The sequence below is a fragment of the Manis pentadactyla genome, chromosome 6 (genome assembly GCF_030020395.1).
Source record: "Manis pentadactyla isolate mManPen7 chromosome 6, mManPen7.hap1, whole genome shotgun sequence".
NCBI lineage: Eukaryota > Metazoa > Chordata > Mammalia > Pholidota > Manidae > Manis > Manis pentadactyla.
Window position 1 is genome coordinate 142,419,682 of NC_080024.1, and position 71,479 is coordinate 142,491,160.

The window sequence follows — 71,479 nt, forward strand, 5'->3', positions numbered from 1 at the left end:
AATAGAACAAAGCCCCATTCTTTAAGTCTTTGCAACCAGAAAGTTCTCCTATCCAGCCCTCTGGCTGCAACTGATTGGGAGAGTCACACACTCAACTGTTCAGGGACTCCATTAATACAACAGGTCCTGGGATTTTATTGGAGACAACTGGAATCTTACTAATAAAATTAAAGGATCTAGTCACTATGGGATAGCTTCCACTCTAAATAGTGAGATAAAGAGAGAGCTGCTTCATTCTCTGTAATGAACCTGAAGAACAATACAAGGGTGCACAAATCCATATATATCATTTCCATCATCCCAGAAAAGTTCTATTTCAGGCAGTAGCATTTGGTAAATGGTCAACCAGCTCTCTGAAAAAACAATCTATACTTACATGCATGAGTGTATATTTATTATAAATTTTATCAGTACAAAAGTACAGAACATACAATTTATAAAGAATAAAATACACAATACTCTTTACTGTAAATTCCATATAGTCAATCGATTCTCAAAAAAAGCTTTTTGTTGATTTTCACCAAGCTCCTTGATATGCAGCCAACCTCTGATTGCAATTGATCAACAAATATACTTCTGACATGAATGTTGTTTGTTTACATTCGTGAGTAATACGAATGTGAAACTTCTTTGTGTACCAGACTTCACTGAGATAAATCAGATAATTGTTTCCAAACAATGGAAGACTATTTCCTCAAGTTTTGTGCTATTCTCAATGTAATAGCTTACAGACACAACCACTTTTAATCTACATTACTGACATTTTCCCACCCCTTTCTTAAGTATAGAAAATCAACAAAACAGTCAATCAAGTCCTAATTTGTAGTAGTTGCTGATTTCCAGTGTAAATAGCCCTACCATGGCCAATTTCCAGCTACCAATGCGATATCCCTGAACATCACTGGAAAGAGACACAGTAGGTTCATCACCATATAGGCACAATTGACATAAACAACATCTAGAACAAAGATAATAAAATAATTGGAAAGTGATGAATTTTGAGTATTTTGTTACCTTGGCTTTTAACATAATATACCTGTAAGATATAGAATTTGTAATGACTGCTGGGCTTAACAACCTGACATTGTTCACAGTTGGCCAATTCCATCCTGTACATATATATACGTTTTGTTTTAAATAAGGAAAAGGTAAACATATGAAATGCTTCACGACTTCTCAGAGTAAAATCTATTACTTCTTAGCACGTCAGGGAAGTAAAGCTTTGACTCACAGGGGAAACTGGGAGGAGAATAGCTGGCCCGTGTGTCCCCGCTACAGAAGCAGGCTGCAAAGGGCGTGCGCCGGACCGTCGGAACGACAGCTACCGAGTAACCAGAAACAGGACCCGATTCCTGCCCAGGGGCCTAGAAAGGCTCAAACCAGGCTTTTTTCCAAAAATGTTTTTAATTTCAACATCCATCTTCCTGGCTTACTGTAGACGAATGCAGCCAATAGTTTGTCATTCTAAAAATGGAAGCTAATGATTTCCGCTGAAAACAGCTAAGCTGGTACTACCAAAGTATATTGTAAGAAACTGATGATCACAGGGTGCCTTTGTTTGCCACTTCCTTTTCCCTGGAGAAAAGCTTAATAAAATTCTCACAGCCAAAGCCAAAGCCAAAGTGTTTCTTCTTCTCCTGGGACCCCAGATAATGAATGTTTTCTCTAGAGGACACCCACTTCCCGGAGCTCTTCTAAGTCTCGCCTCACGCAGGGAGACCTGCAATCCTCACCCACTATTGTGCCTGTTTTATTAGTGCTGTTCAGCAAATATTGGCAGCATCAACTTATTTCTCTTGAGCACCCACTGGTATCCACAAGTCAGCTCAGTGTCACATTACTCTGCACACGTTATACTTAATAAGTGTAAGTGCTTTTGAGAAAGAAGCATAACTTTTAAGGCAAAGATCAGATCATAGCCATACCAGCTGGAAGAAATCAAGCCAAAAAAAAATCAGTTTCCAGGTGCTACTGTTTGAATTAACCAGGAATGCTAGAAGGTAAGCACATGAAATGTCAACAGAATTATGATTAAATGTTTTCACTGGCTCTAATTCAAGTGAATTGCAGGTTTCCTGATTCTGATTTAATCCATTTGATGTATGTACTCTGAAACCTTATGATGCTAGTTTCTATAAAATGAAATTTCAGTGTCACAAAATCCCCTGGACTGGGAGAAGTTACTGAAGGGACTTGTTAAAAAGAATCTCCATTATTCAGCAATTAGAACAAAACTCCTGGGAAGGATATTAACAAAGCCCTTCTGGGGCATGACCTTGATTAAATGCTTTTAATGTTATAATTTTTAAAAATAATGAAAGAAGTGATGGCTTTTGCCTTCCTCTGAGGATGCCCCGTACTGCTATGGAGACTGAGTGAATGATTTTGACGTACAGCACTAGTTACAGCGTCAACTCGGAATTTTCTTTTCCAGCTGTGACGATGCAATGAATTTCCCAGTCCCATTTAATGTGGGGAAGCATGCCCCTGTGCCATTTTCCGGATTCTGACAGAAGTTTTCAGGTGAGTTAAAGAGCTTACAGACATGATACTGAAGATGCTGACAGAGCTTCCTGCTTACACTTGAACCCTCACCCTCGCACGCGGACGTCAGTTCTTTCCTAAGACCACCAGCTTTAATTTCTGCCCTACAGTTATAGTTACACAAGTTGGCCCCTAGCTCATACCGCCCACCCCCAGCGTGGAGGGGTGAGCACAGCAGAGTCCCCAGAACTGTAGCACCTTGGAGTACGTGCCCTTGCTCAAGTATACCATGAGCAGAATGTAGCATTTCTCTAGGAATCTGTTAAATTTTCCTACACAGCAGGTCTTCCTTCTGCCTCACCTTGGTGGGGTGGGCTCACCCTTGTGGTGTAATAGCGTTATTTTGGATAAACACAGTGGCATCAGATTGAGCAAACCATCTCAGAGTTTCTTGGATTAAATACCCAATTTATGAGAACAGATTAGGTGAGGGAGGGAAAAAAACCCGACTTTATTCTAAGAGGCTCAGGTGCACCAACTCTGTGTATTTGCCTCAACGAGAAATTGATAAGAAAATAAACAAAAATCTGTTTTTTTAGATCAGCTGAACACGTAAATTACCTAACATAACTTCAGGAGTGTTAATATAAGGTCCCTTCTGAAAGGCTTAGTCTGGGCAACTTGGAGTAAAAAAAAAAACAAAACTTTTTCTGTATACCTACATAATGATCATCTAAATAATTTTGGCCATTAAGGAAAATTTAACAGATTCCTAGAGAAATGTTACATTCTGCTCATGGTATACTTGAGCAAGGACATGTACTCCAAGGTGCTACCAGGAAGTCACAGGTATTTACTACTGAGTCAGCACCAACATGCAACTGATACACACTTACAGGGCTTTTAACAATGGTTTCATTTCTCCTATGAAGCAAATTTTCTTCAGGTGCAAAAATTTCTTGACTTTAAAAAGGTTAGTTCCAGAATGCATATTCTTTAGAATATGAGTTCTTTCCTTCCGTGCTGTACATACGGGGACCTGGACCTGATAATGACCCTGGCAAGCGAAAGTGCCTCATGATCACAGCTCCTGCAAATTTTCTGTATAAGTTGATTACCATCAATTAAAGCCAAGTCTGTACACAGGTGCAGCTCGAGGAAGCTGCCAGCAGTGCAATGCTAATTACCTGGGCAAACATTTGTTATTTCAAAGTTGACAAATAAGGATGCCAATTCGCAAAGACTATTAGCTCTGAAAAGAGCAACTGTTGATTTTGTCCTACCAAACACTTAGCCTCACATAGGACCCTTACCCACCTTTGGTTAGAAACAGTCAAAGGTAACATTTCTTAGAACAACAGGTGCCATGGGCAGTGATCCCCATAAGCACCCTTTTGCCTCTCACTGCCGAGGCGGGTCTGGCTCCAACTCAGAATCAGACAGCCCAGTCACTGTCGTCAGCCTCCTTAGCAAAGCAGGTGGGGGACTTCAGATACCCGAGCAAGAGCTCCTGAATTGGAGTTTTCTGCAGCATCTCTGTACTTTAACTGTAAAGCCATCAAAGTAATGCAAGCCCTCAGCAAATCTGAAAGAGGACGAGCAGGTACAAGCACACCTTGCCTTCCAGCCCCACACCACTAACCCAGAGAATTCTCATCACGGGGGGCCGGTCACTCAATGTCTGCCTTGAACTTGGTCCCCCAAACACTGATGGAAACAGGTGAGAAAAATTCTAAACAACTAGCTATGCTTTGTACCTTTTTTCTGGAAACACACCCTACTAATGGGAAAACCAGTTTGAAAGAAATAAATGTAGATTTCTTCAAATCTCACAACTGTTATTAGTGTGGGAAAACTATTCACTAAAGTGGATGCATGTTTCTTGTATTACAAAGTAAACTCCTCCCATGTAATAATTTTGATTATTAACTAAGTTGTATTTGTTTTGAATTACAGAGAGCATCAATCAAACTGGCTAAGAACCTTACTGATATCATATTTATGTATATAGTAAATCCTGAATATAGAAGATCTATGACTCCTCTAATATTTCCACTTTATAAACTGGCTTCTAAAAGTTCAAAGAAATGCTCTTTTGAAGAACAAAGTTTTAGGATTTGGAGGAAAGACAAAGTAATCATTACAAATTCATTATGAACCCATCAGAGATTTTTTTAAATCCACTTAAATCCAAGTATAGAAGATCAGATTCCAATCCTACATTATTTCACTCACAAATTCAAGGTTACAATGGCATTAAAAAATATCCACAGGAAAAGACTGACATGAAATACAGTAATATGATTAACGGTTGCTGCATGAGAGTGGCTATTTTGCTTCTCTCTCCTTTTCACATTTCCTATAGCATGGTTATATAATTTTTGTAATAAAAATTATTAAAGATTTCAAAGTTATAAAACATAACTGACTTTATTTTACAAAATAATCTTCAAACAAATATGCAGGAAGGAGACACTCAACCATGATAAAGAAGCTCAGGGGAAAAGTTCACTAGGGCCGTGGCATGAGCTATAAAGGTGAAGCCTGTCATTAGCATTTCTCAGCACCGCTGTCCTCGGAGACAGGCGGCAGCAGGAGCCCTCCCTGTGGCACCACAGATTCCCACGTCGGCGCGCATGGCCAAAGCTGGGTTTCCACACACTGAATAGCCTTGTGGGCCTGGGGAATCTCAAAGCACTTTTGAAATCTGCGCTTGGTTTGGTTTTATGGTGCAGAAGGTGAGGTTCATGTGTGACTTCAAAAATTATTAATGGTGACTCAAGGGCGAAAGCAGCAGCTGCAGGTGACCACAGGGCCTCAGTGGCGCTCTGCAACCCGTGGGCTTAGGCAAAGACGAGGTACCCTTTCTTTTTCAAATTACATTTCATTTCATCAATTCTGTTCACTTAAAAAACAGCAACTATATGCACAAGATATAGCGGGGACTCTCCACACCCTTGCAGGGGGTCTTTAAGGCAACAAACCCCAAATCTGTATTTATGTGTCTCATAGTATAAAATTTTAGAACTCACTTTTTAAAAAGCCTAGCGGACATTCCAAACCAGTAACTTTAATCAGAGTAGGCGAATACAAATGCTTACTGTATGGGTATATAAAAAAAGAAAACCCTCAATAAGGATTTCAGAGTCCATTTCTCAAAAAACCACACAATTTGTGCCCAAGGCTGCACATATACTAATGTAGCTTCCATCTCTTGATCACTAAATACGTCCTCCTCAAATCAGAAGTGTCTGGAGGTCGGGCATTTGCCTAATCTCACGGGGTCCTCCGGCAGAGTCACAGCTGCTGGTTGGCGAAGAAGGATTTAGTCTCTCTGCAGACAGGATTTACACAGAGCGGACAGCTCAGTGTCAACTGCTTGGAGCACAGCTCGTCCGACTGGATGTGTGAGTGCACCAGGTCCGCCAGGGCCTGGAAGACGGACAGCGAGAGGCAAAGACTCATCAGACGCACGCCGTCTCCTCATCTCCCCACGCACTTCCCCTCCCATCTGCCCAGATGATCGCTATGGCGTGGGGTTTCTTTTAATCTGAATTATGAATCCTTTGAGCCAAATTCTATAATATCTTCCTTTCCTAAGAATCCTCAGCTTAGAGAAAAGTTAAAACAGAGATTTTAGAAAATGAAATCTTCTTACTCCACCTGCTAAAACCTTGTCTCTGAAAGGCAGATGTTAAATTAGACCTAGTTATAAGTGGGTAGAAATAAGAAATTGGAGCTATCTAAGGGAAAAAAGAGCAAGAGTATGAGGAATTCGATTTTATTTTTGTAATTAATTGGGACTCAAAATGTTCTAATATGTGAGAAAACCAATATGCTGTTAAGAGTTTCTCAGAGGATTACTCTCTGATATGTTCTACTAAAATGGTTGTAACGCTGCAGATACCTTAGAGAACAATGGATTTCCATTAAGAGACTCTGCTCTTCTGATGTTTTCCACTCCACACTGAATCAAATGAGAAAAGGGAAGAAAAACATAATTTTATTTTCTTTTTTTTTTAAGAAACTGCTACGAAAAACAAATAAACAAACACACACACATATATACCTACACAACTTGAAGTCTTACTTCAAAAGTATTTCCAGGCTGCTCAGAAATGAAAAATAGTCATGGGACCAGGCACATGCGGTTTGCACTCCTCCTGTCACTGGACAGCTCTTCAGTTCCTGTTGCCCCCACCAGCCCCATTCCTTCCCTTCCGGGCTTTGCTTCCAAACCACTGGAGCTTTTGTTTGATAGAACTGTCAAGTCATTTAAATCTGCTTACCATTTGTTTTTATTCTTCATAACACATACGATGACAGACTCTACCTAAGCAGAATGTTGCTTGAAGTAAACCTTTATACCTGTTTTGATTCCAAGTATCAAAGAGGTAAATTGATCTAATGTATTCTGAATGCAGATTAGATCCAATGCAGTTGGGTTTTCAAATACACTCTTACACAGAAAACTCTAAACTAAAAGCCTGAGGATTATTTCACTACCATCTGTGTAATCCTCTCCAAAAATTTCCAGTTAATTATCCCCCAAATAACAGAAACATCTAGTTATTTTTGACTCAGGTAGTTAGGATCATCTCACTCCCTTTCTGAAATGCTGATGGCTTTCAATTGCTTTATTTTTTAAGTTAGCATTAACATCAGGAGACTGGCATGGGAAAGATGGTCAAATTCAGCAAACACCTAGATTCTCAACTTAAGAAGAAACTGTATTCTAAAACTTCATGGAGAAATGGGTAACAGCAAGCTACCTGGTGTCAGCAGTGTTCTTGAACACCGTCGGCAAGAGGGTTAAAGGACACACTTCCATAGGGCAATCCAGTAAAGTATCTATCAATATTTAAATTCCATTTATAGGAATTCTTCCAAGGAAAATGATTACAGAGCAGTTAATGAAAGTAAAAAATAGAAACATTTTAAATGTATACTAATCAAGGTTTATAAAAAGTAATTATATAGATCTAATTCTATTTTACTGATTTGGGTCCATAATATATATAATTTTAAAAAGTCATAAAACAGCATGAGTAAAATACTATTTTTGTTAAATGTGTAAAAGAGCATTTTCATAAAAAACACACTTAGAGAGAAAAAGGAAATTATTGCTATTAAAATATTAACATACTACCTCTCAGGCATAAGTCTAAGTGGGTTCTACTCTCTATGGCATACATCTCTGAACTGTCTGAGCTCTATTATTTTTATTATCAAAAAGGAAAATTTCTATTTCAGGAAAACTCAAACTACTCTTTAAATAAAGTTAGTTGTTTTAAATGCAGTATATTATCCCATCAAAATAATGAAATAAATTGTAGCTAGATGGTTTTCTTTATTCTCTGTATGGGCTATTTATTAGTGACTAATAATCCATTTGATTACTAAGGACTGACTATGGTTTAGTAATAGAAAGAATGAGAATTATCATCCAAAACAATTTCATATCACTCCCAAACACCCGGGTGTGAACTATATTTGCACTGAGGTCTTTTTAGCAAGCTCATGATTAGCCAAGGTCATTATAGGATTCCGAAGGCATCATTAAATGAAATTCACAGACAACCCTGCATCTCATTTTAGCCAATTACAACTTTCCCATAAATTCTTTATCAGAACTACTGACAAGTAATTTAAGGGCCCTTTAACTTCATCAATGTTTGACTGATGACCAGAATGCATATACAAAAACCTGTGGGGTTGGGTGCTGGCTGAAGCTTTTCCCCAGCTGACTCTCCAACCTGCCCTGCGCCTGTCCCCCAGCCCTAGAGAGGGGGGAGTACCCTTTGAGGCCAGGCCTCCATCACCCACGGGGGATGACTGGGGCCAGGAGTCCCGGCAGAAGTTGAGGCAGGAAGGGCTTTTTGGGTCCCAAAGCTTTCACGATTCCCACACAAACAATGCTGTAAACTGGATGCAGGTTTCAGACCAGCCCTCAGAAGCCATGAGATAGGTGAACAATAGTTTTTCTCTACTCTGAATGACAATTCACATCCATCTTATGATACAAGACACCACAGATGGTATTTGTTATTTCAATAATCAGATTGATCACAACACGGCAGCAAACAGCTAATTAAGTGAGTGCATAAAAAGAGGTCAAGGAAATTACAATACACACTGCTTCAGTGTTCATTCCATGGTCTTCTCCTAAATGACACTGACTCGTGTATGCCTCAAAACCCAGAGAGAAGCAGTGTAATGGCCCAGAGTAAAGAGCACTGTTAGGCAAAGAAAAGGAATTATAAAATTCTTTTCCTGTCAACTGGTGAGAAATACAATTTTTTTGCTTAAGGAAATACAGTTTTTATTACTTTCAATAACAGAGCAACTCAAAGTAAACTGAATCACGCTGCCTGCAGAGATCCCTGGCTACCTGGTTTCATAAAGGCACAAAAGTGGGTTCCCACTGCTGCCATGGAATTAACTTGATGTGTTCAGATTATTATTCAGATTAAATTATTACTTAGAACACTGGGGCTACAATACATGCAAACATATATACCAAACCGTATTTCTGAATGATACAATTAGATCACCGTAGAGAAAGTTTCCTTTTAAGACAAATCACATTTACCTCATTGGCTAGAACTTGAGAGTACTCGATGTCCAGTTCATACAGCGTCTCAATGTGGTCACTGGTAAAAGCTATCGGAACCAAAAGGATGTTCTTCCTCCCCCTCTCACAAAGCCCTTCGATAGTCTTGTTTGTCTGAGGACCCAGCCAGGGCATCGGGCCGACCTAGGAGAAAGGAGGACGCACACACAGAGGACCCACCTCTCCCACTGTGCTACGGCACACCACAGCCCCCTGCCCTGGACACCCACGCCTCCCCGTAGGAGAGTCGGTCACACTGCACACTGGCTTTAATGGGTTTTGGTATTTCCATATGAAGCTTAAATCCTCCTAGAAGTTGGCAAAATATAAACAATTTCTGTCATTACAACTAAAAATAACACATCAAACAATGGAATTCAATAGTCACTGAAGTTCCCCTCCGTCTTACCTGCTTGCAGAGTTCTTTCTGCTCATGGTGAGCAATCAAGTTACATACCATTCTGTCCATATGAAAGCCAGTTCTGACTGCTTTATGATTAAGTCCTAAAATAGACATCCTCAGAAGACCTGACTGGCTGCACACATGTGGAAGCCACCTACCTTGGACTGCCAAACCAGCCGGTAGGGATTGGAGAAACCCAGCTTATCCATGACTCTCTGGACAGTGGCGCCCACCTCCTGAGGATAGGGGTCCCCTCTGTTGACCACCTGCAGCAGACACACACGGGTGTTCCGTCACCAACACAGCGGGGGTTTCCAAGAGCCTTGGGTGGCACAGTGAGACGGTGTGAGCCCTGCACTGGAGCTCTCTCCTGTCTTCTGCATGAACGGTCATACGATCAGAGCGCAATCACCACACTTCCCTTTGTCTGTTCCCTCATGAGCCAAAGGAGAACACTGCATTCAACTGTCTCTAAGGTCCCTAAGAATAGTCCACATTATTCATGAGAGATTGACAACGTGTAACGATGGACGACGGGTCTCTTTGTCCCCCCGTATGAAACGGAAAATGACACAGAAAAGCTGGGAGGGAAGAGGCAACATGGGCGAGATGTCTTACTTTGGCAATCACTTGAATGGCTGGTTTTAGATCAGGAGTTGAAAGAGTGCTGTACGCACAGCGAACAGAACTACTGAGTCTATGGGGCCCAGGCAGACAGTGCAGTGAGAGACAGGAAAGAAGCAGCCCATGCACCCAGCCCCCAGGCTCCTCGAGAATATGACCTGTGCTTCTAATTCTTTTCTGCCTCCCACTCTTCCCAAAGGACTATGGATGGATGCTCTGTGCACAGAGGACGTCTGGTAAATGCTCCAGATGGAAAAGCTTGTTAACATCTTTGAAAATAATCAGTAGAAATTTTAGTTTTACTGCTTCAACGTTTAGTAGTTGCCTACTGACCCCCTAACCCTCTGGTCCTACTTTATTTCTTCCCATAATACTTATTACCTTGTAATATACCAGACTATTTTCTTACGTATTATGCTGATTATCTGTTTTTCCCCACTCTCTGGGGAAAGGAGTTTTGTTTATTTTGTTCAGTCCTATATCTTGTCATGGTGGATAAAACAGTGGCTGGAATATAATAGGTGCTCAGTAAGTATTGTTGAAAGGATATATGATGAACTATTTTATAATATTACTAAAAGTTAGTGAAAAAGCCATTTGAAACACAAATAGAAGGAATGAAGGAAATATAAAGTTGCCATTAGAACAAATAATTGCCACAGGCCAGACCCACCTATGGTGCCGACATCAGGGGACTAGGTCTCAGGGACAATAAGACACTTGCATAGTCTCACGGAAGTCATTTGCAATTACAAAATAAAAATAGTCACTTTACACTGTACCGATCCAGCAGACACCACCTGAGAAGCAGGAAGACCTACTGGGATCGTGTGCCCCCTAATGGTGCACTGAGGGCAGATCACTGGGGGTCTTCTTCCAAGTGATATGCAACCTCCATCTAACCACCAGAAAACAAACACACCCACATGGAGGAGCAAGCTACAAAATAACTGACATTCTACAAAACCATAAAGTCATGAAAGACAAGGTGAGTATGAGGAACTGTCGTAGATGGCAGGAAACTTGACAGCGATGTGGGATCCTGGACTGGACCCCGAAACAGAAAAAGGACGGTTGTGGAAGAAGTGGCGAGATCCCAGGGGCGCCTGGCCTTCTGTTACTAGGACTGCCCACTGTGCAGGTCTGAGGTCCACCACGGTACTGTGGCTACGGGAGACGCCTACACTGGGGGCTAAGGGAAGGGAGCGACTTTTCTGTAAGTCGAAAATTACTTTGGAATAATAAAAGTTTTCTGAAAGTCATTAGGAAAAAAATCACGAGAAGCAAATGTAGGGGAAAAGAAGAGCTTGCTAGGACAGTTTTCCTCGACATCCCACTGTCTTCCTGCCCCTTCATGGCATTCCTCAGTCCCACACAGGCCCTTGGGTAGCAAAACACCTGGACGCAGCACGCAGTCCCTAAGGGAAAACAAGGGGAGCCAGGCGGAGGGCGAGGGAGAACGTGGCACCTGGAATCGCTCTGGTGCAGATTTTTGTTTCCTCCTTCAAGAGCTGCCCTTCCGGCACTTCGGACATGGTCTCATCACACTTAGGACACTTGTAAACAGGATGGAGGCGAAGCAGGAGGATGGACAAGTGAAGAGGGCTTGCATGATACCAGAAAAGAGGACATGAAGTCGTTAAAATCAAACAGGCGGGCCTCCAGAAGAAAGTTTATCTCCAGAGCCACCTACTGCCTCAAGTGGCAGCTGCTTAGTTGAGATGTGGGAGCGGAAAAGCTGCAAAGGGCTCAACGCTGGCGACCACCAGGTGGCGGTAGAGACCAGTTCGAAGAGTGGCTCCAGACTCAGGTTAACGCCATTAACCCTGCACTTAAAACCTTAATGTCACCTAAGAAAATGTGTATCTCCACCTCTCTGGCTTTGAAAGCAACGTTTTTTAAGACACAATGGTAGTTCTGAGCTGACAAAACTGGCTGCTTATTCCAAGCATGTCGGCAAATCATACAGCACACTAACTTGATCCTTCTTGTTTCCAAAAGCGCTCAACAGCCGTGGCACAGACGCAGCATTTTAGTGAACACCCAGTGTGATGCGATAAAGAGCCACCTGATCACAACTTGATACCCTCTGTGTTCACTTGCTAAAATGTGGTTCTCTGTCTCAGCAAATAAAAAACTGTAATGGCTTCCTGGAATTCAAACAGTCCCTATCAAGTACACAAAAGAATGGGATTGAGAGCACCCAGTCTGAGCAGAGGCCCTACAGCACAACACACTGCAACTCCAGGCTGAACTCCTTCAACAGGACAGGCAAAAAACAGTCTTCTTTGAACAATCCCACTTATTAAAAATTCTTATATATGAATATATCTTCAAGTTATCATTTTGAAGGGATTTATTAAGACAATATCTATTCACATCAGTATAATTTGAATTAACTACCAGTTTCCAAAAGATGAGTCTAGTTAAACTAGCACTAGGGTAAGTCTGAGATTTTAGCATTCATCCTTGCATTGGGCTCAGGACGTTATGGAACCTGGGTCCTATCACCACAGTTAGAAACCCTCTGCCACTAGGCCAGCCAACAAAATGTTCTTACTTACAGACATCGGGAGGGAGTGGGCAGAAAAAAGAATGACCACCTCGTTTCTCTTCTCAGGTGGGAAATGGTCCAGTTCTTTCAGGATGTGGTCGGCAAAGCACTGCGGGAATACGGAGAAAGGACAGTGAGAGGAAGTGCAAAGAAAGACATGGAAGGAAGAGAAGGTATTTTTTAAATGAGAGCTACAACCAAAAATCTCACAGCAGCCCTCAAGAACTAGAACTCCGTTTTAAAAAAACTGCCAACAGTACAGTGTCCTCTCGCTTTTGGTTCATCATCAGAATGGCTCATAACAGTTTCAGGGGCCTAGGGAATTTGATGGGAAACTTCGAGCGCTCGCTAATGGCCCACTGAAAATGAACGCTCTGGATCTGCTTCCCCCTGGGCACACTTCCAGATGGAAAGGAAACACAGAGGGGAAGGAGAAGTTGTTTTAAGGCCTCTCATTTGCTCAGTTAGCAGGAAAACAGCTTACAGGGTCTTTCTAAATCTTTCTTAGTTTGGCTTTCGGGCACATCATGTTAAAATACATTAGACAGGAATAGTAATGAGAAAACACTGTTCTATTTTTATGACCTTTTCCTTCTGAGCCCAGTATCCTAAGTCAGCCTTCATGACAACAGATGAGAGGTGGTACGCACACTAAATGCACAGAGGCGGGGAGACGCGCCCGACTTGGGGACTCATTGAGTCACATCTGCGGAACTTTGAACGTAACGCAGGTCTTGCCTCCTCTCCAAATCCCTGTCCACCAAACCAGTTAATTCCCCCGTCTGGTTGGCACTTTCCGATTCCCATCAATAGGTGCTGAAATACCAGATCTGAAGAGGCTTTCTTTCATCTTACACTTTAATCAGTCTTTGTCATTTGACTTATAAAGCAAATGCTACAAAGGACACTAATGGGTCAACTGACAAGACTGGAATATGAATGTAGATTAGATACATTTAAGTACTGATGTTAAATTTACTGAGGGTGAATATTATATCATGGCTATGGAAGAGAATATGCCTGCTCTTTAGGTGTAAAAGATCAGAAAAAAGTACACACACACACACACACACACACACACACACATACACACACACAGCACACAAATGATAAAGCAAATGGGATAAATGTTACTGATCTGTGAATCTAGGCAAAGAGTAGAGTACCTTATACTATTCTTAATATAGTAACTGTTCAGCATGTTTGAGATAATTTCCAAATAGGGTTTTTTTTTAATTATAAAGGCCATTGACCAGGACCGTGCACATTTGTACTTGCTGGTATTGGGAATATCAATAGTTAATAGTCTAGAAAGAGCAAACTGTTTCCTAATCAATTTTGAGATACTATTCATCTTTCCAGACCCTCAAAATTTGGTAAATAAATGCACTGAGGTAGAAAATGGTGCCTTTTCAAAACTTAGTACATTCCTTTCTTTAAATGTATAATTTACCTACCGCATAAAATGTGACAAGATAAGATAGAAACAAAAGCAACATTTTCTGGTGGTCTTCGCAGGGCTTGGAAAGTAAGGACACTTGAAAGGATCATTTTTGGACAACAGCCTAGATAAGGAAGCCCATTTATCATGAAAAAGGCTGGAACATACATTTACTCCAATTACTCCAACAGCTGGATAAATAGAAATATTAGAGATAAAAGTAGTACAATAACTATTTCAAGTAATTACTACTAAACAAGTAGAAAGGCAGATCAAAACAATATTTTCAGTTTTAGTTTTTAACTATTTTTAGCTTTAGGCTTTGGTTGTTTTTTAAAATTTCTGCTGGATGTAAGTCTTTTTATGTAAGCTACATAATATTAAGAATAAAGTCTATCTATAAACTTTGTTTCCAAGAATTTTTTAGTATTTTTCCTCTTCTCATCTGGCAAAACTGCAAGTGGAAACAGTTATGGCTTACAACTGACTCTAAGCCATCATCAAAACTGAGGAGCCGTGGGTAAGCAGACGTGCTGCTTAAATCATCTAAAATCCATCTGCGGTATTTTCTGTGTGCAATCCCTCTACAGAATGAAAGAGGCAGGCAGCTCTCAGAGCCTTCAACCACACCATCCAGGAGGGCAGATAAATGCCTCTAAAATTCCCTTTCATTTTATGAATGGAGACTTCCTCAGTTAAGAGACCTTTCCATCTTTCTGCTTCCCCTCTTTTCAAAGGGCTGAATTTTAATGCAAATCTAATTACTCACTTGATCAGGGAAGGCAGATGCTGTGCAGATCCCTCCATTCTCTGCTGCCACATGTCAGGGCTGACCTGAAACACCCCTGTTTCCAATCACAGGCCTCCCAGAGCAAAAGAGTGAGGGCACACTGGGGCATAGGGCAGTGCTGACTGGACCCAGCGGCAGAGCAAATGGGTGTGGGACACCGAGATCAAAACCACACCCATCCCTAAGGGAAGGCGCCCTCTTTTTATTTTTACCTAAAATTGGATTTCGACCTAAGCGTTAGCCCTTGACATCACTCCAGCCTACGCAACACTGGGTGCACGGCTGCGAGTGACCTGCTTTTAACGACATATAGCACCACCTAGTGGTTACAGACTTTAAGTGAGTCCAGGCTTTTTAAAAAGATGTGAAGCTGGTATTTTGCCAGAGAATAACAAACGGATTTGCCATAACGGTGTGTGAACATGAACTGCATAAAGTCTAAATCACTTAATATTTCTCCTACCTAAACTAACTCAAATGCAGAAACTCCCACCGATAGAGCTAAATTATATTTGCATAATTTAGGGCAACTAACAACAGCATTCTCATATTCGAAGGGCAGAGAGTGTCAGCTTTAGAATTGTAGTTTTTAACTGATTCTCCAAAAATCAAGCATCTGTTAACTTAATATTATAATTGTGTAGGAGAAATTTCAAATTTGCTAACATGAAATTTGCTCAACTGAAACATTAACTTTCATGTTTCAGAACATGTAGACTTATTACCTTTAAATTTTTTAAATTGTTTGACATTTTAAAGGATTTTAAAAATAGAGGATTTATTGGTCAGTCATTCAATCTATGAATGTAAATTAGTTGAAACAGCTTGCATAATCTTTAACGTTCTTCTGGTCATTGGGAAACACAAAACTCAAAATGTAATTCTGCTATGGTTTGTGACTAACAGTATTAATCCAAAGGAAAGAAAAGAATGTAACTTTTAATGCTCTCTTGTTATAATAAATCAAGACTCCAGTACTTTTTTTTTGAACCCCAGCACACAACTTCAGAGAGCAACAAGGCTCAGAAGGCTTGTCCCTGTAAAGCAGGCAGGACAAGAGCCTGATTCATGCTAGAAGCTGGGGGGAAAGGGCTGCTGGCTGTCACTGGCTTACCTGGATAAGCAGGGGATGTGTGGGCCACCTGTCAATTGTGCTCCACTTCATCACAGGCTTCCTTCCCACTTCATTATAGTATCTGTAGATGGCATTTAAGCTGCTGCCTGAAATATACAGGAAGCCACTTAGATACACGTTGATTATGGTGACAATTTTTAGAAGACTAGTAAAGGCATTCATTTTAAGTTCAAAATAGGTAACTGCTTTTATACTAAATAAGTCTAATTACAATCATTTCAATACTCTAAAATGTATATAGATTTAACTACCCTGAAAATGAAGATCACTAAAAAGCAATCAATTTCAGCAGAGCTTTCAAAGATTATCGAGGCCATTTCTTGTGAGAAACACAATGGTGGTGAATTTATGAAATATAAGCAGTCAAGTTATTTGCAAGGACCAAGTCTTACAATTGAAAGCATGTTAAAGTTTGTTTTCCATTATTGTGTAACTTCCCATTACAGAAAACATAGACAGGGGAGAATTAAGGAAAAAAGCCAGCCATTCTCCTGGAAGGCTCATACAGTGATGGTCTCATTCTGGCAGAGTTCTTTCCAGTTATTTTTCTTTATAGCTCTTTTATTTTATTTTACAAAGTTGTAATTTTAGTATCTATGAATTTTGTATCCTGAGTATTTGGGACATTTTTACTTAATATTATAAGGTATTTTCCACATTATTAATGGAAGTTGTATAACCATCCTTTTTAATGGCTTATTGATAAGAAGCACAGCTTATTGAGAGCAGCTTATTAAGATTTCTCTGAGCATTCTCTATTTTTATCTGCTTCTACAAAATTATCACCATTCCCTAGAATAAGTTAAATGGAGAGCAAATCCTTACAGTCCTAACAAAACTTGTATTTCTAAGCAAGAGGTGGTGGAAATCATGAAAATTCAAAGACTAATAGAAGGCAGATGGGGTCAACCCAACACAACTTTTTCCTGGCCTAAGGGAGCTGCCTCTGGGGCCAAGCTTTAATCCTATGAAACTAATCCTAGGAGAGGGCCTCTTGCTCAATCTTAACATAGGGCAAATGTTCTAAAACAGTTCATGCTTCCTAACACCAATCCCCTGGTTTCTCTGACCGTGAGAGCTGTTGATCAGTTAGGTCCTCCAGATTGTAATGCTATTCAGGACAAAGCCATATTTTAAATCAAAAGTACAGACTTGATTTTCAAAAAAAAAGTAAAAATGAGTTCCATTTGTGTAAGTAGAATACAGTGAGTCAGAGGAATACAAATAGAGTCCATTTCAGGTTCAAAAACAATCTTTTCAGATATCACAAAGGGGTCACTACCATATTAGCATTGCCAGTCACATTTTACAGGGGAATATCATTTTCAGATGTACAAAAGGACTTCTGGAAGCCACGTTAGTTCTTCAGGGTCACTCAGAAACATTCAATGAACTACCAAAAATAGTAATTCAGGGGAAAACATAACTAAAAAAATTGTTTGTGATTGATACATAGAATATACTGGCACTACCACGACAATGTGTGTCTAAATAATACAACACATAAACGACACTCTACTGTCCTCAAAGAATGAATGATGGGAAAGGCCTTCCCATCTCTGAAATGAAGATGTTCCTGCCCGTACATGAGATACAGGAAAAAGCTACACAGACATTGGTGTTTCAAGCACACTGGAAAAGCCAGATGTGAAATGAAACCCATAGTCAATCCTCTCATATAAATAACCATTGCTTAACTTGTCTAATTTTGAGAGCAGACACCTACATTTGAGGTATATTTTTTAAAGCAAGGCAAGAGTATAGCTTAGAAATTTATAAAATCAGATTCACTCTCCAATTACACACTAACAGACATTTTGAAGTGGTGGAGGTACATTTCCAAAAGAAATCACAATTCAAAATACTCCTGCGAGTGTCTGAGAACTCAGGCCTTTTCATAAGTGCTCTGAGCAAATATCTAAGGCACACATCAGGCTGTAAACATTTCTTCCAGGAGCCTTTTGTTTCTCCTCATAGTTACAGAAACAACATGCACCGATTTCCAAAAGCAATTTGGAAGTAACAATGTGCTGACCCCAATCCTTGAAAATGAATGGGAACAACATTCGTAGATGACAGCAGCTTTATCTATAATTAATGATATAGAGACTGGCAAACATGGGTTATTCTCCAGCTCCAGCTAAATACGGAGGAAACAACATGCAGTAGTGTTTTCTAAAATCTAGAACAGTGAGAGAAGTTTGCAAAGAGACTATCAAACTGGGCTTTGCTTTAACCAGTAACCAACCCATAACCGAAGAGTAACAAAAAACATATTCGTATTTCCAATGTTATATGGGCACCTCTGCTTTCAAAATGGAAACAGCTATCACCTTTGCCACATTAATAAGAATATCCAGGTAACCATAAAAATAAGGCTTATTACACACAGAGAAAGTGGCTTAAGGTTCGTTACTAATCCACTGTACAACTGCATAAAGTGCTGAGCACAGGCAGGCACCGCCTTCCACCCACCATTTGTAATTCTCAGCCGATGGGCCAATAACTCAAGGAGCAGATGAACCATGAGATTTCAAATGGACTGCCCTGAACTCTCGTGTCTAAAGCAGACAGGCTGGATTTGCCATTCAAATTGAAAATGATTCATCCTTTCCTTCAGTACTCAGGTTCCCCGGTGCTTTCTGCCAGGGCCATATCCACCCCCCCACTGCCAGGAAGCAGCCTTACCTGTGGTAGAGCAGCTGTACTGTGGATACTGCGTGAAAGCAATAGCTCTTTCAAGCCCGTCTCTCTCCATCTCTTCAATTGCTTCTTCTGTTAAAGGATGGACATACCGGAATCCAATATAGTATTTGTGAGGGGCTGTTAGGAAGCATGTGTGGAAGGAAGAACGTATTAATCTTTACATAGATTTCTCGGCGTCACAAACAGAATGCAATACCCAGAACAAAGAACAGGTGACCTGACGTCCTGAGGCTGATAATGTGGCAAGTTCAGAACATTCCTGGCATCTTATCCAGTCTTCAGCTAGTACGTGGACTTCTAAGCCCTGTTTTCTGGGATCAAACTTCCCCCTCACAGACACACACGTGGTTTTTAAAACTCAAGTTTCGGGTCCTAATTTTCTGCTGTTGGCTGAGATCAAAGAGACTCAAGGAAGGGAGCGAAGTGGTAGCACTTACTCGTAAAGGGGAACCTCCTCTTACATGCCAGACACTGTGGGGGATACCTGGCTCTTCTTTTTTTTTTTTGTCATTTAAATTCCATTTTTCAGATAAGGAGACAGAAATCCTCAAAGTTTACCGAGCCGTGCAGGTGGTCGAGCTGAACTTACAACGCAGGTCGCCTCCCCAGAGCCCATGCTCCTTCCCTGCCAGGCCTGCCTCCAGCACCCCTGTCCCGTCCTGCTCCCTCAGACCGGGTCACCGAGGCTCCGTAAGAGCTCTGGGATACCCAATACAAGTTCCCCGATAACAGAAGGACGAAATGATTCTCCTTGTTTAGCATAGCAAACAACAACACCGTCAAATTGGAGACGAGCGGGATTTAAAAGAATTGTTCTTGGCACCTAAATGACCCTACTCAGGCCCGTCTTTGTGTTCCTTCCCCGTCCCTTTACTAACTCCCTCCTCTAGCCCTCTTTGGTCCTTCTCCATCTTTTTCCCCTGTATTTTAAAAACATCTACAACCATGCAATTTCTTAAGCATTTATCAAATCATAAAACTGGAAGCTTCCCTGTCTTTTCATAGGATGTCACCTAACTTATACTCAGTTATGATATTGAGAACACACTAAACATAACTTTATAATAAAACCAAGATGTCCAAGAATTAGCAGGGGCTGCCCTTGAGAATGTGACACTTAATTGCCACAAGAAGCATTGAGGTTAAAGTGAAGGAAAAGAAACGGTGTATATTGTTTATATATATGTACAAAACATTCCTCAATAACTAGACCCAAGGAATGTGGGCCAGGGAAGCACATTACCAACGCCAGGAGCAGATTCTCGAAAGGAGATAGGAGCATGTGTGTGCGTGGGAAGGAGGTGCTGATTGGATATTCTCTGGCTGGGGACTGCAAAGAGAAAGGAAGGAGCTCAGACGGCATCATTGTCAGCTGTCTGTCCTTCTAAGGCACGGTTTTATGTTCTCTTACATAAGATACGGCAAACTACAGTTAAAACACACCAGAGGGCATGACTGTAAGCTAACTCCAAATGACTGATCGCTCAAAGATTACATGGCTCATCCTGATACTGTCCTTATCACAACATCTTCAAGGCCATTGCTTAGGAGCTCTTGGGGATCTAAGCTGAGGCTGAGCCGGGATTTGCTTTCTAATCTATTTTGAGACAATACTATTATCAGATTGACCTGGTGAGATCCCCCAGTGCTGCAGGTCAACCAGTTTCTCACATTTTCTTTTCAGCTTCAGAAAGTTGCAGCCTAAATGCCTAGTGTCTGGGAGTTCCTCAAAAATTGCAGACTAAGAGAGGTAGACAGGCTGTCCTTACAGATACTGGCAGATGGTGACCACACTCTGAAGGAAGGGAGAGTAAAACAGTCTAGAAAGAACAGACAAGGCTTGCTTGACCTGTTCAGTTAAAGATGGCCTGTAGAAACAGAGATTAGAAGTGACAAATGTGCTCGTGCTCCACCTGGGCCGATCCTGAGAAAACAGCAAGTGTGCACAAGACCCCTTGTGGGTGGGGATGGGGTTCGCCCTGCAGCCGGCTGTCCCCAGCAGGACTGCAGGGAGGGAGGAGCACCTGGGATGTCACCAGCCCCACAGCTGGAGGGCACATCTGCCACCGTAAGCCCATAGTACATGACTCACTGGCCCAGCCTTGCCTGCCCAGCCAACACTCTTTGGTGAGAACTGAGAAAAAGGGAACAAGGAACAGAAGAATTGGATTTTTCAACAGTAAAACTTCATTAACTTCCAGCCTATTAATTTAGCTTATGCAATAGTTCAAATGTCTGATCTATACATGACTCTTGGACAGAAATGTGTGAAATAGATATACTGTAATGCTTTTTTATTTGTATCAGATCATGAACCCTATGCCAATGATGGATAATAATAAAAGCTGACATTTATTGGATTTTTGTCATGTACCACGCACCATACTAATGCCTTTTAGGATTAGCTTAAATATTCACAGTGATCCTAGGAGTTGGGTTGTCCTATCATCCCCATTTTTAAGATGAGGCTTAACAAGGTAAAAAATCTGCTTGAAGTCACACAGCCAGGCCTGGGGCAGACAGTTCCCTATTATGCAGCCTGTAAAGAACTGAATTACTTTACTAAGTAACACTAAGTTGAGCTTCATTAAAGGCATCACAGTCCACATAACTAAATTAAAAAATTTTTAATGTATTTTGTGCATTATTTAATGTACTTCTCATGAAATGGTGACACATCCCACCTACTCCCTTCTATATTCCCTAAATTACTCAGTGAAGTGTGAGAAGCAGGGCAAGAAACTTCTCACGTGGTGATCGGGGCGAGCCTCTCAGGGAGGTTGCCTTAGAGCCCCAGCTGGTCATCTTCTTGGTCTTCAATGCAAAGTTCCCCCAAAGAAGTTCCCAAACCTTAAGACTATTTCATTTTTCCTGCATCCACACCCTGTGTGATCATCATACACATTTTAAATAGCATCTCTCGAGTCAGTCTTCAAAAGATTCTCTCCCTGACTCTGAGATAACCGGCCTGCAATAGCAAGGTCCCAATGGAAGCTTCTTGTAAGTAGAAACCATGTTTTTTGACTTTGAGTAACAGTGTCAAGCAGTGCAGGGTACTCAATGGACCACTAATGAATGATGAGTAGGTGGTCTTGGGCCTTATTAAACGCCACTGCCATTCCCCCAGCGCAAGCCTGCTGAAACCATTAGGGGTCACGATTCTAACATGCAGGGGAGAGCAGCAATTCAACTTGCCTGCCTCACATGGTCCCCAGCATGGGCCACAGAGGACGACAATATGCCAAAAGGTCATTAGTGGCAAAGCCCTCCCAGGAACAGGTCCTGGACAAGCTCCCAACATCCAGAGAAACCAAAAGTAGCCTCCAGGAGAATTTATACTCCCTGCCTCCGTGAAGTGCCAGGAAACAGCTCCATGAAGGCAAGTGTGTGGCTTATTCACTGCTTCATCCATCATCACTAAACTGACATATGGCGACTGTTTAGAAATATCTGCTGGCCGCGTGGGTGGAAGATGAACGAATGGCTGTGGGACTTGATGTAGGAAAGAGTGGGGAAGTGAGAGATTAGCAGGGGGGTGAATGGAATGAGCAAAGAGGAAGGACAAGTTCCTGTCACATTAGTAGTGACTGGACAGGCAAGCCATTGAGCTGGTACGTGTTTCATGAATACCCTCAACACATCCCAAAAGGTATAATGAAGAATAATTACTTCTTTTTTCATATAAGTCTCTGTAACATAGAATGCTTAATAACTGATGGTTTAGCATAACTCTTGCTGCAATTTTGACTACGAAAATATGAAGTGGATATTATTATTATTTGGTCCCTACCAAAGCAGGGATTATTCCTAGAATCTAGATACTTGTAAATGTCCTCTCTTTGTACGAAATGGCCACATATTTAAAAAGTCTATGCTTGATAGTAAATGAGACACTGGGTTATATCCAGGTCATTTCACAGGACTTTATCCAGGCCAGCCTGGGAGGCGGAGGCCATCACTGGCTTGTCTGGTCTGGGCAACCTGACAGCCTCACTGTGAAGGGAGGAGGGGGGCGGGAAGCACTTTTTCAAGTCTGACAATTCTACTAGAGTCCTGTATGATAATGGGTACTATATGACACATCAACAGGAAACATGGCATATTTCCACTACCTTTTCACCCTGGAGATAGCAGAGCAATCACAGATATGCTGCAGGTTTATCATAATGAACTGTCCATGACTAGAGGATTTTGCTTTCTATCAAGGAGTTGTGAGTCAAGGTCAGCCAAGATTCCCTCACAAAAGATACCCTGGGGCCTGCGTGGCTGGCTGTATAAGCAATGCCCTAGCCGTAAGTGAAGGCAAAAAAGAGACCTCACGTTCAGAAGCACAATTGAACAACTTTCCAAGTAGGATGAGCTGAAGGCTAGCGCCGTTGTCCCTGTGTGTGATGGGAAGCTGCATTCTGAGGTCAGCCTGAGCTCGATGACAGCTTCTCAGAGAAGAGGGAAATGCTTTCAGTTCTGCCTCATGAGGCTGCTGACCTTGAGGGTCCCCACTGTGTCACACTCCTGTCCAGTTTCTGGAACTCTAAAATGTGTCTGAAATTAAAGGATTTCATGTGTCCTAAGATGCACATTTTTTCTTCTAACATTTCTCTTACTGGTTGGCATCTACAACAGATGCTGTCTTAAAATTAACTGGCAGAGTTGTTAGTGTCTTGATACTATATATATATATATTAAAAAAAGCAATGGTGTGTCCTGCAATCAGTGGCATCTTGAATGCAATTAAATATGGCACTTACAGTTCATTCGTGTAGTTAGTGTTTCATGCTGCACGTGCTTTGTGTGTTGGAGGTTCTCAGAGGGCAGTTACCAGATGTGTGCAGTCGTCTTTCTAGTGCCACGTCTGAGGAGGCACTTACCGGCCTCACAATGGTGATAAGGCCGGGAGCTGAAAGCTGGTCGGTCTCATGGCTGTAGCAGCGAGAGCTAGCTGATTCTGCTCTAGATATTGATCTAATTAGCTATCCACACAGAAAGAAAAGGCAATAGCAGCAGCCTCAATCCATTTTCCAAAGATTTCTTTCCAGCGCAAAGCTATACAAGCCTTTTATTCATGGTACATAGCCTCTTCCTTATAACCTAGCTCAACTTAAGACATACCTCAAACTTACTTGTGAAACTAATATTCCAAATCTTTAGCTTTTTTACTTGTAATGTAAGGAAGTAACAGGAAGAGCTACACAGTCAAGGACAAAGGACAACGCCTGGAAAACTGAGTTAAGGGACTATGCACCGTGCAGGAACGCCTCCAATCGAGAGCTGCCAGCACACAGAGCCGCCCTTGGCACCCAACAGCCCTGCTTTCCCAACTCCTCTGGCATAAAAAACTAGTGAGCTGTTCATTAAGAAGCACTGTACCTGTGTGTGGGGACAGCTCGTCCAGCAGCTCCACCATGGCTTTTCCTTGCTTGGAGGTCCACATCTTGATGGGGGACCCACCTCCAATCCTGCGGTACTGCTCCTGAATTTTGGGGGTTCGGCGTTTGGCGATGATTGGTGCCAGCTTACTAAATCATGTAAGATGTAGGTAAGTGGGTTTCATTCTGCCTTAGCAACCTCAGAAACGTTTTCTACTCAGTTAAGAAGACAAGAAAAATTTTAAGAAGCACCTAAGAAGAGGAAGCCTTTAAAAACAGAAGCTTGAGGTCGCTGACCACAGCCAGCGCTTTGGGCCCAGATGAGAGAAATTAAGTTAGACACTCTATGACAAAGAGCCACGACTGCCCACATGCTGTTCTGGCAGCACGCTCTAAGGACGGAGGGCCCCAGACCCCCATGCAGAGTCCCTGGATGGGTGACAGCCACTATGTGAATACCTCTTGATCCTTCTAGCAGGAACCAGGACACATAAGGCATTACGAGGCACACCTTCCTCTTAATTTAAGAAAATGCCTATGAGCCCCATAGACATACTTGCACATGTGAGCAAAGGTGTACGCACAAGAATGTCCACATGAAACACTGTAAACAACTAAATGTCCATCAGTGAGGTGCTGCTTAAATAAAGATATAACCATTCAGTGCAATTTCACAGTAATGAGAAAAGTGAGCCAGGTCTGTAAAACCTGTGGAACAATCTCCACAACACATTGTACAGTTTCAAAATACATGACTAAGTGCTAAATAATTCACTTAAGTACATTCATTTTGTGTAAAAAAAGGATGTGGCGTGTGTGTGTGTGTGTGTATACATACATAATCTCTCTCTCTCTCTCTATATATATATAGAGAGAGAAAGATACTATTTATGGATGTTTACCTCTGGGGAGGGTAACTAGGAAGCTGGAGTCCAAGGTTAAAAGGATACTTGCTTTTACTGTAAACACTTTTATACTATTTGCATTTTTTAAAAATCACATGTATGTATATTTTCATTATAAAAACCTATTTTAAAAAAAAAGAGAAGGAAAGAGGGAGGGAAGAATGAGAGGAAGGGCAGGACAGCAAGAGTCCACAGTCGCAGAATAAATGAATAATAACTATGGCTTCCCTGAGTGTTAGTCAGCCGTCAAGTGCCAGGTACAAATGAATCTTTCAAAGGTCTTACAGGTACTTCAGCTGTGTCCAGACAGTTTCAGAGCTCTGGGGAGGAAAGGCCTCAAGGAGAATCCCCCCCCAACTCGCTTTCTCTCTCCCCTGCAGTTCTCCCAACATCACACCCTTCTTACATCTGACAGAAAACAGTAACACTGCTCCAGCCACTACCAGACACGCATCACAACCGTCTGTTGTTTTTGAGACTACAGAGCTGAGATACACGTGAGGCAAAATGCGTCGCACAAGTTATGAATAAGTACAGGTATTTATACGTATCTTACTCTTGAATAGGAAACGTCATGAGGTCTCGGTCCAGGAAGAGCCTCAGGAGGAAGTCGTGAACTTCTCCGAGGGTTTCAGGGCCTCCCATGTTTAGCAATAATATTCCGGTTTTGGGCTTCCTATGTAAAATAAAATGCAGTGGTTGATTCGTAAACACTTTTTATTGTCCTCGCGTGTAGAATCTTGGTTCAGCTAGCAAACTCTCACCCAATCTGTTCGGAGCAAAGGGAAAAGCCTATACATCTTTTCACATGACCACCTATTTGGGACCGCATGAGACCTCCCGTTCTGCATGGTCCCAGATCTGCTCCGACCTTCCTCTCCTACCACCACCCAAGGCATAGGTCTTCACTGGGCTCAAAATGTTTCTCTTTTACACTGTCAGCCCTGAACAAAGATTCCATTCTTTAGACACTGAGAGTTAAGGTATAAACCTGAAGCTGTCCTGGGGCTGCAGCCCCTGCTCAGGGGAATGCCTTACGGACACACAGGTTACCCGATCTCTCCAGACTTCAGTTTCCTCACCTGTAAGACAGAGTCCACCAACTACCTCAAAAGTTGTTCTGAGAATTCAACGGGTAGTGCACTGAGTCATTCAGCATGACCTGGCCCACACAGTAGAGAAGCCTTTGGTTTCCCTGTAATTTTAGACCTCCACATACAATACCAACCCATCTCTCATTCTTTTATCTGCTCTCTTCTCTTTAATTATTAAATTATTACTGACTTAAGTTATTTTTTGCTACTCTGTTTCCTTCTCCAGAGCCTGCCTTTACTCCTTCTTCAGTGTCTCCTGCTACAATAAACTACATTTCTCACTTTACATTCAGCTGTCTAGCCTTCGTCTAAATTCAATGTGTAGGTAATTCCTGCAAGAAATTACTCTTACTTATTCAAATTAGTTCCAGGCTAAAGAATGAAGCATTGAATGAGCAAGAAGAGACAAAACGAAAGTCAGGCAGCTTCTGGGAAATTGAAAAAACAAAAGGACAATGCAAAAATGTGAACGTCTAAAATCCAGAGCAGCTCTGGAGTCTGCACAGCTCAAGTGAGATGGACAAGTTCTCCATCCTTAAACCTCACCAGGGGAGAGATGGAGTGGGACCAAGTGCTTCCTGCATTGCTTCTGGAAGCCACCAGAGACCATGACTATGGATTAGAACTATGAGGTCAGAGGCTGGGATGGGACTGTGGAAAACTGGGGGCCTGTGTGCAGTGTGTCCCTGGGAACACGCAGCCATGCAATGGCAGAGAAAGAGTCTGAAGGTGGAAACTAAATGACAAGGAGGGTTCCTTCCACTCATTCTTTTTTTCCTTCTGCATTTGTAAAAACTTAAATAGAATTCACATACCCTAAAATGTGCCATTTTAAACTGTACTGCTCAGTGGTTTTAATACAAGCAGGCGCCATTATCTGCAGGGGAGAATGTTCCAAGAAACCCCCCACCAATGTTCCCTATGCATATTCATACCAATAATAAACTTTAATTTATAAATTAGGCACAGTAAAACAGATTAACAATAGTAATAAAACAGAACAATTATAACAATGTACAATAACAACAGTTATGTGAAACTCTCGACTGCAGGACATTCTGAGACTTCATACTAGTTTTTCCTTGATTTTTGTAAGAGAAATTCATTATACCTCTGGGGTTGCAAGTGGTTAACTGTCCGTGCTGGGGCCTCGCTGGCCTGCGCTCCTGGCCCCAGCCCCTCTCACGGCCTCTCCTGAGAAGGAGCCTTCCTCTCTCGGGCGGCAGGGGCAGTGCTGGTCACACCTGTGTCTGTTACACCCGTTGCAAAGAGATGTCATTGTTCTGTAACTTTTTGACACCCTTGGACTAGAATCCTATCAATGTATTAACAAACTGGTGTTCAGTTTTCTTTTCTCAATGCCTTAAAATTCCAGATGCATCATGTTGTGAATTTGTAATATACCCTAATCTTTCTACTTAAACCACCAGTGTTCTTCTGGGATCCTGTCTTTTACCCTCAAAACCTGTGACTCACAATAAATTAAGAAAATTTTCCCATGGCTTGCTGCCAGCTAACAGATTACTGGTTAAGCAACCCCAGTCAAAGAGACTTACCTAAACCACAGAGGGTATCAATGTGCAAACGAGATTTAGAACTGTTTTTCATCTATAACATCTGAGCTCAGAACAAGAGTGGCGTTAAACAGGATGTTTTGCAACCATGTTGATCTTAGACATGAAAGAGATGCACACGATTTGAAAATACCTAAATACGCGTGCACTTGATTCAAAACTGTGTTGTGCATGATGAATGGAGCATTAGTCAGCCTTGTTCCAACACCCCTCTATTCCAGAATATGAAGTGCAAAGCTTTAGTCAAGTGCCTCTGTCTCTTCTCCCCTCCAGACAGAGCACATCTGAGACTGAGGTCTGAATGGCCAAGTTTCCTTTGTTTGAACATAAGCATATACAGCATAACATATTTAAAACTTCTTTCACTATTTCACCATTTTTATCTTCTGGGACTCTCAATATGAGGCTTTTCCTTTGAACTATTAATTGCACATATCAGAAACTCATGCTCATCAATTAATTAAAAAAACAGAATAATTCTATTATATCGTATTCAGTTGGCATTAAAATAAAAAAGCAAATTCCAGCTCTTCCTTAAACTCCCCAGGTGTAATTGTCCTGAGGCTCTATAGGACCTCTGGAACAGGATTTGGTGAACTACAGCCCATGAGCCAAATACGCACACATACATCCTGCCAGTTTTTATAAATAAAGTTTTATTGGAACACAGTTCCTACTCATTTCCTTATATATTTTCTATGGCTGCTCCGACAATACAATGGCAGAGTTGAACAGAAGCAAAAGAGACCAAATGGTACTGTGTAGGCTTTTACAGACATGTTTGCTGACCCCGGGTCTAGGAGTGCTTGCATGCTGTTACCTAGTCCAGTCTGAGCACTAAGCAGCACAAGGCCTTCATGGTTTCTGGCATCACAAAACGATTCACAGAGATGCTCTTCACTTCATCATCTGCAACATTTAAAAGCTAGAATAACGTACGTGCCCCATAACGTGGGACTGGATAAATAATTGTGATTTCATAAAATACTCCTCGGCTACTAAAATAGTGGAGAATATTTATATTTATATGGTAGACATATTATCAAACATAAAGAGGAATTCATAAAAGTAATATGTGCACAACTGTCACATTCTGGTATATATATATGCTAAGTAAATATTGCTACACATATAATGACAAAATACTGGGTAGTACATTTTTTTCTTTCTTTTTTTTTGCCTGTCTATATTTTCTAAAATGAACCTATTTCTTCTGTATGAATATGATACAGAGTTACTTAACAGAATTTGTATTTTTTAGATTTTTAATTTGAAATCTTTAATATTAAGGCTGAAGAAGGCTTTATCATTGACTTTTGCCACTAGGATAATACAGTAATGAAATAATTTTTCTCCCAGGGTTCCACATTGAATCAGTTCTTCGGGTTACCCTAAACCCTAAATTCCTAAAGCACTTTGTACCGTGACTGAGGTGAGAGAAGAAGGACCACGAGGAGTGAGGAGAGACAGTGTCTCACTCTGTGCACTGTCAGAATGGAGAGAATGGACAGAATGGGTCTGTACCGCCACAATCAGTCTTTCCAGGGAGTTGAAAAGAGATGATTTGGGGTCCAAGCCCAACGCCCTGTCTCCAACAAACCTCAGTTCACTTAGTGCTCAGTCAATGTACCCACGATCACACAGCAAAAAATAACAAACACCGAATAAGGCCATTTTATTTTCACAGCTGTTTAACATTCATTGGCCATCTGGTCTAGCAGCAAGGTCAAGGAGTTCAAAGTTCACAGCTACTCTTTCTTTCACATTAGTGTTAATGTGCATTATTTCTATCTATGTACTTGTCTAAATAATTGCCCTTTCCAGGCTCCTGTCGCCCCTGTACCAGAGGAAAACTTGAGAGCAGCTGTGGCTCCTGTTACGGAAGAGGAAGAGGACACCCGGCCACTAGGCCACGCCTGCTGACATCCGCCCAGCAGCAGAGGGGAGGTATGGGACATGCTCTTCATTTCTTCAACAAAAATACATCCTATTATGTCATAAATAGTTATGATCACTGTGTTAACAGATGGAAAACAATGGTAGAGTTTATTACACAAATTCTTGGTAGATTATTCTTTGTCCTGCACAGGACATACATGTCATGGGTATTATTATATTAGGTTCATAAATACATTTCCAGCAAACATACAATTAGTGTCATGTGACATATTCCAGAACTAAATTCCTACAGGATTTTCAGACTGTTTGTACTCAACTGTGTCCTTTCACAAAAGCCCTGTGAGATTTTTATTGGTCAATCATACCACAATAAAGCTAGAAACAAATTTTTTTAATTTAAAATTTAAAGATCTGTAAAAATTCAAAAAAATTATTTAGAACCTTCATAGGGATGAAATCATAGCTTAACAGCTATTGAAAGGAAGCCGAGAAAATAACATACCAGTGCTTCCATTGGACTTTCCCAGTACCTTTCCTCCAAAGGGAGCTCGGATCCACTGGTATGTGCATCAACAAAGAGAAATCCTGACTGGTACATACAGTTAGACTCATACCTCTTCCCTGGTTGAACTTGAGGTTTGGGGCTCCTGGCACGCTGGGTTGTTTCTGTGGCGGCTGCTCCTGTGGCTCCACCCGACCAGCACCTCCATGGCTGATAGGCCCTCGAGCTGCCGTGCACCACTGTGACAAAATTAAAGTGGCAGCATGAAATCTAGCTGGAAAGTAATTTCTTTTGAAGAGGTCCTCAGGGCATAATTCCTGGATTTAAAATTTTAAGAGGTGCTATAACAGAGGTGATTTTCCCAGCATTTCTCTGCAGGCAGGTGAAGGCAGCTGAGACCTCTATGAGACGTCATGGCGCCCCCTAGCATGGCTTATCAGGACCTGCATGGGAGCTTCTCGAAACCACACACCTCTCCCCGTGTTGGCAGATTTTGATATGATCCCTCGTGAGAATCACTGTGTTCTGAAAGTTACTGACGGCAGCATGCCGCTTATATGAAAGGTGAGGAGCCTGCCCTCACCGCAAAGATTAAGTGCCAGTGATTTAAGGAGTGGAAATTGGGCCAGTTTTCAACCAGTGCACAGATCTCTCATCTGCCTAGAAACCTTCTCCAGTGCTGGGAACCTCAGTATTGATCTTGGACCCTGACAAGGGGCAACTCTGCTTCCAAGGGCTCTTTCTGGCCCTCCTACTGCAGTCTTCACGGCTAAGGATTCATGGAACCCCTAGAGTCCCCAATTCCTGATCAGGCTCCCAGTTTTCAGGACCCCAGAATTCCCACACCCACTTCCAAGGTCTGCACAGGATTCTTTCCTGGATCCACCTTTCTGAGGGCAAATTGCACCATCCGTGTACGCAATTCTTGACCTGCAGGGCAGCCAACAGGCAGCTGTTTGCAGAGGCAAGAGGGGAGCATGAACACAGACTTGGGTATGCAGAAGGCTCTTTGCAATGCAGGACAGAGCCAGCAATGGGAGGAGAAGCAGGAAAGCCTTCAGGCCAGAGGCAACTCTCCCAAGGCCACATTTCTGTAGGAACTTTGAAGAGTTGGAGAGTTCATTCTTCCAGGTCATTATAAAGGTCTACTGGTCAGTGTGGGGGACTAGAACAGACCACAGATTGTTAGCTTGCTATCCCACATATGACATATGGGTCTCCATTTGTACTCTTGTCCTGGGACCCACAAGAGTTAGTTGTGGGCCTGGGAAACCCATCTGACTTGAGAAGTTCACGGGCCATATTCAGTTGTAGCAGAAAGAGCATTCATCCTTAGACAACACACAGTGAAATTAAACCAAAGTCATACAGTAGGTACTGCAGATGGCAACATGGGACAGGGGTCACTGCCGTGCCCCACACTGTACACTGACCTCCTTTTCCCATTCTCACACCAGCAGGTTCAATACCAGCTTGGTATCTGTCTCCCTCTATCGTCCCCCTACTTATGAGTCAAAGGTGTCCTGGTGGGGAACTTGGGAAGCAGACCAGTAGATCTGACTCTAAATCCAGTTCTGCCGTTTACCTGTAGTATGACTGGGGCCGGATTATAATCTTTTGGAGCCTTAGTTTTCCCAGCTGTGAAATGATGACCCTTGGGAGGATTTCAGCATGGCATCTGCCACACGTGATTAGTGCTGGCATTCGGTTCATTTCCAAGTGTCTAGAGCACAGGGAGTACACCTGCTTTGATTTTTTTTATCACCTAGCATGTCTATAAGATATAGGAGAATGGTATCTCCAGGCCACTTAGATTTCCAGCTATCCAGATGGTGCACATTCCCAACAGAGCCAATTACGTGAGCTTGTGCTGACCAGTCCTTATTAACTCAAAGTGGAAGTGCAAAGATTGACATAAAGAAGTTCAATTCTACTCAAATGAAGTCTCAAACCAACTCACATCTCCTTATTTTAGGTAAGTTCAATTCTGAATTGCATGAGGTTTAACCAGGTTCTCAATCATACTGTGATGTCTACAATTCGTTCTATGAATGAGATTATACCAGATTCTATGGGCTATCAGAACAACTTTGGCATTACATATTTTGACTGCTAGTAATTAGATTTCCTCCTTTGAAGCTTAAAAACAGGGTAGCAGGGGGCAGGAAGTGAGGGTGAAACTAGATTATCCAACTAGTACATTAATTTCCTAGTACAATTTGGGAACTGGTAGCATTTGAGCTACCAAACCACTGCCATGTCCTCTACTTTCAAAATTGTCTTCTCTGTGGCTGAATAAGTTTCTCAGAGAAGGGTTATGATGCTAATAATGACCCTTTCCACTCAGTGTAGGGTTAATACACCCACTCACAAGGACTTCTCTAAGAAAACACTCCTCTCCACTTAGGATCAGAAGATTCTAGAGAAACAAAGAATGTCTCCTACCAAATGATCATCAGTCACCTGGCTAAGGGAGTTTAAAGGAATCATTCAAAGAGAGGACCAACTGAGATTTCTGAACACACTCAGCTCACAGCTGAGGAGACATCTGAAGGCACAGGCAGCATTCTGCGGTATAGCAAATAGATATTCTAGAGCCGGAGTCTGAGTGGAAATCCTAGATAGGATCAAACAAGTACGATGTGGCAGTATTTGGGCAACCTACTGAGCTATTCCAAGCCTCAATTTTCTCATCTGTAAAGTGGTGATAAGGCCAACCCTGCCTTGGCTGTTTGTGAAGGGCTGTTGTGTAGATTAGGAAAAAAGTTTTAAGTCTGTGTTCCCCCAAGAACAGTCCCTGGCACACGGCATGTAGTTAAGCAAGAGGTAAGAACTCTCAAAAGTAGGGACTTACCCACTTATGAACTAAGACCAATAATTCTAACCCTACGCTTTACATGGACACTGGTCTACCTTTGGAAGGCCTACCAACAATAAAAGCTATAGCACAGGGATATGCAGAAGAAGAGAAGGTGATATAAGAAAGCCAAAGTTCATAACTCCTGGATAAGCCTAACAGATGAATCATTCAAAAGTATACCTGTGACTTAAGTTCATGAGTGTCAACATGTCCTTCAAAACCCAATTACTTAATGGTTTGGATGCTTGAGGGTGAGACAAGGAAGAGTAGAAAAGCAAGACATAAAGATACAAGTACTTAAATATACAGTAGAGTCCTTTTCTATCACCTAGATGAGGATTATTTCAAAAGGTATATGTATATTATAAAAATATGTACCATTTGAAAAATTAACAGCAAAAATGGTTCTATATTGTGACTATAAACACTTGGGAGACTTTAAAAAAATTACTTATTTTCTGGTATGTAGCCAAAATGCTCTAATGTCTTTAAACACTGATATTCTTTTTTATCATTCTAAAATTTTTTTTTCTAATGACAAAAGACATATGCTTAGTGTAGAAAATTTGGAAGGAAAAAGGCACTAAGGAAACAATAATTCATTATTCTATTGATTTTCTGACAAAAAAATATATAGTATATATAGTAATGGCCCACCCGAGAGATTCTTATTCTCTAATACATTAATTCTATAATGTTAACACTTTCAGAATTGGTTTTCAGAAATACTATTCAATTTTTTCTAACCCTGATCATGTTAATCCCTTCATATCAAATGAGATGATAAACGAATTATAAGTACATCTTAAAATCAGAGTCTGTAATTCAATCAGAGTTCAATTCTGCTTCTGTTCTGGTCCCCAAATCCTTCCACCTGGTTATTTATAACCTGGACAGCTCATTTAGTTTCTCAGATTGTTGTTCATGTACTCAAATCTGTCAGATTTTGAGAGCCTGTCAGACTTTCTCTGCCACAGAAGGGGGTCAATGAAAGAAAAGACTAATTTGATACTTCTTTCATCCCCATTACTGGCACCGAAATTCCTCTTCTTAAAAAGACAATGATTTCTGGGAGCCAACATGGCGGCGTGAGTAGGACAGTGGGAATCTCCTCCCAAAAACATATATATTTTTGAAAATACAACAGATACAACTAATCCTAAAAGAGAGACCAGAAGACACAGGACAACAGCCTGACTACATCCACACGTGCGAGAGCCCAGCGCCTGGTGAAAGGGGTAAGATACAAGCCCCGGCCCCGCGGGACCTGAGTGCCCCTCCCCCCAGCTCCCGGCAGGAGAGAGAGGGAGCCCAGGACTGCTGAACACCCAGCCCCAGCCACCCGCACCAGAGCGCAGACACAGTGCATGCATGGAGGGCTGGAAACTAGGGAAACAGGGCAGCAAGACCTCTGAGCGGGTGCCGAAGCTGATGCCCCTGGGACAAACAAAAGTGAGGGCTTTTTGAAAGTCCTAAAGGGACAGGGATTTAACAGCTGGATGGAAACAACACAGGTCACAGCCCAGTGGCTGGAAATTACAGGGAAAACCGGGCGCACTAACCCCCTCGGCAACATCTCTGAGACCCCTCATGGAGGTAAACAGCCAAACAGCGCCCCCCGCCGTCCATTACCCCTCCCGGCGCTGCGAAAACAGAGAAACAGCCTAAGGCAAAACGCCCACAGAAACGAAAATTCCTACACTTTGGCCGGGCAAGACACAAAGACCCAGCCTACACGCAATTACCCAACACAAGCCACTAGGGGTCGCAGTTGTCCCAGTAAAGAAAGGCCAGTAGCAGGTGAAAAGTTTGGCCCTCCCAGCTGACAGTCAATAGCACCTGTCAACATGAAAAGGCAAAAAAATATGATCCAGACAAGACTAACCCAGACAGCTTCAGCATCTGCTACATCTTCCCCTGAGAAGGAACCTGGGGAGATAGATTTAGCCAGTCTTCCTGAAAAAGAATTCAAAACAAAAGTCATAACCATGCTGATGGACTTGCAGAGAAATATGCAAGAACTAAGGAGGGAGAATACAGAAATAAAACAAGCTCCGGAAGGACTTCAAAACAGAATGGACGAGATGCAAGAGACCATTAATGGACTAGAAAACAGAGAACAGGAACGCAGAGAAGCTGATGCAGAGAGAGATAAAAGGATCTCCAGGAATGAAAGAATTTTAAGAGAGCTGAGTGACCAACGAAAAGGAACAATATACGAATTATAGGGATACCAGAAGAAGTAGAGAGAGAAAAAGGGATAGAAAGTGTCTTTGAAGAAATAATTGCTGAAAACTTCCCCAAACTAGGGGAAGAAATGGCCTCTCAGACCACAGAGGTACACAGAACTCCCATGACAAGGGATCCAAGGAGGGCAACACCAAGACACATAATACTTAAAATGGCAAAGATCAAAGACAAGGATAAAGTATTAAAGGCAGCCAGAGAGAAAAAAAAGGTTACCTACAAAGGAAAACCCATCAGGCTATCATCAGACTTCTCAACAGAAACCCTACAGGCCAGAAGAGAATGGCATGATATACTTAATGCAACGAAACAGAAGGGCCTCGAACCAAGACTACTGTATCCAGCACGAATATCATTTAAATATGAAGGAGGGATTAAACAATTCCCAGACAAGCAAAAGTTGAGGGAATTTGCCTCCCACAAACCACCTCTTCAGGGCATCCTACAAGGACTGCTCTAGATGGGAGCACTCCTAGAAAGAGCACATAACAAAACACCCAACATATGAAGAAGGGAGGAGGAGGAATAAGAAGGGAGAGAAATAAAGAATCATCAGACCGCATTTATAATAGCTCAACAAGTGAGTTAAGTTAGACAGTAAGATAGTAAAGAAGCTAACCCTGAACCTTTGGTAACCACAAACTTAAAGCCTGCAATGGCAATAAGTTCATACCTTTCAATAATCACCCTAAATGTAAATGGACTGAATGCACCAATCAAAAGACACAGAGTAATAGAATGGATAAAAAAGCAAGATCCATCCATATGCTGCTTACAAGAGACTCACCTCAAACACAAAGACATGCACAGACTTAAAGTCAAGGGATGGAAAAAGATATTTCATGCAAACAACAAAGAGAAGAAAGCAGGTGTTGCAATTCTGGTATCAGACAAAACAGACTTCAAAATACAGAAAGTAACAAAAGACAAAGAAGGACATTACATAATGATAAAGGGCTCAGTCCAACAAGAGGATATAACCATTATAAATATATATGCACCCAATACGGGAGCACCAACATACCTGAAACAAATATTAACAGAACTAAAGGAGGAAATAGAATGCAATGCATTCATTCTAGGAGACTTCAACACACCACTCACTCCAAAGGACAGGTCCACCAGACAGAAAATAAGTAAGGACACAGAGGCACTGAACAACACACTAGAACAGATGGACCTAATAGACATCTACAGAACTCTATATCCAAAAGCAACAGGATACACATTCTTCTCAAGTGCACATGGAACATTCTCCAGAATAGACCACATACTAGGCCACAAAAAGAGCCTCAGTAAATTCCAAAAGATTGAAATCCTACCAACCAACTTTTCAGACCACAAAGGCATAAAACTAGAAATAAACTGTACAAAGAAAGCAAAAAGGCTCACAAACACATGGAGGCTTAACAACACGCTCCTAAATAATCAATGAATCAATGACCAAATCAAAATGGAGATCCAGCAATATATGGAAACAAACGACAACAACAACACTAAGCCCCAACTTCTGTGGGACACAGCAAAAGCAGTCTTAAGAGGAAAGTTTATAGCAATCCAAGCATATTTAAAAAAAGAAGAACAATCCCAAATGAATGGTCTAATGTCACAATTATCGAAATTGGAAAAAGAAGAACAGATGAGGCCTAAGGTCAGCAGAAGGAGGGACATAATAAAGATCAGAGAAGAAATAAATAAAATTGAGAAGAATAAAACAATAGCAAAAATCAATGAAACCAAGAGCTGGTTCTTCGAGAAAATAAACAAAATAGATACGCCTCTAGCCAGACTTATTAAGAGGAAAAGAGAGTCAACACACATCAACAGTATCAGAAACGAGAAAGGAAAAATCACGACGGACCCCACAGAAATACAAAGAATTATTAGAGAATACTATGAAAACCTATATGCTAACAAGCTGGGAAACCTAGGAGAAATGGACAACTTCCTAGAAAAATAGAACCTTCCAAGACTGACCCAGAAAGAAACAGAAAATCTAAACAGACCAATTACCAGCAACAAAATTGAAGCGGTAATCAAAAAACTACCAAAGAACAAAACCCCCGGGCCAGATGGATTTACCTCAGAATTTTATCAGACATACAGGGAAGGCATAGTACCCATTCTCCTTAAAGTTTTCCAAAAAAATAGAAGAGGAGGGTATACTCCCAAACTCATTCTATGAAGCTAACATCACCCTAATATCAAAACCAGGCAAAGACCCCACCAAAAAAGAAAACTACAGACCAATATCCCTGATGAACACAGATGCAAAAATACTCAAGAAAATATTAGCAAACCTAATTCAAAAATACATCAAAAGGATCATACACCATGACCAAGTGGAATCCATCCCAGGGATGCAAGGATGGTACAACATTCGAAAGTCCATCAACATCATCCACCACATCAACAAAAAGAAAGACAGAAACCACATGATCATCTCCATAGATGCTGAAAAAGCATTTGACAAAGTTCAACATCCATTCATGATAAAAACTCTCAGCAAAATGGGAATAGAGGGCAAGTACCTCAACATAATAAAGGCCATCTATGAAAAACCCACAGCCAACATTATATTGAACAGCGAGAGGCTGAAAGCTTTTCCTCTGAGATCGGGAACTAGACAGGGATGCCCACTCTCCCCACTGTTATTTAACATAGTACTGGAGGTCCTAGCCACAGTAATCAGACAAAACAAAAAAATACAAGGAATCCAGATTGGTAAAGAAGAAGTTAAACTGTCACTATTTGCAGATGACATGATACTGTACATAAAAAACCCTAAAGACTCCACCCCAAAACTACTAGAACTGATATCGGAATACAGCAAAGTTGCAGGATACAAAATCAACACACAGAAATCTGTGGCTTTCCTATACACTAACAATGAACCAACAGAAAGAGAAATCAGGAAAACAACTCCATTCAGAATTGCATAAAAAAAAAAAATACCTAGGAATAAACCTAACCAAAGAAGTGAAAGACTTATACTCTGAAAACTACAAGTCACTCTTAAGAGAAATTAAAGGGGACACTAACAGATGGAAATGCATCCCATGCTCGTGGCTAGGAAGAATTAATATCGTCAAAATGGCCATCCTGCCCAAAGCAATATACAGATTTGATGCAATCCCTATGAAACTACCAGCAACATTCTTCAATGAACTGGAACAGATAATTCAAAAATTCATATGGAAACACCAAAGACCCCGAATAGCCAAAGCAATCCTGAGAAAGAAGAATAAAGTAGGGGGATCTCACTCCCCAACTTCAAGCTCTACTGTAAAGCCATAGTAATCAAGACAATTTGGTACTGGCACAAGAGCAGAGCCACAGACCAATGGAACAGACTAGAGAATCCAGACATTAACCCAGACATATATGGTGAATTAATATTTGATAAAGGAGCCATGGACATACAATGGGGAAATGACAGTCTCTTCAACAGATGGTGCTGGCAAAACTGGACAGCTACATGTAGGAGAATGAAACTGGACCATTGTCTAACCCCATATACAAAAGTAAACTCAAAATGGATCAAAGACCTGAATGTAAGCCATGAAACCATTAAACTCTTGGAAGAAAACATAGGCAAAAACCTCTTAGACATAAACATGAGTGACCTCTTCTTGAAAATATCTCCCCGGGCAAGGAAAACAACAGCAAAAATGAACAAGTGGGACTATATTAAGCCGAAAAGCTTCTGTACAGCAGAAGACACCATCAATAGAACAAAAAGGAACCCTACAGTATGGGAGAATATATTTGAAAATGACACATCCGATAAAGGCTTGACATCCAGAATATATAAAGAGCTCACACGCCTCAACAAACAAAAAACAAATAACCCAATTAAAAAATGGGCAGAGGAACTGAACAGACGGTTTTCCAAAAAAGAAATACAGATGGCCAACAGACACATGAAAAGATGCTCCACATTGCTAATTATCAGAGAAATGCAAATTAAAACTACAATGAGGTATCACCTCACACCAGTAAGGATGGCTGCCATCCAAAAGACAAACAACAACAAATGTTGGCGAGGCTGTGGAGAAAGGGGAACCCTCCTACACTGCTGGTGGGAATGTAAATTAGTTCAACCATTGTGGAAAGCAGTATGGATGTACATCAAAATGCTCAAAACAGACTTACCATTTGACCCAGGAATTGCACTCCTAGGAATTTACCCTAAGAATGCAGCAATCAAGTATGAGAAAGACCAATGCACCCCTATGTTTATTGCAGCACTATTTACAATAGCGAAGAACTGGAAGCAACCTAAATGTCCATCGATAGATGAATGGATAAAGATGTGGTACATATACACAATGGAATACTACTCAGCCATAAGAAAAGGGCAAATCCAATCATTTGCAGCAACATGGATGGAGCTGGAGGGTATTATGCTCAGTGAAACAAGCCAAGCGGAGAAAGAGAAATACCAAATTATTTCACTCATCTGTGGGGTATAAGAACAAAGGAAAAACTGAAGGAACAAAACAGCAACAGAATCACAGAACTCAAGAATGGACTAACAGGTACCAAAGGGAAAGGGACTGGGGAGGATGGGTGGGTAGGGAGGGATAAGGGGGGGGAGAAAAAGGAGGGTATTAAGATTAGCATGCATGGGGGGGTGGGAGAAAGGGGAGGGCTGTACAACACAGAGAAGACAAGTAGTGATTCTACAACATTTTGCTACGCTGATGGACAGTGACTGTAAAGGGGTATAAATGGGGGACCTGGTATAGGGGAGAGCCTAGTAAACATAATATTCGTCAAGTAAGTGTAGATTAATGATACCAAAAAAAAAAAAAGGCAGTTCCTGTGTGGGGACCTCCAGTGAGTTCTACACAAGGGTATAAAGGGCATATAAAAGTGTAGGCAAAAGGCCTGTTTGTGTTTATACAGAGGATCAAAGCCTAATTTGGCTACCCCGAAAATGAACTAAGATACGATATGAAAAAGAGCTTCCAACATCAGCACTCTCTGGAAGACTCATGCCAGAAGATGATCATCAAAAAACCCCAACAAAGATCCACGCACTGCTACAGGTGTAGATGCACTCATCCCACCAGTTCCTGGAATTGCCATGGGAATGAAGAAGGAGATATCTAAGCTGGCCTGTGCATACAGTAAAACAACAAATTTGACTGGATCTATACTGTTGGAACTCAATCAAGAATTAGGAGAAGTGCAAATTGTAGCGCTCCAAAATCTTACGACTACAGACTATTTACTGTTAAAAGAACATATGGGATGTGAACAGTCCCCAGGAATGGGTGATTTTAATTTGTCTGATTTCTCTCAGACTGTTCAAGTTCAGTTGGACAATACCCACCATATTATAGATAAGTTTTCACAAATGCCTAAGGTGCCTAACTGGTCTTCTTGGTTTCACTGGAGATGGCTGGTAATTACAGGTATGCTTTGGTTATGTAACTATACTCCTATTATGTTAATGTGTGTGTGCAATTTAATTAGTAGTTTAAAACCTATACATGTTGAAGTTACTCTACAAGAAGATATGTCAAAGAAATAATCAATCTTCCCATGTTTTCTTCCGCCTGCTACTTCTATAGCTTTTCTTCTTCCTTCCTAACTACAACCCTTAAATAGAATTCATGCCTCATATCGAATTTGCCGAGTATCATAATTCTTCCAAGTGGTAAAGATACCTCAAGACAAATGCTGGGCATAGAAGCCACAGGGCATAAATATGCCAAGAAGTAAAAAGCTAACCTTTTCAAACAGTAAGGCTTCTCTCTCACTTACCAACTTAACATTTCCCTGTATGGCCCCGGAAGATGACTGATTAGCCAGAGACGGGTAAGATTCCTCAAGGGAGGAACAACCTAAGACAGGCACAGTCGCAGGGGGGCCATCAGATGAGAAAAAGGGGGATCAACAGAGGTGAGGCTTAGAACCGCCCCCCCCACCCCTGTTCTGAGAGAAATCTTCTGCATCTGTGGATGTTTTATGGCCCTTGTCTAGCTTGGATTAACACATAGTCTACAGGCACACACCTGATCATCTACATTTGCTCTCTTACAACACTAAACTATGTTTTCTACCTTTATCTTGTATCTACCCACCACTTCAGAATTTTATTAAAAATAATAATAATAAAGAGAGAAATGTGGTATCCACATATAAATGAAGTATAAAAATCAAATGAGTATTCATATTTGAACTGACTGTTTATAGTTCATAATGCATGAGCAAAACCGAAAGCTTCTGTGATGACTGCCCTTGTAATGTTCACCAGGTAACTTACTCACTATGTAAGAATTTGTTCTCCATGTAAGAACTTGTTTGTTATGCTTCAGAAGATTGGAGACTGATGAAAATTAGGCTTGGGGTGGATTAATGATTGTGCATTGAGCATTGATCCCCCTATACAGAATTTTATTGTTGTTAACAACCATTTGATCAATAAATATGAGAGATGCCCTCACACACACAAAAAAAAATACATACACACTTCCAATTGTAAAATAAATAAGTAACCAGGATGTAATGTATAGCATAAGGAATATAGTCAAAATATTGTAACAACTTGGTATGGTGATAGCTGGTACCTAGAATTATCATGTATATAAATGTTGAATCACTGTGTTGTACACCTGAAACTAACGTAATACTGTGTGTCAACTACCCTTCAATAAAAAATAATTATCTAAAAAAAAAGACAATGCCTTTTGTCTCCCAGTGCCCATGGTGACCTGATCTTCATCGTACAGTGAATGATCGTAATTATTTTCCCAACACAGGCACCTGTAATAAGATACGGACATTCAGAGTGGATTCTCTCCACCCCCTCTTAGGAGATGCCAGGTGAATTAGGGGACTTCTCAGAAAAATAAAAGGTCTGTGTCCAGTCACCCTCAAATGGGTTAATTATGCATCTTAGTATGTGGCAGGCTTTTACATAATAATAACTGAACATTTTGAGGGTCTCCATGTATCTACTGTGTGTCAGGCACTGGACAACAGGCTCTACGGGCTAATCTTCCTGACAAGCCTATTAAGTATCACCTCTCTCCTTTTACCTTTACCAAAGCTCAAGCCAGGCTGAGTGCCTTGCTCAAGGGGGTCACTGTTCTACAGCGCCAGTGTCCCAGCCAGGTGTGTCTTTGACCCAGAGTACCGTCAGCTCATCCTGTGGACATAACCTACATTCATGGTTTGCATCTGAAACGTGTAGGGTTGTCAGTGGGTCTTATCTGTTCTCCAAGTATCTCTAGAAAACAGTAGCCCAAGCTGCTGTGCCGCGGGCGGTCCTGCTGCCAAGCACAGGGAGCACCGTGTGATGTCAGGGGCTAGCGCGGAGCAGCCGTGGGCACACTGTGGCCTCCATTACCTGGGAAAGACCCCAGGCCAGACTCCCTTGGTGATGATGGAGATGATGCCTTCCCGTCCTCTCTGTAGCCGGCATTTTACGCGCACAGACCCTCCCTCCCGTAATCCTCACCACCCTGTGACTGTCACTATTCTGACTTCACAGATGAGAACTAGGCTCTGAGAAATGCAGCCACTGCTCACGGCCAGCCAGCTGGCCCACGGACTCCGAGCCCTCTCCCAGCGGCCTCCCGGGGCCCGCACGGGACCCAGGAACCCCCTCAAGCCCCTCCCTGGGGAGGTCCCCTTTCCGGTCCCTTCTCCGCGCCGCGCCTCGCCCGGTCGCGCTGCTGCCTGCGCAGCCCGCCGCCGCTCCCGCCAGCCCCCCGGTGTGGGGACTCCGGCGCGAGCTGCCTGCTGTCCCCGCCGTCCCAGGGACCCCGGCTTCGGCGGCGGCCCCGACAGCCCCACTTACGCCGATGGCGGAGCAAGGCGCCCGCAGCTCGCAGGGCCGCAGCCATGTTTGCGCCGCCTGAAAGCATTCCCGGGGCAGCGTCTGCCAGGCCTCGGTTCCTCCCGCGGGGCGCGCTCAGGAGTCAAGCCCACTGGCGCCGAGCCCAGGGAGCCCCCACGGCGGCCACGGGCCACCTTATCTCGAGGCAGCCCCTGCGCCCGGGCTGCACGCCCGCCCCTCCTCCGCAGGCCGGCCTGGGGGCGGGGCCACTGGTGACACGCCCCTCGCGGGGGCCGCCCACCAAAAGGCGGTGCCCTGGGTGAGAGAGGACGCGCTTCCACCGCGCTCGCAGGTGACCGGTCACCCTGTTCGCATGCCCTGCGTGCATCTGCCACCCTTCCGAGGCCGGAACTGGAGCCACAGCCTAGCAGAGGGCGTTCTAGACATTTCCATTACTGTTACTTTATATGAGGATACTGGTGTCTCGTTCTCCAGGTTGCTAGCACATCTGTGCCGATCTTTTGTTGTGCTTTGTTTTCGGGAATAAGTAAAGTAATTATATATATATTAGACACTCGTGAATGACATAATTATTCAATTATCTTTGTAGCATGTTTATGTAACAGAGTTTGACAGGTGGAACCAGAAAGCAAACATTATACTGCTAACGTGAGAGCTTTAGGAAAAGTGAAGGCCAGTCTGGCAAATGCATTTCTTGGAAGGTTGGCACAGTCGGGTTTGTCAGTCTATCTGCGCACTTTGACAAGGAAGGCATCTGGCCTCAATCCCGTACACTCAACGGGCGCCCCCCTCATTTCTAGCCATTCCTACATTCCCACGCCTCCACCCGCGCACCCTGCGCATATGTTCAGTGTGTACACCACCGACTCTTGGAACAGAAAGGTCTTGTTATTCATTCATTGACCAAGTATTGAGCACCTACCATGCACTGGGAAAACAGCAGTGAACAGAGCAGACAAGTAAGTGACTTACATGAGGGTTAAAGGAGAGACAGAAAGTCATCACAATATGTACTGTTTTGGGTGATGAGCATTAGAAAGAAGAATGAAGCAACATTAAGGGAAATAGAGGGAAGCTAATGAAATTTGAAACCGAAGCGTCAGAGAGGTCCTCACAAACATATGGGCAAAGCCCTGAAGGAAATAAGAGGACAAGCCATGTGGACCATTCTGGGAAGACAGGGTCTCGATTGAATTTGAAACCAGTTTTCTGTAGCTAAAATTTGTGCTCTTGATTGAATTTATTGAAGTTAGGGCTCCAAATGGTGATAAGCCCAGCGTAAAATGTCAGATTAACTGGTTCACATTTCCTATTACCTGCATGAAAATCCAAGCAGATGTTCCCTGAGACATGGACAGTAAAACTGTTCCAAGTATCAAACTGCTTTCCTATCCATTTTGCTCTCTACTCTCATAATGAAAGTCATATTAGTTTAACTTGCCCTTCAGAGGTGATCTTTATAGATAAGGTATTTCTCTACCAAAAGCCTATCTTTTAAATAGATGACCCAAAGGCTCTACATTTGGAGATACTGTGCTTTAAAAAAGTATAGACAAGGCCAGAGAACTAGGGAAGGCCCAGGGGTTTAAATGTCTGAGCTACATGGGCTCTTCTGTGAAAGGCTCTGGATAAGTCACCTCTTCATCCCGGGTGGGGTGCCCCTCCTGCTAGGGGGAGATAACAGGGGTATTCTTGCCCCTCCCAGGGAAATGCTGATAATTAGTGACAAGGCAGAAAGGTGCCAAATTTCATGTAATCACTAAGTTGGAATGGGTTAAATATTTATCTGACCAGAAAGGAGAAAGGGGCTAGTAAAACATGCTTTATTAAATGTATCAACTTAATAACATTTTTAAAAAGAGTTAGCACCATTTCATACCTTTTATTCACATCTTATATTTTCATTTTTACTACTTTTTAAAAAGTCATTCAACCTTGTACTGTTCACCATGTAAGAACTTGTTCGTTGTGCTTCAGAAGATCGGAGACTGATGAGAATTAGGCTTGGGGTGGATTAATGATTGTGCATTGAGTCCCCTGTACAGAATTTTATTGTTGTTACCTGTTAACAACCATTTGATCAATAAATATGAGAGATGCCCTCTCAAAAAAAAAAAAAAGTCATTCAAAATTTCTCATGTGTAAAACCTTCTGAATGCATGTATTAAGACTCATAGGTTATAAATGGAAAAAGGACATTATTTTTCCCATCGGAAATTTCCATAACAATTGTCATTTCTAATAAATGGCTTATTTCTTACAAATATAAAACATACCAGTTTTCCAACAGGTAAATTTTTATGTTCTTATGAAATAAGAGCAGATAAAATGTGCTTTATATCAGTCCTTTTAAAAACTGATTAGAAAACATAGCCCTTAGCCCAGAACTTGTAAATTCTAAATATGAGTTTCCTAAGAAAACCAGAAAAGCTCTTGACAGGCTTAGGAAATTTATATAACTATATGAGATTTTTATGTATCTATTTACATATGTATATATATGAATGCATTTTTTTTCTGGCTTACATATTTGTAACAAAGTTACACTCTACACCCCTTAACAAACAGAAAGCCAAAGGCATAGACTCAGAGCCAACTCACATTAACTGCGCCCCCACCACAACAGAGAAGGCTGGTCTGAGCTTGGGTGACTTAATTCGTGAAGAAAGCACTCTCCTGTCGGACAGCACTCTGAGTTCGGCCTGTGGTCTTATATAAAATGAGTTTGTTGGTTTCAGCTCAATGCTTCGGGGAAGTGAGGGATTCCCCTAATTCATTATTTGCCATGATTGGCACCTCTGAGCTACACAAACTAAATCTGATTACCCAATTCTGTCTCCTTAATCAGAAAAGCAACAGGGCAAGGTGGGGGTGGGGGGTATTTAGTGCAAGAGAAACTGACTACATGAAGCAGACAAATGGTAAGCGATGATTACTCAGGGAATCTGATCGATTGGCCCCACAATTGTTTTACTGCAAATAGGCCACCAATTCCAGGCCAATGTGACATACATTTTGGTTTCCCCTCTAACCTTAAGCCCACTAGTGGTGATGGGCCTATTAGTCCATCTGCATGTATTTACTGAGTGCCTACTATGAGCAAGGCATTGTATCAGGCAATACGAAGGGTTAAAAGGTAAAAAGTAAGCCATACTCTCAAGCAACTCATTTATTTATGAAACAAATGTGTAGGGAGAGCCTCCCTGTAGCAGGCATGTGGCAAGCACTGGGTATAGCAATGAAGTGGGCCATCTCTGCTTTCATGGAACTTACATTCTAAAAGGCAAGGCAGATAATAAATAAAAGATATACAATATAATGACAGCTATAGTTAGGGGCCATTATGAAAAGAAAGCAGACAAAGGAATGAAGAGAGGCTGGAACTGCTAGTTACAGTGATACAGCCTCTCTGCAAAGGTGACATTTGACAGGGACCTTTGGGGAGTTGAGGGAGACTCTCTGCAGAAGGGCTTTGCAAGCAAAGGGAGCAGCAAGAGCTGGAACACATTTGAAGCTTGTATGAGTTTCCTACAGTTGCTGGAACAAAATGCCACAAACCAGCTTGCTTCAAACAAGTTGTTTTGTTTTTCAGTTCTGAAGTCTAGAAGTCCCAAATCAAGATGTCAGCAGGGCCCTGGTTCCCCTGAAATCTATAGGGGAGGACCCATCCCTGCCTCTTCCTAGCTTCTGGTAGTGGCCAGCAATCTGTGACATTCTTTGGGCTGGGCTTGTAGTTGCAACACTACCATTCGGGCCTCTGTCCTCACAACCTTCTCCCTGTGTCTTCACAAGACAATCTTTCCCTCTTTAAGGACACCAGTTATATTGGACAGAAGGACCCTACTGACCTCTTCTTACTTGATTACATTTGCAAGGATCCTGTATCTAAATAAGTTCACACTTACAAGTACCAGGATTTCAACATATCTTTTGGGGGACACAGTTCACCCTCTAACAAAGCTTGTAAGGAGACCATGTGTCTTGAACAAAATGTGTGAACAGAGTAGGAAGAAACTTCAGCCTATTGATGCAGGACTTTGTAGGTGATGAAGGACTGGGGCTTATGGAGTGATGTCCTAGCAGAGTGAGCCATGCTTAAGTTTCAGAAGGTTCACTTTGTCTGCAATGTGGAGAATCAACTGAGCTACTGCACCAGTTAAGACACATGCCACATGACCAAATGCATTCATTTTCTCCTAGGGTGGTGATTTTTTTGAGCTCATATTGGGCAAGGGTGGATTTTTCCCAGAGAATTGTGCTCCGAGTGGTGGATGGGTCCCTTTAGAGACTTTCTGGTTTGCCTCTGCCAGGATCCAGGGATCCCACCGGTCTTGGAGTTTGGTTGATTTCTTGGTGTGGTAATCCTGCTCCTCACAGCTGTGCACATTCAAACCAGGGGAGCTGACTCTTCCCAGGAAGCTTTCATTCCCTACCGAGTCCTGGGCAGAGGGCAGGCTTCCTTGCCCTTCTCTGGGCTACAGGACTGGTTTTCTAGATGTTCACAGAAGGGCCAGACCTCTGAGGCCCTACTTCAGGCACACTCGGGTCTGGCTCTTGCCCCACCTCCCTGTCTGGGCATGGGCATCTAGAAGCTGGGCACCCCGTATATTTACTTTATGGAAATCCACAGAGTTGTATGCTTATGAGGTATGCCCTTTTCTGTATGAATGTTCTATTTTAATAAAACTTTTAAAAAGGCACCCCCATGTCTTTATCTGGACTTTTCTCCCTCTAACCCCCATCCCTAACAACTCTGGCTTTGAGACCCTCCCTCGCTTCCAACTGATGCCTAGAGATGCTCCTTTCCCACTCCGCTAAGACTTGGGGGGCGAGGGGATTATATTTATCCAGTAAATCCACCTGTTTCTTTTGGAGGAGCAAGAGGTGAATAGAAGCTTCCCTGATAAAAGTGATGATTTCAGGCGAGAGAATGAAGAATGGTTCTTCATCAAGTGGAATTAGAACACAGAAGAGTAACATTGGGATATACTGAATGTGGGGAGGGGGACACGAGGGAGGCAGAAAAGCACATGATAACCAAGAGCAAGCCATTCACTTGGCCACTGCACGGGGTGTAGGAAGGCCTGGGAGACAAGGCTGAGGGCCCAGTCTGCAAGTGCTAAAGGGACTGGGGCCTTGTTTGCAGGCTAATGGATCATCGGATCATCGATAATCAAGCAGTCATGGAGGAGATGGGCCTGGTCCAGGCCGTTCTCCGGGGAAGACAGCTGAGCAAGAAGAGTGTGCAGGCGACGGCCTGTAAGAGAGGCGAGGCAAGGAGAGCAAACAGGAGACGGTGGCCACAGAAAGAAGAAAAGCGGACAGCAAAAGGTGGCTAAGGGCATAGTGGCCATCAGGAGGGCAGCATCGGGGAACGCTAAGGTTTCCAGCCTTGGAGAGACCGAGAAAAAGAAACTCATCAGTCAGTAGGACAACTGTTTTGAGAAAACATGAGTGTACATTTTTACTGTCGTTTTTCCACAGTTTGGTCGGGTCCCACCTGAGAGCGCTTTATGCTGTAGGAGGACCAGCAGTTACCACTGTCCAGCAGCAAGTCTGTCATCTGCACAGAAATATGGTTCAAACTAATTGTCATTCATTTTTAAAGAAACAGTTTTCTGAGAACTCATCATCTCCTTGCTAATTTGTCTTTCCTGACAGCTAATAGTTGAGCATTTCCTTTTTGCTTCTGCCCACACCCTTTTGTCTTCACATATAGAGGTGTGAAGACCTCTGGGTAAAGACTGGGGGCTGGGGTGCTGAACTCACAGATCTAACTTCACTCCCTCCCCAAAGCCCCACTAAAATGTCAATAGGGGTTTTGTTGGTGGTGGGGTTTTGTTTGTTTCTAAGCACAAACCTAAAAGGATGGAAAAAAAGAAAAGAGAACCATGTAATAGAATTTTGGAAGCTGGAAGGCAGGTGGTTAAATGGTTAATGATATAGCAGACCCAAGAAATCCGAATCCTAAGCTGGCCATCCTAAGACAAGAACCACCCAGATTCACAGGATAGAGTCCCTAGGCGGTTCAGGACCGCTAGCGCCAGGGCCCTCTGGAGGTGGAGATGAGAGAGAGCTGCTAGAATGAGATGGAGCAAGTCTCTACCAGAAGTCTGATTGCCCAGGTGCCCCCACGGCAGCAGGTGACTGGCCCACCACCTAGCAGCTGCCCAGGGGTCTGGTTCCTGGAGAAGTTGAGGGCTCTGGAAGGAAGATACCAGGCACAAGTGAGCACAGAGTCACTACAGACAAGGGCAGACTTCAGGGAACTGTGCTTACTGAAGGCAGAGACTCTGCTCTCTTCGCCTTTTCCTGCACAGAAGAGTCTGGAATTGACCAGCCCAATAGGAAAGGCTACCGACATCCAGGGACTCTTTTACCCAATACCCAGGCTACTCAACCTACATGAGGTGCACATGCCCTCCACACACACTTCCGGCATTCTAACTCCCACTTGGAATTCTCAGCAGATAACTAAGCATCACCTGGCATCTGAGGAAAGCCTTTAACAGGAAAGACAGACCCAAACAAACAGAAGAAAATAACATGGAGGAAACTGGGATGATGCAAAAAGAAACTTGGATAAGAGACCGTGAAGACTACTTTCTAGGACCAGACTGAGAATTAAAAAAAAAAAAATCACTATGCTAACAGATATGAAAAACCCAATAGAAGGATTGGGAAAAGACTGAGGAAAACTCCCAGAAAATAGCAAGCAAAAAAATGATAAAAGATAATTTAAAAGGAAGTCTAGTCTCTGAATAGTAGTCGCTTTAGAAAGAAAACAAACAAAAGAACAGAAGGGAGACTTTCAATAAACCAGTTTCAGGCACTTTTTCACAGCTGAAGGGTGTGACATTGAACGGATGCAAGAAATGTCATCAAATTTCAAACACTGGGGACAAGCTTCTAGAATAGATAGGTCCTAAAGGACCAGCTATGAGAATACTTGGGAGTTCTCTGTAGCAACACTGGAAGCCAGGGCTGCAAAATCAGGGGAAAATGATTCTAACCCACATTTTTATATGGAGAATATGGTTCAAGGGTGGAACTAGATTAAAAAACATTTTTAGATATGCAAGGTCTCGATGAATTTACCTTCCATGCACACTTTCTCAGGAAAACAACTGGAGGATGTGCGCCACCCAAATGAGGAAGCGTGCCAAGTGGGGCACATGGGCTACAGGCAATAGGATGTCCAACACAGAAAGGCAAAGGGATACCGAGGATGACAGTGAAACAAGATCCCAGGATAACAACTGTGTTCCAAGATCAGAGGGTGATTAGTTCAGACTAGAGCAGACAGAGGCTCCAGGAGAAGCTTCTATGGACGATGTTAACTTAGGGCTGCCCGTTCTTCACCTAATCACCACATAAGGAACAATCCATGAGGCAGGAAAACACCTTTCAGCATGAGAAAAAAATCATTTAATCGACCAGCGATTACCAAATGCTATTACAGTATTTGTACATCATAACGCCCCTTCTTTCTGCCTGGGAGGGCTGAATGAAATACACCAATTCTAGTTTTAAAATAATTCAAGATTTGGAGTTTCGAAGTTCATTCTACTGACTGTGCAGCTTTAGGCATGTTTCTTAACCTTTCTCAGCCATTATCTCAGGGACAATAGGGCGAATGCAAATGACCTAGGAAGTTTCTGAGAGGATTAAAGCACATGATTGTATGTGACCTGATACAAAGCTCTATAGCACTCATGGCAGCTATAATTTTGAGAATGTCTCCATATGCATTGAAAGCTGAATGGAAGCACATGCAGTGTTTTTGTAGCCATTGGTCAACATTGGTAAACAGTCTCAGCCTTGCCCCAATTATCCCATTTCAGTTATAGAGACTAATGAGAAATAACTTGAGGATGACAAGGATAACAGAAGCTTTAAGGTTGAGTTTAGAAATAGGAGGAAGTTATTCAGTGACCATCAACCTAACTTAGCGACAGCCGCACCCGGGTCGCTTTAAAAACCACCCTGGGCCACATGCATGAGATTTGCTACTCATTGTGCTCAAGACTGTTGGCCTCAAGTCACCATAACCTTAACTCCCTTATCCCCACCTAATCCCACAGCTCTCTCTCAGGATTTAAAACTTGACTCATTTGCACAATTAAAATTTAAGCTAACTGAGTCTAATCTCATCACCTAAATTCTGATCAAATGAACTGCTTGGTTGAAACCAATTAGAGCTCATTCACATTCTTACAAATATTTTTTATTTAAAGATACAAGCCAAATATACTTTAAATGCCCCATTTCCATCTTTCATTTAATTGCAAAATAGGATATAATCTAATGCGCCCAAAAATAACACTAAAAAGATTACAGAAAGGATGTAACTAGAACCCACATCTAATTTTAAAAAATCATTCCATCCCATTACATAATTTTAGTAATAACTACTAAATTTAGTAATATCTCATTTCGTAGACGCATCATGAAAAATAAAGATTAAAAAATGCAAAAGCATGAATTGGTGTGAGACAAAGCTGTTAAGCTTAAAAAAAAAATAAAGCCCGCAAAGTTTTTATGTGTGTCCATTTATTGATTGCCAGGAATACAGCCTATTGAGAATACATGACATGCATTTTGGGGGAGAAATTAACCAAATCTGAAATGAAGCCATTCAATAACCCTGCTAAGAGTTAATAAGGTAGCAGAGATTAGATCTAAGGACACAGTGTGGGATGACTTAAGCAGCCACTTACAGTTATCATTAAGATTCCAGCTGCAAATTCTTTTGGAATTATTTATTCTTAATTAATTAGGAACGACCAGGACAGAGGAAATCTTTACTCTCACCTCTGCCTCTTTAGCCTCCACTAGAGCTAGGAAGGATGCTGTTCATTAAAAACCACCAGAATTTTGCTCTTAGTTCAAATTGTTTAAGACAATTCCATTCTTTCAAAGTCTTTCATTATCAATCAGGTATGCCTTAGAATTATAAGCAGCTATACAGATTTAGAAAAGATTAATAACTGATGCAAAAGACTGTATTTGATTTCAGTATCTACTGTTGAATTGTACTCTACTACTAGATTTTTACACCATATTGTCAATTTTCTCCCAAGATGTCTATTTTAATTCACTGACACAATAAAATGATATAAATTAAAGAATTCCAGTTAAACTTAAGAGGACAGAAAGATTAAGTTACTGGAATGTCTTAGTCCATAATTACAAATTAATTATATATGGCATATGGAACACAAAGATTATAACATATAATTGGATATAATGTTGAAATGTACACATAACCGTACAGGTACATGCCACATATTTCCCCCAAACTGTGTGACAGGTATTTTTTCTTAAAACGACACCATCAATGTCACTTGATTGGTTTTTGGGGTAGTGGAAACAGAAAAGAAAAAGAGACCAGAAACAGATACACTCCAATAGAATAAAAAGGGGAGAATTTTGGTTTTTAATTTTTTTAAAGAGGCAGTCTGTCCCTTTCATGAACAATATTCTTCCCTTAATGCTTTAGGAGGGACGAGTTACGGCTTGCAGCGCTGGACAAACCGAGGGTATAAGCATACATCTCGGATGTGATACCTATTCAGAATCCAGGTTAAGAATCGTTCTAAGCCCAAGCCATATCCTCCATGAGGACACGTGCCATATTTTCTCTGTTTAAAAAAGAGAGAGAGGAATAAATGCTTAAAGTTTTGTCTAAAACAGTTACAATTTACTTACTGTGAAATGAGTTAGCTTATTGTGGTTAAGCTTTCAACCCTTAATCTACATGACTTCATGGGACCACAAGTGAAGAAATAATTTGCTATTAAAAATAAAACAGGGATTAAGTGCCACCCTGGAAAGGAGAGATTTCAAACTTTTATACTAAGTGAGTATCTCTTTAACCAGAGGAAAATAAAAGTAGCACTAGATATTGGTAGGACCTGATGACAAACTTAAAAACCCAGGGGCAATGAGCAAAGCCAGTAGTTAAATAGGTTTTCAAATGAAATTAACATATTACTGGCCAAAGACAAAACTAGCTACATTATCAGAACCATGAAACTGAACACAGCTCACTGAAATACCAAAGTCTCATGCTGAATCCCTCCTTTTAAAAACTTCGATTATACAGAACTATAACCATAAAAAAGTTTTAAAGAATATTAAAAATAATTTTGTTTTTACCTGATCTGTGTACCAGTAATAAGGAGTAGGGTCAATTCCTTCCCTTTTATAACCTGCCAGAATCTCTTCACTATCCCAGATGCGCATCGAGCCTCCCACAATCTCACCAACATTGGGCATCAACACGTCAACCTTTAAAAAAGTGTACAGTTACTACCAGGCTATCAGTGAAGGCACTGATCTAGAGTTTAAATGGAACTCACAATTAAGCTCCTACAGCTAAAGGAGCACTAAGATCATGCACAATTAAAATATTATTTAAATTCTATAATCTAACAAGGTATGTTAAACCCAATTTAGAGGGCAATATGTACTTCATACCCTAACGGAATATTCATCAGAGCTGTATCTTATTCTAATGACAGTCCCCACCCCCTTTAAAAGCAAAATTACTATCTGAATCACAAACTGACAGATTCAGTAAGGCGGGGATCCTCAGGACATCGCTGCATATAGAAGGACTTGATCTCTACAGGAAATCGACACAGCAAGATTGGCTCATTAATGGTGTCCGTCATCAGTCTCTCAGGAGCTTCTGGGATATCCTGAGGTTAAACATGACTTCATTAACATTTACAACTTGAAATGCAATGAGATAGAAGCAGCTCTTCCACCCAGTGGAGCCCTTGTCTTCTTGATGCAACACAGTAGAGAACACACGCCCGCCCATAACCCATACACACGGGTGGAAGGGTCTGTTTCTTTCAAAAACAAACACACTAAAAACCTCACATGCAGTTGCTAAAATAACTGTAAAAAGACCTGCCTCCTACAGTATCTCTCAAGGGCCATGCTGCTTGAGAAATGAAAACCGAAAAACCACCCAAGCCATTATCACTGTGACTAGACACTGCTCAGTTATTTTCTTTTCAGGGGCCAGTTTTATCTAGCTCTGAAGCAAGTGTGGGCCACTCAGTCCCACAAGACATAAGATAATCAGTGAATACTCCAGAACATCATTGATCTACACACCAAGTACGTTATTAATAACACCAATCTTTAAACTGCTGTTACCTGGACTTCTTTCCTGTTATAATAAATCTATACACCTTCAATGGTAATAAGACATGGTCATAAGACAAATAACCAGTGTCAAAGCTCAAAGTAACCACATCTGGAAATGGGAGATGATGATGAATTAAGTTAATCTGTTTCTTTCTCAAAACATCCTTCAGTAAACCACACATAAATTCAAGTTAAAACTGAAAACTCTTGTCCTAAATTGGAGAACTCATTGATTTGTTTAATGTAAGAACTGAAATGGTCCTTAGCAATCACCTGGCATGGCTGTTTTCAAGCTTCAAAATGAGCAGAAAGCTCTGGGCTCTCGGCTTTTATCTGCTTTAGGTACTAGACTTCTGTGTAAGATTTAATTAGGAGAAAAGGGGTCTTACTGCACATTCCAAAAAGTTTGAAGACCATCCTCATTATATGGGATAACAACGGTGTGTAGGGTAAATGCTGGCATCCAGGGCTTCCTGTGCGATGCACCCTGCTAGGCAATGAGCTCATGACTCCTCACGACTTTGCAAATGGACATTACCTCCAAGGTAGATACAGAACCAGACAGCAGGGTCACTGGCCCTCAGTTACACAGCAGTAAGGACGGAGGTGGGGAGCTAAGCCCACCTGGGGGGCATTCCTACTCTGAAGCTTGTGTTCTTTCCACTCAATCACACTACTTTTCTAAGTATTAGGTAAAAACAGTTCTCAAGTTTTCAGTACAAATTTTGTTGTTATACATCATCAAATGCTGAAACAGTATGAGAATTTATAAAGGTCTAGTATACTGTTTGCCATCTCTATAAATTCCTTCTAAAAACAAAACTCTAACTAGCAGTAGTTATTCGTATTTCATCTGTAAAACAGATTTGCAAATAACTATGCACAGAGTGGTAAAATGCACAGAGGAGAGGGCTTAGGAAAATGTTAATCTATATCCCCAACCTTTGTTAGGAGGGTGGTCCCAAGCAAAACAGACAGATGCTTAGTTTATCTGGGGCACCAGGCTATCTTTCCCATTAAGTCATTCTCTCTTGGTTTTGCATTTTAGCCAATGGCTATTTTCTTCTTTGAATCTCTTCCACATGAAGGATTTTTAACTCACTGTTCTGGGGGAGGAATCTTTTTTGGAAGAGTCAGATACTTTCTCCAGAAAAACAAAACAAATATATACACATAACAGTATTTTGCATATAATTTCAAAGTCCACAACTTTCTGAAGTATCCTGCCAGCCTAGAGAATTACAACTAGAGCTTTTAAGTCAAGACCCAGATTAATGATGGAAGAAGAGGAAAGCAAAGGATGAGATATGAAGACTAAAAACTTGCTAATACTTACTGAGCACTACAGAACACTTTGAGCACTATTCTAAGGCTTACTCTATGTCTACTGACTCAATGAATCCTCAAGTAACCCCAAGGGTTTGATAACAAGAAGATGCCTCTTGCATTACTGGTTAATTAACCAGAAGCAGCAGTCCACTTAAGCACAATACAACTTCTGAAACAATGATTAGAAAGGAAACCATACTTCTCCAAATTCATAGAAAGTCCCATCTTCTTTCTTTATATTGTGTTCTTTTAGCCAAACAATAGCATCTGAGTAGTTCATCCGTTTGAAAGGCCGTTTGGGGGGCTTAAAGTTCTACAGCAGAAAGGAAAATAGAGTGTACATAAAGAAATCACTAACACTAAAATTGCCACTTTAAGGAAAAGTATTTACTATTATTGTAAAACATTATTTCAGTCTAGAAAAAAAATGACATCCTAAAGATGAAAAACATATATAAACTTCCTCTCACATAAGTTAAAATATTATGAAATTATTGATAATTGACTAGTATCAAATTTTAGTCTTGAAAATATTAGTCCAAAATGGATGAAAGGAGATCAAAAGGCACAAACTTCCAGTTATAAAATAAACTAAGTTCTGGGGTGTAATACACAGCATGGTGACTATAGTTAAGGATACTGCATTATAAATTTGAAAGCTGCTAACAGAGTTGATATTAAAAGGTTGCATCATAAAGAAAAAAAAAGTTTAACTATGTGTGGTGATGGATGTTACCTAGACTTTTTAAGGTGATCACTTCACAGTATATACAAGTATTTCATTATGTTGTACACCTGAAACTAATATAACACTATACATCAATTATATCTCAAAACTTATCTATATATGTCACTTTTTCAAAGCTCACCAAGCCATTAAATCTATAAAAACTCAGGGTGAAGCCTTCGTTGCCTTCCAAAGGAGTCATCATTTCCTTTTTCCATAAAATACTACACCTACCGGGTTGAGGTCATACACTATGCTTGCTGCAGGTGATTTCAAGACTCTGTCTACCACATCACAAACCAAGTCCTCCAGTCGGTCTAGGAGCTCCTCAAAGGTCAGGAAAGGGCACTCCGCTTCCACATGAGTGTATCTGGAAGAATGAGACACTGGCTTGGAGCTGCTCTTCTCGTCTACTGAGTTTCTCTTAAGCAAGCGTTTAACTTTGGAAAACTGTCCAGAAAGGTAATATTCTAACACTGCTAACCAACTCCCCAGTCTGCAAATTCGTTTCAGATCCTCCTCCACTTCCCCTCTTTAAAGTGATTTCTTATTTATTCCTTAATACATAAGAATCAAATCAAAGTGAAAGAACAGACCTTAGCTAGCTATGACCTAAGAAGCAAACTTTTCACATGGTTTCCATTCATTTATTCAATTGCCCTTCCTATATCCTCTTAATGTATCCAAACTTTTCACATTGACATCACTTGCCTATATAAAGATTGCTTCTCTAAACATATTTTTAATCTCTAAAAATTTTTAAATACAAATAAAAAAACAATTCGGTACTCAGCCAGGTGCCTTCGTGTTCTGGACTGTTCGGCCCTGTATGACTGTGCAATACAAAAAACATCTCCCAGAGCTGGAATGCAGGTCTCCAAGTACAGCTGAGAGGACTGAGTCAAAAATGCCTCTTCCCCAAAGTAGTCGAGCTTGAAGAGTGTAGCACCACCTTCTACTTGTGTTTGCACTAATGTTGGTGGAGTAACCTGTTCCAATGGAAAGAAGGAATAAATAAATGCCTGCCATGAGCACCGCATGCACGTTTAAAAATGGCAAAAGGTATCGTCTGCAAAAGATGAGTGCACACTTACTTCACAGTACCCCCTATCAAAGAAGTGATCTCTAAAGCACCTGGTGACCATGGAACGTGCTTTTAGGATTTTGGACATGTTTTCTCCTCGAATCATCATGTGTCTGTTGTTGAGCTGTACATCAACATCAGACTCTTCGTTGATCAAGTTATCAGCTCCTCCAGCTGGGGCCAACCCCATCAGTTCCCAGAAGTCACAACTCAGCTCATGACCTCCTGGAGCCTAAATTTTTAAGAAGGGGGTAGGGAGAAAGAAAGGAGAGAGAAGGAAACAAAAAATTAACATTATTAAGGATTTTAATTTATGTCAAAATTTTTGATGAGCTGGTATTTCTAAGAAACTCAACATTATTAGCCTATCCATCTAAACACAAAAACCTAAATAATGCAATTTTATATTGATTTTTTAATATTCAGTATTCCTTTCAGAGTAAATATACACCTACACAATTTTTAAAAAACAGAAAAGCACAACCTAGAATATAAACTATAATTTCACCATTCGAGTAACTGCTAATGATTGTTAACATTTGGCATATAGTTCTAGCCTTTGCCCAATAATTTAAGATAACAGATTACCCCACTGAAAAACTCCTTAGATGCAAAGGCTTTACTAAAAGCTATTTCTCTTTGGAATAGATATATAGTAAAAATTCAAATTCTCCCTATTAATTCCATTAAAAGCAATTCATTTTAGAAGCCACACATCATGGAAAATATAATTATCTTGATACCAAACTGGATAGCAGGTAACATCATGACGATGACTCCAACTGGCAATCACTTCACTTCCAGGGAAAGCTGAGTGACCTTGAGTCAGATATTCATTCCTAACGTAGGTTCTTTTACCTGAACCTTGGGAGACCCTCTTTTGTCAGTATTTCTAGCCTATTAGGAGAACTCCCAGGGCTCCCTCTGGTGGATATGTCACATTTGTTTTCTTTGCCAGTCAACAAATAAAATCACACTAGTTATTTGAGCAATAATTACCAACTAACTGTAACTGGCCTAAGTTATGTGCCTGTTAGCTGGAGAGCAAACAACTCTCTGAATAGCAGAGCTGTATTTACTTTTTAAAAAGAAGCTTTCAGTTTCTGTGATGACTGCCCTTGCACTGTTCACCATGTAAGAACTTATTCACTATGTAAGAACTTGTTCGTTATGCTTCAGAAGATTGGAGACTGTTGAGAATTAGGCTTGGGGTTGATTAATGATTGTGATTGAGTCCCCTATACAGAATTTTATTGTTGTTAACAACCATATGATCAATAAATATGAGAGATGCCCTCTCAAAAAAAAAAAAAAAAAAAAAGAAGCTTTCAAATTCTCTTCATAAAGTTTCAGATTTAGATGTTCTTTCCCAAAATTTTTTGGGTAGACTAAGTTTTACTTCCACTTAACTGAAAAATTACTGACACACCCATGGCAGAGTGGCTTTATTTTCACCCAAGAGGATTATTTAGGAATTCTGTAAGGTTGGAAGTCCCTGAGGTACTATCAGATGAGCTGTACGGTGTACATACTTCACCAGAAAAGCCGATTAAATTTCACAAGCAAATCACATTTGTGTATTTATTTGCCAATACCAAAGATACAAATAAAGACCCTGGAAAATACACACTTATTCACCCAATGAGGAATTTGATCCACTCACCTGCTTGCCCTTTGGGGTAAGATTTAGCATTCCATACACTGCAACACTACTCTCGGTGGACAAGAGGAGTCCATTGTAACACTGACACTAGGAAAAGATCAAGGTTCAAATTTAGTTTTTTACATGTACACTAGTATATCCTAAGGTATAGAAAGCAAAGAGGATTACTTGCAAACAAGTTATCTGTCCCAAACTAGTAAAATAAGCTGGCTAGCACTTTCAAAATTAATAAAGAACAGCTATTTTTGTGAAAGATTTATCTATGTAGAGCTACACATGTATGTAAATACATACTTAACCTACAGACATATGCATAAGGTCACTAGCTCTCGTCTTTTAAAAATATCTGGACAGTTTGTTTTCTTTAAAATTCATACTGTTAAAATAATATATAGATTATGATGAGCAATACTTCCTAAAATCATTAGAAAAGTGGCAAGGAACTTTATAATGGAGGGATTGGGCTAACAATACCTGACCCCACCCCCATTACAGAATCATTCAAAAAAGGACAACTGAACATTATGTGCTTTGTGATGTGATCCCAGTGGAAGAATACAGCATTGCCTATAAAGCAGTTTTGCTAAAAACAAAAACAAAAACAAAGAACCACCTGAATCTGATCAGACCTAACGTGCAGCTTATAAGAAATACACAGGTTAGAGGAACATGTTAAATGACATCTCAGGATGCAACTGACCAAATCCAGAATGTAAGAAGTCCCAATGGACAAACAGCCAGGTTTTTTCCAACAAATAAATGGGGGCAAGTGTTGGAGCAGAAAAGAGAATGAAAAGGGAGAACTATTATAGATTAAAAGAAATTTCAGAGATGTGTCAACTGAATGCAATGTGTAGATCTTGTTTGAGTCCTTATTCAAACCAACCAACTATAAAAAGACATAAATCAACTGGGAGAATTTGGACATTTAGGAGCTATGTTAATGTAGGGGAGGGTGATAATGGTAATATGGTTTATATTAAAAATATTATTTCTTGGAGATTCACGTGTTAAGTATATTTATATGAAATGACATGCTGTCCGGGAGGTAAAAGGGGGTCAGCAGTAACGCCAAACTAGCCATATATCAGTCGTTACTTGTTATGGACATAGTGTTTGTGTCCTCCCAAAATTCATGTTGAACGCTTCCCCACCACAATGCGATGGTATTAGGGAACAGGGATTCAGGGAGAGAGGGAATAGGGTTAGACGAGGTCACAGGGGGAAGACCCTGGGACTGGGATCAGTGCCCTCCTAAAAGTCACAGGAGGTCTGCTCCCTCCTCTGCTCTGCGAGGATGCAACAGGAGTCGGCAGTCTGAACCTGAAGAGGGCTCACACCGGAACTCCTGCATGCTTCCAGCCTCTCGAACTGCGAGAAATAACTTCCTGTTGTTTATAAGCCACCCAGGCTATGGTATTTTGTTAAAGCAGCCCTAACTCAGACGTTAATCAGGCTGGGTGATGAGAATGTGAGGTTTCTTCACCATTCTATTTTTAATACGTTGGAAATTTTCCATAACAGCTTAGCATATGTATACAGATCCTAAAATTCCCAAAACTAACAAAAAGGAACCTACTGAAAAAATATAATTTTCAGCCATATCTTAGAAAATATTTACCAAATCATCCGATAAGACACACTGAAGATAACCTGTACCATCTCGCAGCACCAGAAACATTAAATTCTTTCCTGAAGATGAGAAAGAGAAATTTAGCCAGACTGTTCTCAAAGCACTTAAAAGTACTTTCTCATAATTTAATCTCATGTAAAGGAGACTCCCAGGTTAGACATTAAAATGTTCAAACCTCCCACGTGGCCCCCATCCTCTGCAGGGTCCACCAATAACATCACTGCTCAGTATTTGCAAAGCAGTGTACCTTCTTCACTGTACTTTCAAGTCCTAAGCGATCCTCATGGTCCACATGACCGTGGGAAAGCAAGAGAGCAAGCTACGTGAGACGAGGGCTTACGTCTAAGTCGCCGCGAATGCTCTACAGCACCCAGGCATCTAAGGCCGGGCACCCAGGCATCTAAGGCCGGGCACCCAGCGGCAGGAGCACAAACGCTGCCACATAGCATCATTCCTTTTTTTTCATGCCCCATCTCTTTTTACGAAGGATTTGATAACCATTTATAATAAAACGTAGGTAATACAATAACAGAAAGAGAAAGCAAAACATCAGGACCAAGAGGGAGGCAGGAGGAAAATAAACTAATAATAAAAGTCAATACGACCACCATAAATAAGTTTCAGATTTGGCTCTGCCCTTCTGTAATACATGCCCTGCTTTTCATTAAATAATTAAACTCAACGAGGCAAATATTTACTAGATAACCTCCTGATCTCTGTGGCTGCTTATAGTTAAATAATTGGATGCTTACATCTAAGTAATTTTTAAACTTTTAGTAGTCATAAAGTAAGAACAAATTTAGGATATAAACGACTATCTCCTTGGAAAAGCTAGCATTCAAACACAAAAAGAACCCCAAAGTGAATGTTCCTATGTTCTTTAATTATGACCAAGGATATTTAAAACGAAACAGAGAGAACAGAAAAGCTTTATCATTTACCTTGCCTACGCAGCCTGTGGACCCAGCCAAACACCTTTACTCTTTGGCCTCTATAACCTTCTAATGCATGAATCTTCACCTGTCAAGTTAAAAGAAATAATATTTGACTAATAATGTCAATTTATTGCATGTCAATTTTTCCACCAATATTAGACGATTGGTAGTAAAGTGTTAAAAATTTACAAAGAGTGCAGAACCACCAAGAGTCACTCAACTGCAGGCCAGAAGCAAAAAATTTCACCATACTGGAGTGGGTAAAAAATAAAAATAAAAAGAATCCAAGTCTTCTTTCTCTTAGTGCAAAACTGGTAATGAGAAACCCATTATTTCAGATATTGCTACACAAAATCAATTGAGTAAATGGACTCACGACAGCAACAAGAGAGTCCACACAGGCCCCTTCCCTGGCTTCACAGTCCCTCTCAACACCCTGGCAGGTAGAACAAAGGCTAGCTTTTTGTTTGGGAGATGGAGGAGATGAGTAAGGGAAGGAGATGGTGAACGGTAGCCAAGAAAACAGCTTCATCACTAAGGAAACAGGAAAAATGTGACAAGTCACCTGCACTAAGAGCTACCTGAAACTGGAGCATGCCCATTCACAGTCCAGTATTCTATTCTAGAAAGACTACAGAAGGAGTTCAATTTTATAAAACCACGTAACTTTATCCATTTAAAAACTCATGAAAATCATGGCTTTCAGCCTCTCCATTTTACGGTGAGGAGACACGCTTAGGGAGGGCAAAGTTGCTTACCAACACCACCCTGGACAGCCAGGCCTGCGAGCTTCCACTCAACAAACCGCTAAACATTCTAAACAAAGGAACCAGCCTTTTAACTCTAAAGCGTTATTTATGTTGATCCCCTGTAAAAGGAAGGGAAAGAACACCGTGCAAAGGAACAAAGCACGCTGCAGGCCCCACAGACGCAGAAATAACAGTTTGGTGTGGCAAGTCCACATTTGAAATGATACACGTCACACTTACACATTTTGGCTCTGGAAGACTTAGGTCTTTTTTTATAGAAATCTTCTTTGCTTCTTCCAGGTTTTTTTCTCTACGCAAATTGTCTTCTGCCTAATTTAATAATAAAGCAATTAGTTAACATGGTTTCTAATGGTCTAACTTCTTAAAATGTTCACAATGACAAATGCATTGCTCACCTCTTTCTTTTCCCGGGATTCATTCTTCATTTGTTCCCGATGCCACATTTTTTTAATGTTCTTCATCTGTGATTTAGAAATAACGTCCCACCTCTAAAGAGAAAGACAGGCATTTCAGTTTTTCAAGACCTCTATGCTCTGATGAAAATGTATTCACAATATAATTCTGCAAAGTTTTCAGTTCACCCTACCTCATTTTCTTTTTGTGAATCTATGTAAATGGTAGGAAATGGTTCTTTTCCCACTGTCATCAAAGCCTGGAGTGGGAAGGGAGAAAAAGAAAATTTCTTTAACATTGTGCAATATTTGAACTCAAAATAGTATCTCAATTATAAATCAACTACAAACATCTGGAAGCTAATCAAGAGCCAAGAAGAAAGCATAAAGACCCCAACAGCTGAAAGTCGATGTCGAGGGAAGGACTGGTTGCCTGGACTAAGGATATTTTGCTTAAAGTAGATGCCGTCAGGTCCTTTTCAAACAATTCTTGCAAGTTTGGTTATACAGTATAGTTTCCCAGTATAAGCAGAATAGAAACAGCAGATTTTAAGTAGCTGTAGGGACCACAGGAGATACACTGACAACAAGAGAAGAGACAGCTAACAACAAAAGCCAACTGCAGATCATATCTAAATGGTTCATCCTAAGAAAGCAGGCAAATTGTTTCTGAAACTCTTTCAACCAAAAAATGGTTAAGGACACAAAAGGCTAAACTTAATTAACTTGAAAAATTCCCATATGTTGAACACCTCTTTTCCCTAGTACTGGGATGCATCAGGTATTGCCATGTCATTTAGTATTTTATATAAGACAACCAAGAAATGTAATGAATTACTCTCTGCAGTTGTAGGATCTGAAGCTTGCTTACAAAAACTGACCTTTTCTAAAAGCCTGGTTTCCAGGCCTGAAAAATACTTTCATCTTGTTTTGATACTAGTTTCAACTCAATGATTGCTGCAGAGAGGAAACCTGGATCTTTTAAAAACATCCAAGAGCTCACTTTTTTAATAATTAGGCTTTGTAGAGATGTTTGTAAATCATTAGGAATGAATTTCCTACCTAATACTCTCTGACTGCTCCTTTAATATCACTGAAAGTGAAAGATGGAAGCTGTAATTCCTGAAAGCAGAATGGCAAACTTTTGCTAATAGCAATGTTGTGCAAACATTCACCTAAACACTATTGTCAGTTTTGGGGAGCCATAGGCATCATCCCAAGAATCTGAGAGAGAGATTTCCCTCCAAAAGTTAAAAACAAGGACCATATATGACACACCAAAGTGTAACCACACAGTGTAATCTAACAGGGAAGAGAATGCTCCCAGGACAGGAACACTTGATAATAACCTAAATTTGTGTTGCAACAGAGCTAACAAAAAGAGGAGCTGGCCAGGCATGGATGGATACACAGAAAAAGAGTGTCAAGGCAGTGTTCTTCCTAATGCTGTCCAAGGAGAGGGCTTTAAGCCATCTTCCTTATGGGGGTAGCTACAGCCATCCCAGTTCAACAGGCAAGCCCATGGCTACCTTAAAAGGGATGTCTTGGCCAAGTACCAAATGATTTCACTCATCTGTGGAGTGTAACAACAAAACAAAACCTGTAGGAACAAAACAGCAGCAGACTCACAGAACCCAAGAATGGACTAACAGTTACCAAAGGGAAAGGGACTGGGGAGGGTAGGTGGGAAGGGAGGGAGAAGGGGAATAAGGAGCATTATGATTAGCACACATAATATATGGGGGGCACAGGGAAGGAAGCATAACACAGAGAAGACAAGTAGTGACTCTATAGCATCTTACTATGCTGATGAGCAGTGACTGTAATGGGGTATGTGGTGGGGACTTGATAATGGGGGGAATGTAGTAACCACAATGTTGCTCATGTGAAACCTGAGCATAAGATTGTATATCAATGATACCTTAATAAAAAAAAAAAGAGATGTCTTGGCCCATCTACCTGATGGAATCAGTTATGTAACACTGATGCTCTGAACCAATGTTCTGGAAGGACATCTCTGATCTGTATTTGGCTTCCCATATAGGTCTGTTTGGAGACAATATTCAAAACTTACTTGAGGATTCTAGATCCTGAGAAATAACAGTGTATTAATAAATAGTATTCTAGCTTCAAGCTCCAGACTCATGAATTACTGGGCATCTGTTCTGAGAGACAGGTCCATTCCTCATGTACTGATATAAATTAGGTCTTGAAGTTTCAAGGCTCAGGATCACATCTGGACTCAAGTGGTAAATTCACCAGCAGGCCTCTTAGGAGTCAGTTTGGAAGAAAGCTGGGCATGAGCTCAGTGTGACTGAGCAAAGCTGATTTTTGTTTCTGTAAGAATTGAAAAACCAGCCATCTGCCTCACTGGAGAGAAAAATTCTAAGATGCAATGCTGCATAAGGATGAAGACACCTTTTTAAAATGTTCAAATAAGTTTAGACTTGCTCATCTAATACTCTTAAAGCTACATATCTGTACACATGCCTTACTTCCCCTTTTCTGAAAATGATCTTCAAAACCTGGTGTTGGAAACAACATTATTGACAAGCCACATAATCACTGATTGAAGCCATTAATAAATGAAAAGTCGTTTTCCTAACGAGGAGGGACATTACCTTCAAACCTGTTTTAAAAGGTTTCTCCCTGGTTCCATCTCCCGTAGCATCATTTCCCTCTCGATTCGAAACATACAGCTCTGCTGTTTTACAAAGTGAGAGTAAGTTACTAACTGGTCAGTAATTATCAATTGTCTCATACTACAACTACTTTATCCACTCTTTGTGAACAGAACAAGCATCTGATTAGCAAAATCTTACCACAATCCAAAAAAATTATAATTATTTTCCCACTCCCCTACCTCAATGACTTCTATCTTGTAAAAACACACTAGTTACAAACTTAGCTTTTCAAAATGAACGTTGATGATCTTAATTGTGAACCCCCAACGACAAAGAAGGGCTTTGAAGTTGGCCAGGCCAGACTGGAATCTGGGATGCTGACCCTTAAAAGCCAGGGTGACTCTGAGGAATTCATTTAACCTTCTGAGCTTATTTCTTTGTCTTCAAAGTGAGGAAAACAATACCTTGAAGGGCTGTACTGGTCGCGAAATAAAATTACACATACAAATCAGATAACCCAGGGCCAATGCACAGATGTCAGACCGAAACCCAGGGGATAAATTGCAGAGGGCCTCACAACTAGCTAAGTCTGAACAGTGACATCAACCCGGGTCTCCCTTTCTCCTTTTTCTACTGCACCGTATGGTCTCCCTGAAATCTCGGTATAAATGAGGATGCGTAAAGTCCTTTCCTGATTATCACTTTTAGAGTTACAGATTTGGGGGCTGCCCTGCTGGGCGGCAGCGCCTCGCAGCACCGAAGCCTCGGCTGGATTACGGAATTTTTCGCAGTGGGGTAGGGCCGGGAGCGGCCGCCACCCCAGCCCGGGCCACCCAGTCCAGGGGTGCGGCCCGGGGGTCCAGCCCCCGCCCTCCTTCCAACCCAGCGCGACCAACAGTGATGGAGCGCCCACTCCGCCCGGCAGTCGGCGGAGCAAGGTTCCTGCCTCGGGGCGGAGCACCGCGCCGCTTAAACGCGCGCCGAGGTTCCCGAGCCTCACTCACCTAGTACCATCCCGGCGGTGGCCCCAGTCACCTCCAAGGACATCGTCTCCCACACGCTGCCGCCTTGTCACCCCAAAGCGCACCAGCGGCTTCCTCGACTCGGACGTTGCATCATACAACGTCGTGCGTTTGTCGCTCACTGAGTCACCGAGCATCGCGGAGCCATTGGTTACGGGAGGTGACAGACCGTAGGCGAGCGTCGCTGCAGCCGCCATCTTTGGACCGGGCACGGTCAACTTCCGGGTCCCGTGTCCCGCCCCAGCTCGTTGGCTACTCCGGGAACGCCTCTTAGCCGGGACTCCCGGACTCCCAAGTCCACCCAGATGAATTTCTCCTTCTCATCCTGCTCCGGGTCCCAGAGGCTGACTCGTGTGGACCAAGTCAACGGGCTTTTTGGCTTCTGGTCAGATAAGCCAACGAACGGGGAGCACTGGCAGGAGAGCTGAATGGAGGAGGGAGGTTGGGGTACTTAATCCCCCAGCTCCCTCAGCACAGGTTGGCTGCATCTTCATGAAGGCCACAGCTCTCGTGAAGTAGCACTAGAAAACTGTTATCTGGGCTGCCCTTCATGGATTTAGTTTTTTGTAATCAATAGAATTGGATGTACACAGCAACATTTCACTGGGAGAAGGTCAGTGTATACAGGGCTGGGGCAAGCAGTAAGCTTTGTAAGAGGATAACTTAGATTCCCATAGCACCTGCTTCCACTGCTTCACTGCCGCTTTCTCAACCCACACCTATAGACTTACAGGATTTCCCTATGTCCAGTTACTAGAGGATAAAAAAAAATATTTTTTAATGAAAATAACCTAGTACTAACGTGCATAATATGCCAGAAGTGAACACCTATGCGGTTCACGTGGATGTGGCTCAGAAAGGACAGTAGCAAAGGGAAATATTCTGAAATGATAGAACTCTGAGCAGGATGACCGATTTTCCAGTTCTTACATGAGTACAGATGGCCTAAGGGACTGATGGACAATGAATGGACACAGAATATAAAAATTTCATTTCCCATGTCAATGTCTATTAGAAGGCGTTCTTTATGGAGGAGATCTCCATAATCTGTGGATATGAGCCTTTTCCCCAAAATGCCCCAGTGCTTGTTCAAAGAAACGATACACAAAGTGGCTATGGTAGCAGGATTGAGGGTCTGCAAAGGTGTGACCTGGTGGACTGCCTTTCTTCAAGGCTGAGGTAGTGGCTATTGCCACTGCAGAGTACCCAACCTGCTAACAGCAGAAGTCAACTCTGAGAACCTGATGGGACACCAGTCTTTGGTTGGACCACCTGGTCACGTGGTGGTGGGTGGATTACATTAGACTCCTGAATGAGGCAGCAGTATTCCTCTCAACTGTAGAGTCATAGTCCACATAGGGATGTGCACTCCGTGCCTGTAGCACCAACTTTTGTGGATTTACAAATGGCTATGTCCATCTCCAGGGTACATAACATCTTCTCTAACCAGGGAATATACTTTCAGGGAAGGAAGTGTGAAACTGGGTTCATACTTGTGGAGTGAGTTCACTGGTTTAACTATGGGCTTTGTGTTAGATTTTTATTAGTGCAACCTCCCTCCGGAAGCAGAACTTTCCTTCAGCATCGCTGAAAGGGTCACTTCAAGAACAAACTTAAGTTTGCGTGCCTATGAATGAATGGAATGAATTGAATGAATGGGATTGCTCTTCTGTCGCCTCGTTCGACTCTAGCCAGCTGGGGGCGCCCTCTTCTCATGGTTCCCTACTTTCCGCTTCCGCGTCCGCTCAGGGTTGTCCTTATCTGTGGGTTGACACCCACTTCGCTCCACATGGCGCCCGAACGAATTGTGGTCCTAACAGTTCACTGACCCACGCGGGCCACCGGAGCGCTCAGGGCAGGCGACGCCGCCGCCGCCATGTTGTCTCCGGGCCACATCAGCTTTCGGTTCTGCGGTCGGCGCCCGATCGGCCCCACTGGGGCGCCTGCAGGCGCGGAGGGAAGCCCCAGGCTCCCGCCGGAGGCCAGAGCCTCCGTGTTTGGGGCACCGTCTCCGAGCGAACCCATCGACGTCGTTAGGGTTTCTTCATACACTCAGTTACCAGCTCCTCAAAACAGTCTTGGAGAGAGAAGAGGCGAAAATCAGTGGAAGCGCCTCTAGCGCTCAGTCGCCAGCCCAGGGCTGGGGCGGGGAGAGGAGGGGAGGCCCCGTGTTCGCCCAGCAATCACAAATGTCAGTAATATTTAAAACCCGCTTGAAACTACAAACAAAAGTGGGAATTATAATTACGATGACACTGTTCATCTGGAAACCTAACTCCTTTTCGTTGTAGAGCTAAATGTAAGCGTTTAGGTTTGCTCATTAATTGATTTCAGCGATTCCCAGGCTCCTTCATGTTTGTGAACTGCTTGCTTGTTCACAAAGATTATCATCTTTTCCTTAAAAATAAAAAAATGAATGAAATCATTTTGAAGTCCTGCTGAATGCTCACCCTGAAGGTTAGGAGGGTGAATGATAACCGTGCAGCTGGGGCTCTGAAGCCAGATCCGTAGGACTCTGCGGCCTGGGTGACCCTGGTCAGGTTCTTTAACCTTTGGGAGCTACAGATTTTTCAGTTGTGAAATGATAATCCTTCTCTGGAAAGGTTACTGTGAGGTTGTGATGAGATCAAGTATACAAAAATGCCTAATGTGTGCTTGGCATCCAGTGAGCCTTCTTAATTAGGCTATAAATGGTATTAATAGTTAATCACTGTGATTGGTTTGTTCCATGACCCTGCATGAATCAAATCCTCAAGCCTTCAAACTGCGGAGGGCTGCTGGTGGGTCCTCTTCACACACACCCTTTTTCCTCCTTCATCCTTTCCCTCACCACCCCCTTCATGCCACCCTCATTCCCCCTTTCATCCCCTGAATGGGTTCTCTGACCCGTATTCAGAATGTCTCAATCTGCAGATCCTTCCCACTGCCTCAGCTCTCAGCAAATGGCTTGTCCTTCATTTCAAGCCATTAAATCGCTCTCTGATAGTCCTCTATAAAACCCTCAAACTTTCCTGCTTCAACACCTATTCTTTCCTTCTAGTACAATGCAAGTAGGACCTTCCCTCTTGCCTATCCCTCCACCTGTCTTCTAGATCCCTCACAACTTCCCACTGTAATCTCTACACTCCAGCCAAGGGGAACACTTTAAAAACATAAGCCCAGTCGTTTCATTCTCCAGCTGGCAACCTTCCATGTTTTCCTTTTGCTCTCAGGATTCATCCTCCTAACCAAAGAATAAACCCTCATTAATTTTTCCAGCAAGAAATGAGTATATTCAGGAAAAGCAGAGAATTGCAATTCAAGACAAGAAAACTGTGACAAAACTACATGCATGTCCAGAGAACAAAGAGTTGCTGTTCTTTCTAGAAGAAAGGGGGAGTTGGGAAGACTGTTCTAAGCAAAAAGTCCATTTGAAGAAACTGGGAGTCCTACACGTGGTGGCTGCTCCTTGGTTGAGTAAGTGACAGTCTCTCACTGGATGCTAAAGTAGCCAAATAGTGTGGATTTTAAGTTGTCCTATGAGGCCTGCAATTGACGAGTGGTGGGCGTGAGTGCTCCCCCTGCAGGCCTCTTGACGCCATGAAAATGAGGTTCCCTTTATTATAATTTTCACAATCCCAGTATCTTATCTCTATGGGCTCACCAGGCTGGTGCTGTTATTGCTTTCTAAAAGCACAGTTAACATCAGCCCGGGATGGTTTCTTTACTGAGTTGTCCTGGGTACCATGTGGGATTTGGGACAGCCTTTAAGAAAGATGACAGTAGAGTCAAACAGAGGAGGAGCTGGGAATCTTTCAAAGTGGCATTAGCTATGTCCTTTGAAAGCAATGAGGAAGAAGTTCTCTAGATTAGTTTCGGAAACAGTCATGGTGTCACAGTTTAGCAGGAGCTGAAGCTCCTAGGGAATCTCCCCAGGGAATTCCTATGATGTGTCAGAGGCCCAGCTGATGGTTTCTTAGTATATCATGGTTTTGGCTGTTGGAACAGGTCGTGAAAGTATTTTCACTCCAAGCCACAAAATCCTAAGAGCTATCCCATTCTTGGACAAATTCAGTAAATTTAAAAGAGCTCTCCAGGTCTGCGTTTACTCAAGATGTTTGTAATGATGAAATCTTGACGCAAGGTTTACAGAAAATGGAGCCAAAACTCTTAGAAATAGTCCTTAGAGTTAGCTTTCTCAAACTCTTTAATAACCATAAATTTTTATGTTGGTCACCCAACATTTAAATAAGGAAGCTGAAGGTGAGTGGGAATCCCAAAGCGGATGGTAACCAGAAACCTCCTATAGGATTTCCATAGACCAGCTTATTCATTACACAGCTTGGCTGAGCAGAACCATTTTAAAATGAAACTGCAAGATAACTCCCAGTTGGCAAATTGACCTCTATTCTAAAGGTTGACTCTTATCACCTGGATAATTGATTCCTGATGAGAAATGTTAGACTAAACCCTCCCAAGTTTGCTTCATAAGCCAGATCTGATAACTTTAAAAAACAGGGAGACATTCCAGAGCTTATGACGGCACTTCACAAATGATTGTTGTTTAACAGCATCAGGGACCAAAAGAGCATTAATTATTACTCCAACTTGAAATCATAAACAGGTTCCCTGGAGTAAATACCCTGTATTAGGAATTTGGCAGGAGTATCCTGGATGTTTAACCACCATACTTGTTAGAATTCTCTTTCCTCTTATATTTATTGTAAGCAGTTGCATTATAATTGTATTCAAGATTTGAGGCCAAATTCCTGATAATTGACAAACTGTGAGAGTTATTTCTTCTTATGCATTTTACTACTGATGTCATCTTAGCTGAATATTGGGCAGCATAGAGGCAAATCTACAACTGATCTTTGAATCTACAACATTCTCAAATGATGTTTGCACTTCCCCTTGTTTGACATGACCTTAAGATGTTATCAGACTCATCTGAGGACAAAGAAAATGCATTTACATATGATTATCTAATAAAACACATTGCTCCCAGTCTATAACCATGAATAGAATGCTACCATCTCTGGGTCCTCAGTCACCCAGGAGGGCAAAGAGTGAGACTCGTCTAGTGAGACATTTGTGGATGAGCAAGATTCTCAGTTTAAAAGGATTTGTAACTTGAGCAAG

At 41.7% G+C, this 71,479-nt stretch overlaps 2 protein-coding genes across 3 annotated transcripts; both read right to left on the bottom strand.

Moving 5' to 3' along the window:
* Nucleotides 1–372: 372 nt before the first annotated feature.
* On the bottom strand, nt 373–43,187 carry FECH (ferrochelatase). The gene is made up of 11 exons (XM_057504216.1): nt 43,014–43,187; nt 30,203–30,329; nt 25,578–25,697; nt 24,118–24,266; nt 18,733–18,867; nt 16,024–16,130; nt 12,689–12,787; nt 9,659–9,766; nt 9,077–9,241; nt 6,392–6,451; nt 373–5,916 (listed from the first exon to the last, which is right to left on the bottom strand). Exons 1-11 carry the CDS (start codon nt 43,078–43,080, stop codon nt 5,782–5,784), a joined length of 1,272 nt encoding a protein of 423 aa, XP_057360199.1. The 5' UTR covers nt 43,081–43,187; the 3' UTR covers nt 373–5,781.
* Nucleotides 43,188–51,218: 8,031 nt separating this feature from the next.
* NARS1 (asparaginyl-tRNA synthetase 1) lies at nt 51,219–66,492 on the bottom strand. 2 transcript variants are annotated; one of them, XM_036876717.2, is made up of 15 exons: nt 66,341–66,492; nt 65,334–65,416; nt 62,907–62,972; nt 62,716–62,808; nt 62,540–62,629; nt 61,557–61,635; nt 60,604–60,674; nt 58,983–59,069; nt 57,330–57,551; nt 57,025–57,224; nt 56,470–56,605; nt 55,708–55,821; nt 53,588–53,719; nt 53,175–53,306; nt 51,219–52,657 (listed from the first exon to the last, which is right to left on the bottom strand). In XM_036876717.2, exons 1-15 carry the CDS (start codon nt 66,381–66,383, stop codon nt 52,526–52,528), a joined length of 1,680 nt encoding a protein of 559 aa, XP_036732612.1. In that variant the 5' UTR covers nt 66,384–66,492; the 3' UTR covers nt 51,219–52,525. The 2 variants fall into 2 exon arrangements, with proteins under 2 accessions (XP_036732612.1, XP_036732613.1); XM_036876718.2 differs by having other exon boundaries at nt 65,334–65,413; nt 66,341–66,467.
* Between the last annotated feature and the right edge of the window lie 4,987 nt (nt 66,493–71,479).

Coding starts and splice junctions, on each gene's coding strand:
- FECH (XM_057504216.1), bottom strand. CDS start 43,080: ATGCTTTCAGGCGGCGCAAACATGGCTGCGGCCCTGCGAGCTGCGGGC. Junction 16,131..18,732: donor GTACAGCTGCTCTACCACAG/GTAAGGCTGCTT, acceptor TGTATATTTCAG/GCAGCAGCTTAAATGCCATC. Junction 6,452..9,076: donor CTCAAGTTCTAGCCAATGAG/GTAAATGTGATT, acceptor CATTTGATTCAG/TGTGGAGTGGAAAACATCAG.
- NARS1 (XM_036876717.2), bottom strand. CDS start 66,383: ATGTCCTTGGAGGTGACTGGGGCCACCGCCGGGATGGTACTAG. Junction 62,973..65,333: donor CTTTTAAAACAGGTTTGAAG/GTAATGTCCCTC, acceptor TTCCCACTCCAG/GCTTTGATGACAGTGGGAAA. Junction 61,636..62,539: donor GTCTTCCAGAGCCAAAATGT/GTAAGTGTGACG, acceptor TTAACTTGACAG/GTGAAGATTCATGCATTAGA.